Source organism: Adiantum capillus-veneris, chromosome 15, assembly GCF_014529385.1.
Source record: "Adiantum capillus-veneris isolate H3 chromosome 15, ASM1452938v2, whole genome shotgun sequence".
Lineage (NCBI taxonomy): Eukaryota > Viridiplantae > Streptophyta > Polypodiopsida > Polypodiales > Pteridaceae > Adiantum > Adiantum capillus-veneris.
The window spans coordinates 135,232,128-135,304,216 of NC_140945.1; the positions used below are offsets into that span (position 1 = coordinate 135,232,128).

Genomic DNA, 72,089 nt, shown 5'->3' on the forward strand with positions numbered 1-72,089 from the left:
TTTTGCATCAAGAAGATGTTGAAGTCTTTTGAAGAAGTCCAATTCAAGCATGTGAGGAGAGAGCAGAACCAAGAGGCGGATCAACTAGCAAGTAGCAAAGTACAGGTACATGTTGGAGGTCTATATGTGGCCCCAACAACTTATGCAGGTAGAGAAACTCTTAAGGAGATTGAAGGTTTTTTGGGTACAGGGCAGTGTTCAGAAGGTTTGTCTAAGTTGCAAAAGAGAAGAGTGGTGCAAAAGGCCCACAAATTTACAATGGTAGGTGAGGATCTTATGAACTATGGACGTGATGGAGTGCTTAGAGGGGTGCTGTACAAAGAGGAGATAGGAATGGTGATGGAGCAATGCCATGAAGAAAGCAGACACCAGGGCAAAGACTAGGTTATGTTTTGACTGCTTAGAGCAGTAAGTTTAATGGCGTGATCTTCGGTGCATTTGGATTATTTGGACATTGGGCAATCAAATGATCTATGCCACATCGATTACACATGAGTATCGGCATTGTAGACGTGCTCGCTTGATTGGTTTGCATTAGTGTGGCATTCTTTTGTAGCCTAATAGGACACTCGGCCACACGATGTGGACCTCCACACTCATAGCATTGAAGAGGTGGTCTCTTAGTAGTGTAATTGATATTTTGGCCTCTTGCCGTAAGAGCAGCTACTTGATATATAGGTTTGACTTGTCCCCAATAGTCCTCCATGTAGTATTGTGGACTTTCTTCAAGCACATCCATCCCATAGGCAATATTAAGATCTACATCTTCCTCACATCCTTCCAAACAAGCAATAGATGTCTCACAACACACTTGATTCACAGAAGTGATTCTCAGATGTGGTGGTGCGGTCCTAGCACTAGAGGTGGTAAGGGTGTTGTTTGAACAACATTTTGGGCCCTAGGGACCATGTGTTGTGATGTTTGTTCAAGAGGTGGGGCCGGCATCAATGCAGGCACTCGAGGTGTGTCTGTCCATGCTAAGGTTGGTCTATTGGCCATCGCACACTTAAATACTATGCAATCCTTAGCTTGATGACCATACCTTCCACAAGCATTGCAGTTCCCATTGAATTTTACTCTAAAAGTAGGGCATTCACTGATACTATGCGGTCCATAGCATATTGAGCACCATTGTTGCTCTCTTCTTGGATACATATGGTTGTTTTGTGGAGCATGATTGTCTCTAAGACTCTCTTGAATAGCCTTGGTGAGATCTGCTAAAGTCATCTCAGATATCTTTGGCTCCTTAGCAATAGGCTTTAGGGTCATTGGTCGATGCCCCGATGCTTGCGAGCTAGTAGATTCAGGCTCAACAGACACTCTTTCTCCTTGAATCATTAAATTATCCTCCAATTGGATCACATTGGTGGTGACTGCTTCCCAAGTGGTGATACCTCTAATGACTAGGCCATTGTAGATATCCTCATGTCGTAATCCCCTAATGAATGTATCAAGAAATTGATTATTATTGAAGCGCTCATTTGGATTACAACGAGAATTCAAATGCTTCAAGCGACTAATAAAGTCTCTCACCGACTCTCCTTCCTCTCGTTGGGCTTTCTGGAGCTGAGAGGTTACACCCCAAAGTACTCCCTCTCCTATGTATTCTTTCAAGAACAGTCTCCTAAGAGTAGGGTAAATCGTTTTTTCTTCCACCCTTAGGGTTCTATACCAATCCCCTGCCTTCCCACTTAAGGTTAGGCTTAAAGCATTACTCTTATGCAGGTCATTGTGTTCTCCTAGAGAATCGCATATTTGTTCAAACACTTCGATATGCTTTCTCACATCCCCGTCTCCACTAAATTTTTGTGTGAGCTTGGCTATTTGTACTGCTTTACTTCTAGGCTCTCTATCAGGCGTGTTACACATATTCTCAGCAATAGATTGACCAATAGCTTGAGCAAATGTTGCCAAGTTACCTAAGTGAGCAGGCACCGTGGGTGAAGGCGCTTTAGAGACTACGTGTGGAGTAGGTATTGGCATTGGGCTTGGCGCATAGGAAGCCCTTGGGTTCCACGTTTGGTACGGTGTTGTGCCATGTGGCGGTCCCTAGTTCACATGTGTGGCCCTAGGCATAGCAGACGTTGGATGTGACATGCTAATGCTAGCCTGTATAGTCCCATGGAAGTAAGAGCTTGAGTGTTGTGGTTGTGGAGCATAGGTAGTTGAAACAATGGGAGGAGTAGGGACTACATGAGTGCGATGACCTATAGGTGCATACGATTGGTACACACTTGTAGGTACTGTTGCAGGCATTGAGCTACCATGTAGTGGTGCTTTACTAACAAATGAGGTCCATGGCGTGTTTCTTGTCATGCCCATCATTGGGGTAGGCATGGTAGCCGTGGTGTCATCAAGGGAAAGATGAGCTATTCTTGGAAAGGTAAAGCTATCACTTGTGGGCTCTGTTACCATATACATGTGGTAGTGATGTGTGTGAACACACTAGGACCGCCAGGGCATTTTTTCCCTCTTTATGAGGTTTTTCCCCCCGTGCATTGTATATACGCCCATCACTCTAGGGCTATCTATCTTTCCATTGCACACTAAGTAACACACTCTCTATTGTGTGCCTTGAGCTTCCTTCGTCTTCTCCAAGCTTGAGATTCTTTTGTAGTAATTGCATGTATGTGACTCAAGAGCTCTTGTGTTTGTTTTGTTGCTTGGGAAAACATTATAAGAGTGTTGTATGGTGAGAGGGTTCCCATAACCCTAAGATAATGTGTAGATGGCAACATCAACTTAATTGTGTCCCTTGACTCTCCTCCAAGCTGTTTATACACCCGTGTCAATAATTTAAATTAAAGCTTAATTCTTGCACAAATTTCTCTCTCTCTCTCTCTCTCTCTCTCTCTCTCTCTTCTCTCTCTCTCTCTCTCTCTCTCTCTCTCTCTCTCTAGACTCCACACATTAGAATAAACATTGCAATTAGTAGGAAAATCTTTTTATCAACAGCTTATGGTGTTCATGTTCGGTGCCCAAAGAGTAGGAGAAATTCTTGCATCACCAAGCCCTATCATCCTGCCTCTTGTTGATTATCATATGTCATTTGAAGTACATATTTTTATTTTGTTGTAGAATAGATTTCAATTTAGACATTACTGTGTAAATCTTTTTAAGAAAGAAAAACAAAAATGTATTGTCACTTTGAAATTGATTCAATGGAGGCGCAACGCCAAATGTCAGGATATCCTCTCTTTTTTGGAGATCCTGGCGAGGATGCCGAGTTATTTTAGCTGATTTCAAAATGGCGTGCCACATAAAGAGAGTGATAGGAGATATTGAATGTTTAGAAATGTTTGAAGTGGTCCTTAGAAAAGATGCTAGCACTTGGCTTGACTCTCTATCTAAGGATGTTAAGGAAAACTATAAGGAAGTTGTTGATCATTTCAAGAGATACTTCTTTGACCCCCAAAACACTCAAAAGCTATGGTAAGACATCGTTTGTCACAAACAAAAAATCCAAGAAGAACGGCAAGTTGAGGGTGTGTGTGGATTATCGTCCACTAAAAGAGGCAACAAAAAAAGATCACTTCCCCCTCCCACTTCAGGATGAGATACTAAATGAGGTAGCTGATCACGAGAAGTACACTGTGGGCGATGGCTACTCATGTTACTTTCCAATAGGTATCACATTGAAGGATCGATTAAAAACAACCTTCATCACTCCTTGGGGTTGTTATGCTTTCAGAGTCATGCCATTTGGCTTGTTAAATGCTTCTGTAACTTTTCAACAGTTCATGAACATGGTGTTTTAAGCATTATTTGGAAAGTCCATTAGGCTTTTTATTGTTGATTTTTGCATTTATAGCTCAAAATCATTGCATCTACAAAAGGTAGAAGAGGGTTTGAAAAAACTCTACGACATGGGAGCTCAACTCAACCTCGACAAGTGCCACATAGGTGAGGATGAAGTGATCTTGCTTGGTCATAAAGTTTCTTACTCGTTTCTTACAAGGCATTGAAGTGGATCCTTCAAAGGCAAAGGCTCTATTGAGTTACCATCACCCAAGAGTCTTCAGGAGGTCATCTCATTCATTCAGAAGGTGATGTATATGTCACGCTTCATTCACTTAGCCTCGAAGTTACTTCACCCTTGTAGAAATTGACACAACAAGTCGAGTTTGTTTGGTCTGATGAGCTTGAAGAATATTTTTTTAACATCAAAGTCATTTTGTCAGAACTACCAACACTTATGCCTCCTTGTTGGGAGTACACATTCTTTGTTAGCTCTAGTGTAGGAAAACACGATTGGTGTTGTTTTGCTACAACAAGATCCCCATAGTACCAGGATGTGTCCCATCTACTTTGCTAGTAGGGTCATGAATGCTTTGGAGAGAGGCTTCACAAAATCAGAACTCATGATGTTTCTCTCATGTTTGCGGTGAGAAAGTTTAGATCCTACTTGCTACCAAAACCTTTTGTAATTCTCACAGCAAAAAATTTGTTCCCTTGGGTGTCATCTCAAATGAATCTTAGTACTAGGATCTCTAAGTGGATTATGGAGTTGCAAGAGTTTCAATACTCTTTCAAGGTAGAAGATAGTGTGCGTGCACAATTAGAAGGGATTCTCACTTATAGGGTGCATGAAAAGGAGATTAAGGTTCCTGAAGTAAAGACCCTACCATTGCCACCACCAAAAAGTATTCCTAATGCTTTACCTTGTTCTTTGATGGAGCTTTTCGATGAATCATAGGAAAAGCAGGGGAGGAAACAAAATGAAGATGCCGATTTACTTGCAAAAACAAGCAGTTACATGTGTTGAGAAAGAAGTGCAGGTCATCATGGTGGCAACAGCTGTCAAGCAACCAAGATACCAGGCATTGGAGTCATTGGCTCCCATTATTGGCTACATTTTGGAGGGTGAGTTCCACAAGACTTCACAAAAGCTCAAAAGAGGAGACTCATGAAGAAGGCAAGCATTTATCTCTTTTTAGAAGGCTCTCTCTATCGAAAGGGAAGGATCAAGTGTGCAAAAGAATACTAACTATCGAGGAAATTCCAACCATTCTAAAAGGTTTGCATGAAGAGGCATGTGGTGGTCATTTTGCCCAAGACTTCACATTTACATCGTCATAGCACACCCTACTACCCACAATCAAATAGTCTGGTGGAGAAGGCTAATGGTGTCATTGCAGGCATCATAAGAAAGATGGTGCAAAACAAGACAAAGTTGTGGGATGACTTCTTGGATGGTGCCTTATAGGCATAACGAACCACATATAGGGAGGCAACATAGTTCACGCCATTTCACTTGGTGTATGGTCAAGAGGCTTTGCAGCCAATTGAGCTCAACATTCAACAATGCGATTTATGGCAAAGCAGCACAAGAAAATCAAGAAGCATGGATGGATTGACTTCTTACCTTAGTAGAGCTTGAGTAGAAAGAGAAGCAGCTTACGAGTGCTACAAGAGGAAGCTATACAAGCAAAAGAAAAGCTCGACAAGAAACTGAAGGACAAAGACATCAAGGAAGGAGATCTTGTGCTAAGGTATGACAATTGACTGATAATCATTTTGATGCCAAGTTTGAAACTAGATGGCAGGGGCCATATATAGTCAAGAAGGCTTTCAATTCAAGTTACTATTAGCTTCTGGACTCGAATGGTAAAGAGCACTCCAGGAAGGTAAACGGGTATCGCCTCAATCCTTATTTGAGTCGCCTTCTACCAAAGGATCTACCAAAGAACTGTCAAAGAGCAACTATCTCATGTGAGTTTTGTTGCATGAAGCATGAGTGTTACAAGAAGCCACACAATGAAAATCCTGTCAAGGGACCAAATATCACAGAGTACACAGACCCACTCTCTTTGGAAAATGTGCCTCATGATGTTACATGAATGTAAGCATCATCCTGGGGGAGACTAATTATAGCCGTTATTTTGGCTCTCCTATAATTGCCATAGTTATAAGACATAGGAACATTCCAACAATGCGATTTATGGCAAAGCAGCACAAGATAATCAAGAAGCATGGATGGATTGACTTCTTACCTTAGTAGAGCTTGAGTGAGAAAGAGAAGCAGCTTACGAGTGCTACAAGAGGAAAGCTATACAAGCAAAAGAAAAGCTCGACAAGAAACTGAAGGACAAAGACATCAAGGAAGGAGATCTTGTGCTAAGGTATGACAATTGACTTGATAATCATTTTGATGCCAAGTTTGAAACTAGATGGCAGGGGCCATATATAGTCAAGAAGGCTTTCAATTTAAGTTACTATTAGCTTCTGGACTCGAATGGTAAAGAGCACTCCAGGAAGTTAAACGGGTATCGCCTCAATCCTTATTTGAGTCGCCTTCTACCAAAGGATCTACCAAAGAACTGTCAAAGAGCAACTATCTCATGTGAGTTTTGTTGCATGAAGCATGAGTGTGACAAGAAGCCACACAATGAAAATCCTGTCAAGGGACCAAATATCACAGAGTACACAGAACCACTCTCTTTGGAAAATGTGCCTCATGATGTTACATGAATGTAGCATCATCCTGGGGGAGGACTAATGATAGCCGTTTTTTGGCTCTCCGTAATTGCCATAGTTATAAGACATAGGGTAACTGAACATAGGATCCTCCTCCCTACCACCCCTTATATAGGCCTAGCTCCTAGCTCTTGCCCTAAGCGGATCCCCTGGTCCAGTCCAGGCCCTTGGCCTAGGTCCCTGACCCCCTAGGTTGGGCCTTGCCCCCGTAGGACCCTTGTCCTGACATTACTCCCCCCTTGAGGAAGAGTTTTCGTCCTCGAAAACACAAGTAGTAATATCTTCTTAAGAATACTGATGTTTTCTTTATTGACGTCCCATATGTGAGCCAATTGTCTGTATGACCGATAATTGGTGCAGTGAGGAGGTTCAATGAAACCAAGAGTAACATCTTGATTTTCAACATTGTTGTCCTTTTGCAACCACTTGGGTCTAAATGGGAACTCCATTTATAACTCACTTGAGTACTGTAAAGGAGTAACCACAACTAAGAGTCACTTGGGTCTAAATGGTAACTCCATTTATAACTCACTTGAGTACTGTAAAGGAGTAACCACAACTAAGAGTTGTCCAAAGGCATAATCAGTTTTCAGATCTTCTAAAGGTGCTGGAATAATGCAAGGAAACCTTGGCGTAACTTTCCATGCAGTTGTGAGCCAGATTTCCTACTCGCCTGAGTATCTTGAAAAGTTCATAGGTAGGGAATGTCCTCGTGTTAGAATTCTGAATAGTTTGGAACACAAAGAACTACATGTTCATCCCTAATGAAGGTTACTTGCCAACATACTTTGTCAGCACACCTGGTAAGTCCTTGACGTATGAAAGTATTGACACAATCTCCAACCCCACCACAACAGGTGTTCAAAGTCGAAAATCGTACTTAAGCAAATTCTAGAATAGGGAGAAAATCATCTATTCAGAAATGCGTTGTGCTAACGTATGCTCTTAGAAGATCCTTTAGCACAAGATTACTCTTTGTAATCTGCCTATCCCCTTGGATAACTGACAATACTGAGGTGTGTTTTCCTCACGGTTTACAGACAGTCGTCCCAGATGACTGGTAAACGGGGAATCACAGTAGTGTATAACATTGGTGAGGAATCAACAATGTCCAAAATAACCATCGTGGTTAACTTGAAAAAATCCACAAACACCCAAACCGAGCCATGACCTCTATTGGTGATTAGTAGACCCAAAAGTAATCTCATAGAGTGCAAAATGCTTCATAAGCAACAACCTGAGGAATATGCATGCCGTTCCAAATCAGCCTTTGCTAAACACTAGGGCCCATAACACCTAGTGTGCATGCATTTGGCAAAAACTAACCCGAACCTGTATATCCATAATGATCCTTGCCAATACTTATGGCAAATGTGATGTGCCTAGCACGCATTAAAAGGAATGTAAATAGTTCTGAAAAGAAACTAAATACTGGCACAGACAATGAAACTTTTTCATTAACAACTTATAGCCTTGCTATATGTATAAACAACCATCTGTAATGTTGTTTAGCAGTACTTGTACCTTAACAAGTCATTCTAAGTATCCGACAATTTCTGGCCACGAAATTGATCCTGATACGTCGTGCTAAAAAAGGTCTAGAAAACAGATGTAACCAGCACCTAGGGACTTTGTCGTGACACATAATTGAAATAATGGTGCCAGTGTCAGTCCAGAGACTCATATTCTCCACATGTGGAATATGTCTCATGTAAGGATGTGTAAAAAAAAACATCCTTCAAGTACAAGATGTACTTGTGTGTGGAGGTAACTGCAAACACTCTACGACTGGAATGAGAGGGACCCTCATTAGCCTTGCTCCACACTGGCTAAACCGAACTCCTTGAGTTCCTAGACCATGTTGTATCCCATGTGATAACATGTGCCAAATTGAACCCTACAAGGAGGTTCGTAACAGCATAAGACAGAAAGATAGATTGGACACTTGGCCCAAAATACTTTGTGCCGACATGCCCTTGGCATGGCTCTGTAACATTCAAGCGTACTTAGACGTCTTGAAAAACCAAGAAAAGCATACTAAAAATGGAATAACACCAAATCAATAGATGCGTACCTGGAGATTTGAACGTAATGTACACTTACCTGTATTCAAATGGAGAGGAGCACCTCCCCTACCTGAAAAAACAAACAGCATTGCACTGGAAACCCTGGGTGTTGCCTTTGCAATCCCAGACCTTGGATTTAGAATCTACGTAGTCAAACCCCTTGGTAAGACGCCTTGTAGATACTGCTCAACTAGCAGATAACGGTAACCAACATAGTCAACCGTGTACATAATGATTGGAATCAACCGGAAAAGCGTGTTTGGTCCCTACCGCGTGGTAGATTGCGGAAGTCTTTCCTCGAAAGTATAACTGGGAGAGATCAACTGTGCAGATCAAACTGTGATCCTAATGCCTATGGGGTGATGTAGCAATCACCCGCTGGGTCTTACCCCAAAACAGTATGTCCATAGACACTCTGTAGTGCTATAGAGAGAGAAGGAGACCCAGACAAGTGAACTGCCAAGCTCTTATGGACAGCCATGCTGTCACAATTGATTGCTGCGTCTATACTCCGTGGTAGAGATCAGCTGGTGTGATTTTAAGATTATCAAAAACTCACTTGAGCGTCGCACTAAAAACATGTAGTGCAAAAATGACACCCTAAACTTTCGTAATGACAAGACGCTTGCTTGTCAATTTATGTCAATGGGTACTCTACTAGGTAGAGTTGTTCAATCTTGAGAACAATCATCCAAGGAATACCAACAAGTGGATCTTACCCTAGATTTAACAATGGTTCTTAGCCAGCATGTGTGGCTCATATCCCTCATGGAAATTAGTGTTCAATCGTCGAACCGATGAAGACTAATGTGGATGGCATCTTGCCCAATTACTAGCTGAGAGTTAGAGCATCTTGGCTCAGGAGGACTCACTAGTGAAACATGTAGCAAAAGCTTCTTAGAAAGTATGCAGTATTCGTCGAGAGAAATAAGAAAGAGAGATGAGAAGAGCATGCTGGGCTGAGGAATTTTCCTTAAATTTCTAGTGTGTGCGCGCCCAGAATGTGTGCTCTTAGACATCTTATGCCTGATTGGCAGCTTATCCTATAAGCATGCAACTATCTTCCTGTATAATGCTGTCATCGAGAGAGGAAAGAGGAAAAAAGAACAAACAACATCCATAACTTAGTATGTCTGTGACAGAGTGCCTAGTGTGATAGCGGAAGCATAATCTTTGAAGCGGTGGAATTTATGCCACCTAGTTAGCATGCAATGCATACAGATTGTGAAGCCCTTGGCGAGAGTGATGGCCTCAAATGTGAGAGCCAAAACCATTAGTGCCTTCCACAATTTTAACTGGTAGGGATCTTGGGAGGTGGTATTCCCTATTTTGCCAGTTTGTCCATCTTGTGTGCCACTGCTCGTGATTCCGAGTCATTGGGCAGTACCTTGGCACAAGGGAGAAGCCTTGCTTCGTGAAAAATTGTTAAAGAACTTTGCTTTGTACACAAGCATTATTTTCCAACGTAAATGTAGATCTTCATCTCCGTTGCGCGAGAGAAAGTTGGCCTGAAATATACTATATGCATAGGGAGAACTTTCCCAAGGGCGTGTGCTCATAGCATACCCCAAACAGGAAACAACTTAATGTAAGAGTCGTAAATTGAAGCCTTGCTTCCTTCAAAAACAGGTGCAGTAAAAGGCCATGTATGTCTGTTTAAAGATTGCAATTTTGCCCATGCATCATTCCAATCGTCAAACAAATCCACGTTTTGTTACTTACAACAATTTTCACAGGCCATGCTTGTGAACCTAAAGTGTATGCAGATTATATGCATGTCTATTGCATGTCATAGCTATCAAACAGATGCTGCATAACAAAAAAAATTCAATTGCGTACCTTATCCAGTACACTTACTGACGAAGCTTGCTGCCAGAAGAAGCAAATGAGTCACCAGCAAGAAGAAAACCAAGAAGTGATTTGCCGGATAATAATGTTTGGTTCAATAGACACGGTCACTGTGGATTCCACTTCGCCATTTCCAAGCCTGCTGCTTAGAATTGAAAGAATAATCGGCCTTGCCAATCATCAATGCCTTATAAGGCACAGGGCATGCCTGAGTTGGCTCTGTTACTAGACAATCGTGCCTCGGTAAACCCTTTGTAAAGGTTATCTCTATCGGAGCCATGCTCCTTAGTCCAAATCATGGTAATGACTACCAAGATTGTACTTAATGTGTTGACCTTGGCCAGTAGAAGGCCATGTCGGTTGTCTTGAGGCACTAAGGAATTGGCCCTTGCCATCAAAGTATGCAACAAAATGTAAGTGCTTATGAGAACTGTCAAAAACCGTACGTGTGCGTGGAGTGCTTAAAATGCACGCACCTTTGGTGCTAAATTCAAATATACTGCAGGGTTTGTAACATTTTGCCACACAAACTGAAAAAATAAAATTAATGCTCACCTGACTGATCACGTGCCGTGACCTGTCGTAGGTCCTTTCCTTGCCGATTGTAGCCTTGCGTGGTGTTGTATATCTGTAATAAGCCTTGCTCACACATAATTTTAATAACAACGCTCATAATTTACCTTAAGCAACACATCGCAAACCAATCCTTGCCATTGGCTTCCCAATTGTCAATTGCGAATGCTAGCATGACGGTTATCCGCCTCGATGCCGACCTCATGCTTTAAAGACTGAAAGTCCCGTTGTCTTTGATCGAGTGGTAAGGTAAAGATATGTACAAGTTCACAGCAACCAGCTAGGAAGATGGTGCTCATGGCGGCCCTTGAAGTGCTCGAAAGCTTGTGTTCGGGCCTATCATGGCAAAAACCTGTACCCTGGATGTCTTGCCAAGCCTATGATGATGGCCTTTGCCGCTAGTCCTCGGATGCTTGCCTCTAGTCCTCGGATGCTTGCCGCTAGTCCTCGGATGCATAGCATGGGGCCTTGCCCATGTGTGACTGCCCTTGCATGGTTAAGTTTAGGGCATTAAAAAAAAATAAAAAATTTGTAAAACCTGTAGCTTGCATGGCGGGCATGGTGGCAGCAGACTGCGCTATGAAGGAAACCGACGGGGTCATCGATACAGACCCTCTCCGGGCACGGCTATGTGACGAAAACTTCCCCCCACGACAGCGTGAAGCCATCCCCGTCCTCTGCACGTGGATCCGAGCAGGTCGAATTCCGCTTTGTCTTGTGTGCAAGGGTCGCTTCCCATAGCCTGCCTGTCGGCTCCCCTATCGAATCAAGGGACTATGCCCACGCCATGACAGCTTGACGACGAGAGAGAGAGAGAGAGAGAGAGAGAGAGAGAGAGAGAGAGAGAGAGAGAGAGAGAGAGAGAGAGAGAGAGAGAGCATGCAATTTTGCAAGCAGCCAAATGACCCTTCTCCTACCCTCGTCCATAGCTTTTCTCTCACCTAGCTCTGATCCCAATATAAGACCTAGGGTAACTGAACATAGGATCCTCCTCCCTACCGCCCCTTATATAGGCCTAGCTCCTAGCTCTTGCCCTAAGCGGATCCCCAGTCCGCACTGGTCCAGTCCAGGCCCTTGGCCTAGGTCCCTGATCCCCTAGGTTCGGCCTTGCCCCGTAGGACCCTTGTCCTGACAATAGTGAGCCACCTGACCCAAAAAAAATCACATTAACACTACCTTTTCACTGTACATAGGCATGTGTGTGTTAGGGATTTTTTCTCATATTTTATCTAAAATCCTTTTCTAGCTTATTATTAGCTAGGAGAGCCAAAAAAAGAAGTGGATTTATAGTATGGCCTATTTGTGTATATACTCTATTTTTATCCAAGGACCTATGTACAAATTTTTTCTCACGTATTTTATTTATTTTTATAAATATCTTTAATTAATTACGTAAATACTTGTAATTAGGTGTGTGTTTTATCAAACCAAAAATTCATGCCATGCATCCTTACCCTTTATGATACTTTTTGTATATAATCCAATGTAATAAATAAAATTTCTCGACGTGAGAAATATTCACATTTTACTATTTCATAAGAATGACTTATATCCCCGCCATCACTCATTATCACTCAAATCTCTTCACATTTCACATACTTTTTCTTTATCCCCACAAATTATATCAAGGGAGGGTCCTCTCATTTGACTCTATCATGTCACTTGTGTCTTCTACGTTTTTGCTTTTTTATATTTTATTTTTATTATACTTTAGGTATCTTGATTTATTTATACACTACTTTGTTTCTTTTCATCACATGCATATCACATATTTGTGGAAAATTGTTTTCCACATGGGGATATTAATTACTTAGTAGTCCTTTGTCACTCTCCTAAGCATCATGGGTCACTCTTTTGAAGGCTAAAGGGAATCAAAACAAAGAAGGGACCCAGTCAATGACTTTTTTAGGCAGAAAACACATGTTTGCTAATTTTTTAAAAATTAGTTATCGTCTGATCCTGAAGAAGTGTTCAACATGAAAAAGTTCACACATGATTCCAAGAATGTGCTCAAAGTTTCTCAGAATTTGTTGACTTCATTTGCGTATTGTTTTTGGATTTTTTGTGGACCTCAATCTGTCTACTCATACCCTCAATTAGAGCTAGGTTCCTTTCTACCTTTTCCACACTTTCACACATCCTCACACACTCATCCTCCTCCTCCATCACCAAAACCTGCACCTTTCATGCTTTGTTTTGTCTTCTTCACCATTTCCATCTCTCGCTTACTCCATAACTCAAAAATTATGATCTCTACACTATTGCTCACTACTTTAAGCGTACCATTCTCCATCTTAGTTGTAGGAAGAGAGAGTGAGCTCTCTATATACAATTACTCGTGGTATATAGGAAATTTTCTTTGAGCTAGTTGTAGCATTGCAAGGGAGTAGTGATTCATAACTTCCAATCAAAGTTGTACCTACTCTTGCACATCAATTGAATCAATAAGTTGGGTGCAACCGCGATTCAAATCTCTCTTGAGTCTCTCCAATTCACGCTTGGCAACCTCATCTCGTTTGGTTTAAGGTGACGCGTTTTCATTTTGAGATTCTTTTGTAGTAATTGCTTGTATGTGACTAAATAGCTTTTGTGTTTGTTTTGTTGCTTGGGAAAACATTATAAGAGGGTTGTATGGTGAGAGGGTTCTTATAACCCTAAGATAACGTGTAGATCGTAACATCATCAAACTTAATCGTGTCTCTTGACTCTCCTCCAAGTTGTTTATACACCCGTGTCAATCATTTAAATTGAAGCTTAATTCTTGCACAAATCTCTCTCTCTCTCTCTACATGTTTGGTGCGTGTATTTGTAGCATTGATATTAGTGTTAGTGTACCTTCCTTCTCACTTGTATTGCTCATGGTTTCTCCTCTTCGGCGTCCTAGTTCTCTCTATAACTTGGTGGTGTCCCTTTACTTGTTGTTGGCTATGGATTTGTTGTGGTTTCTCTTGTTTGTGGTTACCCCAGCCCCAATTGAGCACCACGGGAGTCTTGAGGGGTGTTTAGAGGTCGCCTCTTTTGTTGCCCGCCCTGGACCGCCTCAACGCTTTGTGCCTAGGTGAGTGGAGCACAATAGACAGCTTGAGCGAGAATCCTAGGGGAAGAGCACTCGTGTATGCCCCTTTGCTGGTTGTGTTTCATGTTTGCATTCATGCATGAAAATGCCCCTTTGCCAGTTGTGTTTCATGTTTGCATTCATGCATGAAAAAGCGCATAGGTCCAAAGATTTCTTTTTCTAAAGCCATTATTTATAGCATGGCAAAGCATACGCATGAGAAGCAAGGACATGCATAATGAGCTTTGTAATAGGACTATTGAATAGGAGGAGCAGGGCTAGCAAGTACCATTGCACTATATAAAAGGTTTATAAGGTGACAACTTAATGTAGGTTGGAGTTCAAAAAGCCAAATAATGGCATATCAACATCAATCCACACTAATAATTATAGCAACCCCTCACAAAAGCACTTCTATCATGGAAACCAAATGGGTGCATGCATGTGTGTGTGTGTGTGTGTGTGTGTGAGAGAGAGAGAGAGAGAGAGAGAGAGAGAGAGAGAGAGAGAGAGAGAGATTGATGCTTATATTGACTATGATATTGATGCTGCGTAACAATATATACCACTGCATATATCGACGCCTCCAGGTACAAAAATTTTGGGGTGGTAGGACCAAGTCTTCAACATTGTAAACAAATTGGAACTTTCGAAAAGCATAACAAATTGAACAACACCAACTTAACGTGAAAACATTGAGATGACACAAAATTTGAAGAAAATTTGTGTTCCATTGATACAAATGTGCTATACAAGGGATTGCCAAAGCATAAGGTAAAAAGTTTTGATTATAATGTGAAAGGCTATATACATTACAAAAATGGACGAATGCCTTAAATTGAAACGAAGTATAAACACCAAGTAGAATATCTGGGTATAAAATGGGAGAATTGTATTATCCACAATAGATACATGTACATAAAACTAAAAGATATAGCACATAAGTGCACTACTACCCTAGATTGGAGAAGTCCTCACGTTGCAAGGGTATTCGAGTTGTATTCTGCAAAGCAAAAAAAGACAATAAAGAAAGTTTAGGTAGCAACCCGATCTACAAACACATAGTTTAATATGAATGGAATTAGTGATAAAATTTTGTATGTCTTACCTTGCCAGGCCAAGATCTCAAAATCTTTGCGAGCTCAGTAAGACCGTGGCTTGCACCATAACTGCGCTCGAACAGGAAAGGCTCACAATTTGTCATCGCCCACTCTTTAAAAGCATTGAAAGCAACACCAAAATTAAGTTAAGTAATTACTTATAGAAATTAAATAAAATGCAACTATGCTTACAAAATCGCCTTCGAAGCTCACCCATCAACCGCTACCCAAGTGGTGCGAACTCCCCAATTCCATTCACGCCTTTGCTTCCTTTTTTGCTACTTGTACTTGTCAAAATTATTGCATAATTTCTTCTTTGCTTTCTTTCAATCTTCCTTGTTGAGCCAGGACAGTTTGGGCACACCGGTCTTCAATGCTTCATATACCTCCAAGCATTTGTGCTTCAAGTAGTTGCGCATCGGTGTGTGCATCCATTTGGTGTAGAAACGATGCTCCATACTCTCCAAATAAAATATGTTATGAAGTATGTCGATTCCTTTTTCGTTGAGCTGTAAAAAATGTAGAGCAAAATAGGATCTTGTAGCAAGGAGAATAGACAAAGATACGATGCAAAGATTAGTGGAAATTTTTTTTTTTAGATTAGCGTCATCCACCCATGTGCTCCCAAGGTAAAGCTTAGATGGAAATATAGTCAACTAGAGAAAGTAGGCACGAATACAAGGGGCTGGTTCTCCTTTAATAAGGATGTACAATGGTTCATGGAGATGGCCTCGCTATATAGATGTAAAGGAGCCTCTATGAGCTACCCTCTCTCATCATAGATGGTCATCCATGTGTTCATGTGTAGCCAAGTCTACTTAGAAGTCGGCTACTGGCCGTTGAATGCAGCTCGTCGGCCATCGATCATTGGCTATAGATCACCAGCCATTGGCCAAAGACCATAGATCATTGGCTAGAGATCACCGGCCACCGGTCGTCACCGGCCACCAACTAAAGAACCATCACCCACTTGCCAGTCGGCCGGTCACCGGCCACCAACTAAAGAACCATCACCCACTGGCCATCGGCCATTGACTATCGACCACCAGCCGTTTTTTTGTCACTTTCTGGCCATCGTCCGGCCAAGATATTCTAGCAAAAATCAAGCTCTCAATCAAGTATGAGTTTTGGTTTTTCGGCGTTGATTTTTCTCACGCACGATGGCCTTTGAATTGCTTCATACCATCCATGATCACAAATAAAGACGTCATCAACATGCAAGTTGGAATCCATCAAATATATGTGCACTATTGGCTTCTCCTTATATGGGGGCCTTACAAACTATGCAACAATAATTGAGGTGGACAAAATTGACGGGTGGGCAACACAAGTATACTAACATGAGCTTGGCCGATATTTCTCTCCATTTCTTCATGAGGTGGTGATGGAATGCCTATAAGCAAAAGCTATGCATGGTAGTAGTCACCTTCCTACCATTCTCATTTGCCCAAACCTCGCCAGTGGTACGGTCTATGGTGTAAGGGAGGTCCCACCACGTGCCCTAGTGATCACAACAAGAGTCTCGACGGGAGGGAGCGATAGGGGTGAGGCTAGGAGTGGTAAGCAGTGTGAGGCGAGGTGTGTCTTGTGGTGTGAAAGCAGGAGTGGTCGACTATCTGACAAAAGTCGAAGTGGATGGCAACTGTGTAGGAGATGTGGGAGTGCGAATCGAAGGGACAAGAATGGCGCTCGACGACTACGAGGTGGTGTGGAAGCATCGTTGGCACCACCACCATAACATGCGACTACTCCACCACTGGAGCGTCGGGCCCTCAATGTCTCATGTTGATGGAAACCCTAAAACCTACCACTCCTGAGCTCTTTGCCTTCTCCTACGGTTGAATGCCATTGTGAGTTAAAAGTAGCAATGGCCTTAGGCTGTGGATACACACTAAATTGAAGCCTATCTGTCACTTTTGGGGAGGGGCGGGCATGCATTACACACCAAGTGGCACTGATCTTGAAAAAGTGAATATAGCTCAATGAATTGTTTGTAGCATATTGGTTTGACGCTAGAGTACGTATAAGCTAGGAGGAGCTCAACCCCCATCGAAGCTCGAGTAGGGGGTTGTCCCCCGAGTTCTAATGAATGCACGCTGGCTTTCTTACACGTCTACATGCCCAAGTTTGGGCCAACGGTATGTATGCAGTTTTAGGCCCCTGTAACACTAGGACAAGCAGAGGGACATCTTAGCACCCTTGATCAACTTTTGCAAGTAGCGACCACCTACAAAAAGCATGCTACGAAATCAGTAGACAAGATTTGAAACCTGCCCATCATCATGATAAATGGGGGCTTCTCCATTTGTGCCATTTCGATTCGCTGCTGAACATTTGTAGCTTTTTATTAAAGATCTAGTATGTTGAACACATTTCAAAAAAGAAATTGCTCTCAAAAAAATGAATATTCCTTCTCGTCAGCTAAACAGGTGACGAGCTGGAGTCTCCTGGAGCCCGTAGGGTTTGTTGCTCCGGTGCTACTGCCCAGATGCCGCTTTGGCGAGCATGCAGGAGATAAAGTGCAGGTAGCCAGGCCTAGGTAGGAGTGTAGGGTTCACGAGGTATGACGTGCCAGAGATTGAGCAGTTCAACAGGTCGATGGGACAAGGGGCTTCAATTTTTTAAAAATTGACGAATCGCATGAATTACAACTGGGCGTGGTGGCTCAACTGGTTACGCTAGATGTTTGAAGGTATTCTACTCAAGGGGTTGATTTCGACTCCCTCATTTGTCCTTTTACAGGGTCTGGTCTTCAGAAGGGTCGCCGATGAGATCCGCATGGAATCTGTGTAAAATTGAATCTCAAAGAGAGTGTGGGACAAGCGCCCCAGTGTGACAGGGGCCTAAACAATGTGGATGAGACCAGCACCTTTAATTTTGCGAAGGGCGCTAGGCCTTGTTGCCATCACTGATTCGAGTCGCTTGCTCACTCACGCACCCCGTGACTAAGGTAGGGGTGGTGGTGGCTATGGCGGAGAGGGCAGCAATAACGAGCTTGAAAGGTACAAGCTCGGAACTGCGGATAGGATCTCTTTTCTCAGGAAAGAGAGTTTTACCCAAGAATGCACAGGTTACACATATGCCAAGGCAAAGTGTTCGCAGGCCCATATTGGGCGTCAGGGCCATGGGCGACACTGTCAGCAAAGGGATGACGTATGAAGATGGAGGACGCTGGCTTAGCAGCACTACGCGCCATATTCGCATCTACGCAGCCTACATAGATCCCGAGACAAACAAAATGGACCAGACTCAGACCGACAAATTGAGCCTTATTCTTGACCCTGATGATGAATTTGTCTGGACTGAGGATAAAGCGCAGAAGGTTTTTGACGAGTTTAAATCACTCGTCGATAATTATGCTGTAAGTCTGTGATTCTTGGCATAGTTCTTTGCATGCTGTGTGTTTTCGATCTGTTCGACCATCAGAATCCTTTGTATCTTTTTCTGATTTGCAAAAAACTTCCCTATGCAAGTCTTCTAACAGTGTCTAAATTACACCATGCAGAGGCTGAGTTTCCAAACTCTGTATGCATTGATTTGATGATTTTTTCTGCTCTTGTTGTCTTAAATGCATCACTGCCTAGTTGCAGATGGTGATATGATTGTTTTGTCACTTGCTGGTTTGAGGTTTGTTGCTATGCAGATGCTAAGAAGAAACATGTAGGTAACCGCGTGCTTACCATGAATTTCCTGGTCTGCCATTTGTATCGGCCAAAAAAAATCTGTTTGCATCCCGTTGCTAGTACCGTCAAAACATATTCGACCTTCATCCATTGTTCAGTTCTCTCCCAAAAAAATGAGTAAAGAAACTGAAGTTCATCAAGTACAATCTCTGAGCCCTTCATTTGTCAAAGTCGCTTTCTCGGCCCGGTAGTCAACCACGGCGTTGTTGTTGTGGTACCAAGGGATTTCGAGTAGAATGTCACAACCTTCCAAGGCAAATACGTAAAACTCCTCGTGCCCTAAACACCCCTGTCATTGCAAACGAAGTTTGCCAATGTTCGGTGTAATAGCAACATCCCGTCTGGGTGCCACTCGAACTACCTCCGCCTGTGGCCTCAGCCTATCGGGCGTAATTCCAAATCGAGCCGCCAATTCCAAGTGAAAAGAAGTTGGCCTTGGCTCCTTCAAAAGAGCTTCCTGATCTTTCACTTTGCCCCAAAAGAGGCAAAATTTGTACTTTCATTCATTTGATTCGGTTCAGGCCCCACGCAATGTGGTACCAGTTCTGCTTTTTATCTACCTTTTCTGCCACGTCTCTCAGCTGCTTTGGAACTTTCTGGCCTTTCTTCATCCTGTTCATTCGGTGCCTTGTTAGGGCACTTCGCAAAGATATGCCCAGTTTCCCCGCATTCAAAGCACTTCCCCTCCTTTATATATAGAGCCCTCTGTTGAGGAGTAAGCTTGGGTCGTGCATCCTTATCTTTCTATTTTGGGTTGCTCTTTCTCTTTCTACTTTCATTTTTCTAAGTTTGTTCGACTCTTTGTGTCATGATCTCATCTTTGGGGTAGGTCAGACTGCCAGAGTGAATGGCAAAACCCCGTTTCACATTACTCATCAACTCTTGAATGGAAGCTGACTTTTGTTCTAAGCAGTGATCTCGGATCTTTGTAGGTAGACCCAAGGTAAACCGCTCAATCTACTCCTTGAACGAGATCTTCTTAAATGAAGAGGCGGGTAGAAAAGAGCTCCAGAATCTCTCGCAATAAGCGTCCACTGTATCTTTCTTGGTCATCCGTAGATGGTTCCAAGCAGTGCGTATGTCGCGTTTATACTATCTCTTTCTTGGTCATCCGTAGATGGTTCCAAGCAGTGCGTATGTCGCGTTCATACTCTCGAGTCAGCCAAGAAGAAATAAAAAGCCTTTTGAATTTCAGCCATTTAATTGGCGCTGTCTTGTTTAAGAGAAGGGTGGACCACCGAGTTCGAGCATTCCCCTTGAAGTAAGAGGTAGCTCTCCGAATCTTAGAGTGCTTTGAGTAACGTCCTCCCGAAAAAGCGATGTCAAACTGCTGTATAAAAGACAAAGCCTTCGAAGCATCTCTATAACTAGAAAACATGTCAAATTTAATTGATTGTCCATCTTCCTTAAACTCTCGGACTTTCTTGCTTTTGTCTTCCAGAAAGTCATACTGGTTGGCTTTGTAAAAATTCTTCCTCTTTGCATAAAAGCTGCTGTCATCAGAGGCTGAATTGTCTGTAGACGAGTCCTCTGTAGAACTGTTAATCACGGGGCGAGATTTAGGCTTCTTTGCCTTTTTCTTGCCCTTTCCGAAGCGTTGCTTCTTGCTTCTCTTTTTGCCTTTTGTGTCTTCTTCGCTCGAATCAGATGAGCTAGAAGAAGAAGAAGAAGAAGAAGAAGAAGAAGAAGAAGTGGGTACTCCTTCAAATCGAACACGCTTCTTCTGTTTCTTTGCCGATTCAAAAGTAGACTGACGGTCCAAATAACCCGGGAAGTGAGCACCTTTCTTCAGCTTTTTGTCGTGCTTTTTAGCTTTGTTTTGCGCGTCAAAAAGCTGAGTAATTCATGCATCAACCACCACTTCTAATTCTTGCTCCGTGTATATCCTGGGAGTGAGAGGTTTCTTGGGTGGTTCTGTGGTCTGTCACCACTGCGCATGCACCTCCTCAAAAGAGGTCTCGCTCATATATTTTGCAAATTTTGGGTCCTTCGCAAAATTGAGCATCATCTTTGTTGCGTCGCCGATCAATCGTTGACGCTCCGCCTGAGTAGGCCGAGGCCGGCCATACTCCTTGCCTGAATCTTCGTTGTGATCCCTTCCCGCATCTCCGGATGCAGAGGGAGTCGACTGATCTTTGCTTGAAGCCATAGGTGCCGCTGAAATGGATCAGATTTCCCGTAGAAGAGAAATCAACTGTGCTCTGATACCACTGTAACAGACTTGGACACTCCAGTCGAGAATCTACCGCGACAGCACAAATAACCACTTTAAAACAGTTCATAGTTCACAATTGATTCGACACTAGTCCGGCGAAGTTCCGTGCCTAGAGATATTGGCCCCAAAGACTGGCGCCCCTTTTGGTATTTCTTTATGTATTAATCTGTGTTCAAAGTACAAGAGTGCGGGCAGGCGCTCACACTCAAACTCTGCATCCAGATGCTCTGAGTTGTGAGAGGCCTGCTCACATATTTAAAGATTACAGAGGTTGCTAAAAGCAGAGTCCCAAAAGCTGAAAATCAAAAGCCCAAAAACAAAGCAAAGGCTCTTTCTCTCTCTTGCTTGTAGAATAAAGCAAGTTCCAAAAGCTGTCCATAAAATAGCTTTTTTAAAATAAAGCAGAAGAGCTCTCTCTCTCCCTCTTCTATGGCGTAGAAAAAGCAAAAAGGGCTCTCTCTATCTCTCTCTTGCAATTGCGTAGCCTAAAAAGCAACGCCCAAAAAGCTGCGTTGCTTTTCCTTGCCGTCGGAAAATCCGCCACGATTTGCACTGGCGTCCGTACAACTTGCCACGTCATCAATGCCACGTCAGCAGTTCGGGATTTCCTGTAGAGGGTGTACAGGCAGCCACGTCATCAATGCAGCCAACAGTGAATGTGTGTTGTGGCACGCCACGTCACCAGTTTGTGACACGTAGACGGGAGTGCGAGGCAGACGCTAAGGCTCGAAGGCAGGAAAGGAAGTTATGCATGATCTCATTACTACTTTGGCAGTCCTGTCCGATACCTCTTCTTTGGAGCTGGATCATGAAAAGCTTGCCAAGACCATCGCGGAGGCGACCAATGCTACACGGACGGTCAATGAACCCATTCCCAAGAAGATGACGTTCAGTAAGTATGATGGTAAGATGGATGCTATTGTTATTTATTCTTGGTTGCATCAATTTACATCCTATTTTGCGGTTGTTAAAAAGTCTGATAAGAACAAAGTTCTCTCGTCTTCCATGCATCTCATCGATGATGCTATCACTTGGAAGGATGAGTGGATGGAGGAGGAGGAAGCCCACAAGGTGGCCCATGCCGCGTCTCTCCTCGTAATGTTAGGTGCAGCGGAAGTGTTTAAGGATTTAGCTCGGATCCAGTACTCCGCACAAACACAAGGTTACTTTATTTTACTTGAAAGTAAACACGAGAGAGAGAGAGAGAGAGAGAGAGAGAGAGAGAGAGAGAGAGAGAGAGAGAGAGAGAGAGAGAGAGACGACATTGCATGTCGGGTCCCAACCACCCTCAAGGGCCCCCTAGCTTTTTTGCCATAGCAAGTACTTGCTTTGTTACTTGCACAATGCCGTTACAATGATCCTAGATGTTAGAGATGTTGATGGGTACTTGCTAGAGAATCGAGATGCTTTGTACTGCTGAGATACTGATGGGTACTGTTGTAGATGTTGAGGGGTACTGTGGTAGATACTTGGTACTGTTGAAATGCTGAGGGGTACTGTAAGGTGCAGCGGAAGTGAATGTTGAACTTTGCTCAAGATGAGTGCTCCGGACTGTGCTCAAGGTTCCTTTTACTTACGGAAGGGAGAGCCTTCCGTTCTTTTAGTGAGAGTGCAATGGACACAAACAAAGTGGATGAACACTGTGAATGAAGGTGCTCAGATTGAGGGATAGAGAGAGAAGAATACGACACCAGAATGTTGTCAAACCCTCTCCGAAGGCCCCACTCTCTATGGCGAGAGCGGTCTACTATTGATTGCACAAATCTCTATAATGCTTGGACTTGCCGACGATGTCGACGACGACGAGACATGCTGAAATCTGGAAATGCTAATGGCTGAAATCTGCAAATCTTTATCTGCTGAATTTTGACTCTATGTCGGTGACGATGTTGATGACGACGATGCGACGACGACGCGTTGAAAATGCAGATGCTGAAATCTGCATTTTCCGGGCTGAAACTGCAAACTTCGGGGGATTTGGCCGTGCGGCGAGGATCTGCTGCGGGAAGGTGAGATCTGCGAGGTTCGGAAACTTTACTACGGTCGACTGCTGAAAACTGAAAACGCTGGTCCTAGGGCTGAATCTGTTGCGAAGATCTGCAAAAACGCTGAGGTGTCTTGCAGATGCAAAAACGCTAGGGTTGAAAATGATCTTGCGGAGAAATCTGCTATCTGTTGTAGGAATCTGCTAATGCTAGAGATGTTTTGTAGGAGTCTGCTAACGTTCGGTAGCCGAGGTTGATCTGCTGAACAAAAACGCTAGGGTTGATCTTGTCCAAAAACGCTAGGTTTGCTGATGGAACGAGTCTTGCTGAGAAGTTGCTTGTTGAGCAAAGGTGCTCCTGTTGCCTCTTCTGCCAGAAAGTGCTAGCGCTAGGTTTCTATTTATACATGCTTAGTGGATTTGCCCTACCCTGTTTCCAACAAAAATCACTTAAAAATAATAAGTGAAAATTGGCTAAAATAGGGAAAATAGGTCTATGCACTCTAAAAATGCTCCTAATGGGTTTTGATGGAAATCTGATGATCATGCTGTGTGCAACCAGAGGATATGCATCTACTCTTAAGTGTCTAGATATGCATGGTCTGCGAACACTCACAAAAGTGCCGGATCACTTGCTATTTGTTAGGTGCAACGGAATGAATGTTTGCACTTTGCTCAAGATGAGTGCTCCGAACTGTGTTCAAGGTTCCTTTTGTTCTTATGGAAGGTAGAGCCTTCCGTTCTTAATGAGAGAATGCTATGATCACAACAAAGTGAATGGACACTGTGAGTGCAAGTGTATGAGACTGAGAGAGAGAGAGAGAAAAGAGAGATACGACACCAGAGACGTTGTAAAACCCTCCTCCGAAGGCCCCACTCTCGTTGGCGAGAGTGGTCTACTTATGATTGCACAAAGTGGTACAATGACGATGCAATGGACTGATGCAACCTGGGACTATACCGGTGACGACGACGGTGATGATGACGACTTAGGGCTGAAATCTGTGGTCTTCTAACTGCTGAATTTCTGCAAATCTTTGGGCTGTTTTGGGTGGCTGAAAATGACTGTTTTGGCGTTTTCGAGGGCTGAAAATTGGGGTTCTTCTGCATCCGACTAGGGCTGATCTGGGCTTGTTAAAAACGCTGATCTGCTGCGTTTTTATGCTGCTGAATTTGCTTTTTTGCAATGCTGAAAACGCTGAGGCAATCGCTGGAAAATGGCATCTTGATGGCGATCCAATGCTGGCTGGGGGGACATGCTGCTGCTACTTGAAAACGCCAGGTTGTTAAATAGGATGGCGATGATCCAAGCTGAAAAACGCTAGGGGTTCCTGCTAGGGTTTTGCTGAGAAGGTGCCTGTTGAGCATGTGCTCCTGCTGCCTCTTCTGCCAGAAAGTGCTAACTTGGGTTTGCTTATATATTAACTTAGCAAAATTGCCCTACCTACTTTTGTTGGAAAGTCACTTAAAAATAATAAGTGAAAAATACCAAAAATAGGGAAAATAGGCTAAATGCATTGGAAAATTCCCCTGACTGAATCTGATGGATTCTGAAGGGAATACTGATGATCATGCTGTGTGCAATCAGAGGATATGCATCTACCCTAAGTGACTGGGCATGCACGGTCTACGAATAGACTCACAAAAGTGCCAGATCACTTCTAATCTAGACTGACTGGACTGACTGAACCCTGATCATGCTGTAGCTTGTCCATGGACACATAGGGTTGGATGTGTCACGTGACACTATTCTTAGGTTGACTTGACTGAACTGAACCCTGGTCATGCTGTAGCTTGTCCACGGACACACAGGGTTGGATGTGTCACGTGACATCCCCTCCTTTTCAAAGTGAGGCACTGGTACCGAACTGTATGGTGTCGAGGGAGATCGCCAACAGGGTCTGGAATCCTGCAAAGGACTCATCATTGGCCCACTTTGATGTGCGGGTCATGCGGTACTTGAACTTCATAAAGGTCTGCAATGCTTGCTTCTTTGGGCCGCGCCGAAAGCGACGGAGAGTCATTTGTGGTCCTTCAATGCTTCAACTTCGTTGATAGTCATCCGTCTACCTTCTTCAAGAATCTCAGAGGATGAAAATTCCTGAAACCACTTCCAACACAAAAACATGAACATACCCATTCCATGTAAAGTGATTGGAAAAATACTATTCCTTCGAACAAACTGTGCATGCAATGTAGATGAACAAAGTGACGGAGTGCCAAACCGTTCCTCAAACACACGCAAACAATGGGGTCGAATCTTGACTTTCTGATCTAAATCAATCAACTGTGGCAAAACACAATGGACATGCGGATGCTTGATGCTCAATCCTTCTTGTGCTCTTTCGGATACCGTGTCATGCCAAGGAAGAGACATGAAATGTGACTTCCTTGAAGGCATACTTTTCAGCTTTTCATGAGAAATCCGCATACATCCATGCTCATTCATGAGTGAATCATGCTCAACGTACAATATGTCATGCCTATGAAAAGGGATCACATAAAGACGCTGACTAAAATACAGGAAACGATCACGAATGAAACACTCGAACAATGCATGCTGACTAATCATTCAAACACATAATACTTCCTGTGAGGGTTCTTTGGACCTAGGCTCGAGAGCCAAGATCGGTTCTTCGTGTTTGATCGAATCTTCCTGTGGGGGATCTGTGGACCTCGACTCGAAAGCCAAGATCGGTTCTTCGTGATGGATCGAATCTGCAATGAGGTTAGCTTCACTAGAAAAAGTATCAACTAACACATCATCCTTGTGAACAATCACATCATTGTCCTGCAAATCATCATGCTTGCGAGAAATCACATCTTGAACATCATGCAAATCATCATGCTTGTCCTTATCATCCAAATCATCATGCAATTCTTCATGCTTATCATTATCATTCAAATCATCGTACTCATCATTACCATGCAAATCATGTTTGTCATGCTTGGGAGAAGAAGAGACTGAGAGAGTCTCCTTTTCTCGAATCTCTTGCATCTATGCCTGAGCTTGAGAAATGTAAGGTGCAACGGAATGATTGTTTGCGCTTTGCTCAAGATGAGTGCTCCAAACTGTGCTCAAGGTTCCTTTTAGTTCTTATGGAAGGGAGAGCCTTCCGTTCTTATTGGAAAGTGCTATGATCACAAACAAAGTGAATGGACACTGTGCGTGCAAGTGTATGAGACTGAGAGATAAAGAGAGAAGAGAGATACGACACCAGAGACGTTGTAAACCCTCCTCCGAAGGCCCCACTCTCTTCGGCGAGAGTGGTCTACTTATTGATTGCACAAAGTGGTACAATGACGATGCATGGAAACTGATGCAACTTGGGACTATGCTGGTGACGACGACGACGACTTAAGGGCTGAAATCTGCGGTCTTTCTATCTACTGTCCATAAAAACGCTATGGCTGAAAATCTGGGACTAAATGACTGTTTTGGCTGCATTTTTGAGGCTGAAAATGGTGGATCTCTTGCAATGACTAGGGCTGAATCTGCTGTTGTCTTCAAGGCTGAAAACGATGCTGCAAATTCTCCGCTAAAGGCTGAAAATGAAAAACGCTGGCAGATCTGGTAAGCGCTAGCAAAAACGCTAGGCAACTGGGAAGAGCTGACGATGACTGCAAACTGGAAAACGCCAGGGGTCATGGGGAAGTGCTAGCGATATCCAAAAACGTCAAGGCTGAGTGTGGGCGATGAGGGAAAACCAAAAACGCCAAGGGGTGCTGAGGGTATTGTGGGGTTCTTGCTGAGAAGATGCTTGTTGAGCGGGAGCTCCTACTGCCTCTTCTGCCAAAAAGTGCTAACTTGGGTTTGCTTATATATTTTCTTAGCAAAATTGCCCTACCTACTTTTGTTGGGAAGTCACTTAAAAATAATAAGTGAAAAATGTCAAAAATAGGGAAAATAGGCTAAATGCACTGGAAAATTCCCCTGATGGAATTTGATGGATTCTGAAGGGAATACTGATGATCATGCTGTGTGCAACCAAAGGATATGCATCTACACCAAGTGAGTGGGCATGCACGGTCTACGAATAGACTCACAAAAGTGCCAGATCACTTCTAATCTAGACTGACTGGACTGATTGAACCCTGATCGTGTTGTAGCTTGTCCACGGACACATAGGGTTGGATATGTCACGTGACATCCCCCCTTTTCAAAGTGAGGTACTGATACCGAACTGTATGGCGTCGAGGGAGATCGCCAATAGCATCCGGAATCTTGGAAGGGACTCTTCGCCGGCCCACTCTGATGTGTGGGTCGTGCGGTACTTGAACTTCATAAAGGTCTCCAAAGCTTGCTTCTTTGGGCCGCGCCAAAAGCGACATAGTCTTCTGTGGCTCCTTCGATGCTTCAACTTCGTCTAGAGTCATGTTTCTTTCTTCTTCAAGAATCTCCATGGCTGAAAATTCCTGAAACCACTTCCAAACAAAACCATGAACATACCTATCCATGTAAAGTGACTAGAAAAAATCTTGTCTTTCTCAAAGATTGTGCATGCAATGTAGATGAACAAAGAGACAGAGTGCCAAACCGTTCATCAAACACATGCAAACAATGAGATCGAATCTTTCTTGTTTGATCTAAAACAATCAACTGTGGCAATTTACAACGGAAATGCACATGCTTGGTGCTCATACTTTCATGTGCTCTTTCTACATTTGTCGTGCCAAGGAAGAGACATGGAATGTGACGTCCTTGAATGCATATTTTTCAGCTTTTCATGAACAATCCGCATACATCCGTGCTCATTCATGAGTGAAACGTGCTCAACATACAATATGTCATGCCTAGGAAAAGGGATCACATAAAGATGCTGACTAAAATACAGGAAACGATCACGAATGAAACATTTGAACAATGCGTGCGTATCAATCATATGAACATATAGTACTTCCTGTGAGGGTTCTTTGGACCTAGGCTCAAGAGCCAAGATCGACTCTTCGTGATTGATCGAATCTGCAACGAGGTTAGCTTCGCTAGAAAAAGCATCCACTAACACATCATCCTTGTGAACAATCACATTTTCTTCATGCAAATCATCATGCGTGTCATTGTCATCCAAATCATTATGCAAATCATTGGCATTCAAATCATCATGCTTATCATTGTCATTCAAATCATCATGCTTATCATTGTCATGCAAATCCTGTGTGTCAGGCTTGGGAGAAGAAGAGACTGAGAGAGTCTCCTTTTCCCGAATCCTTTCAATCTTGTCCTGCATATTAGCAATGAGAGAGGGAGAATGAACAATGTCTTCTCCATGAATGACAATGGGAGAATCACTTTTGGCATTGAGAGTGAAAGTGTTAGCCTCAAAATCAATGAGAGGGTTATTATCACGAAACCGTCAAATGCCCAAAATCATATCACATCCTGAGAGAGGAGAGACATCAAATCTTCTAGTGAAGGCAGCTTGTTGAATTCCAAACAACACATCAAGGCATTCCTCCGTGATGAGAGCGTCCATACCGGGAACAAAGCCAGAGACCTCGATAGGAGATCTCGGACTAACTTCGAGGCAGGCTCTCTCAACAAGAGAGGGATTGATCACATCATGCATACTACCTGGGTCAAACAATATGACAAAACGTTGCCCCGACGTACGACCATAACATTTAATGAGAGAATTATCAATGGGAGGGTCATGAGAAACTTGGGGCACACTCGTGTTATCATTCATTGCATTGACATAAGAAGTTTGTTCTGTGGATTCTTTAGATTCATTCGATTCAAGCTTAGGACATGTTCTTTTTATGTGACCCTTAATGTGACAATGAAAACAACGACCTTCCTTAGAATAAGTGCTTTGCTCTTCTGACGTGATGTATCCTCCTACAATTCCTTGTGCTACCTTTTCATCTGGAGTAAGCTTAATTGTGTTAGCCTTACCCTTATATTCATTGGAATAATTCTTTTCTGAGAGGCTGTTGGAAGATTGGTTAGAAGAGTTACCATTTTTACCGTTCTTACCGTTCTGAGGGTTCTGAGAAGTCTGTGAGGTACTTGTGGAAGTCTTGTTCTCCTTAGGCTTTCCCTTGTTGTGCTTCATCTCCTGTGCGAGAGCAATCGCTACCGCCTTGTTGAGATCGATTGGATCGAGCACCTCGACATCGTACATGATATACTCGTCCAATCCAAAAATAAAAGCCTCTTTGCGCTCATCATCCGATTTTCGTAATTGAGTACCTAGCTGCAAAACACGATTAGAGAAAGACATAACTGGCATACCATTTTGCTTGAGAGCGCGCCAATCGTCCTTCAATCGTGCAAGGTACTGAGGTGGCATAAACTGCGCCTTGAGCTTGTCTTGAAAATCAGCCCAACTAAAAGAGAGGGGCGTGAATTCGTCGGCTTCTTCTAGGTGCGCGGCTAGCTGTGCCTCTTGCTATGCGTGGTACCAATTGATGGCATCACCGGCAAGGTACATAGTTGCCGTCAAGACTTTGCTATTTCCTGTTTTCTTAGTTGTCGCAAAAGAAGCATTAAATTGATGCAACCAAGAATGAATAACCGTAGCATCCATCTTACCATCATACTTACTGAAAGTCAACTTCTCTATGACTGGATGGTTGGAATCTGCGTCGTGGCTTGCGCCACTTGATGAACTCCCACGATCTTTGGGTGGGTCGGACTTCGAGGCAAGTACTTGTCGAATCAATTCTTGAGTGCGTGCGTAGTTCTCGTTGAGTCTCACGCTCAATCTTCAAAGCCACTCTTTGAGCTACACGCTCAGCCTCAAAGGCGGCGCTTCGTGCTGCCTCTTCCGCCTTTCTTTGTTGTTTTCGTTCTTTGCCTTTGTCGCGCTCGCGTTCTAAAGCAAGGCGATTTGCTTCTTGCTCGCGGTCCTTAGCAAGGCGATTTGCTTCTTGTTTATGCATCATGGCGATCATCTGCTTGAACATTGCCTCCATAGGGTTTGGTACACTTGGTGGCGTAGATGGCGAAGGGGGAGGATCGAAAAAATCTTTGTCGCCTCTCTCATGCTCATCACCTGTATGCGAAGTATCCATTCCGCTTCGGGTGACGACCATGCACTATGATCTTTGGTCCTTAAGTCCACGAGGAACTTGGGTTCTTGAGAGTCTTGAGGTTCTTGAGGTTCTTGGGTTCTTGAGGATCTTTAGGTTCTTGAGGTTCTTGAGGTTTTCTTTCGCTTGCAAACCATGTTTGAGAAGGATCTTCTCTTCCCGAGTTCTACTCCTTTCTGCAGGCGCACCCCTTGGCGGCCTTGCACTCACACCAAGGTTGCTTTTTCCCACCTCACGTCGATTGGCCGGCCGCTAAGTGCACGGTTCGCTCTCAATGAGTGAAAAGAGACACAAGGGGAGGCTGGACAAGCCCTTCTTTCTTGGGATTCTTGTCACTCTTCAAAAAACACGATTAGATATCGACACGCCCAAGCGAACTTGGGTTCGTGTGACCGCAAAAAGCAAAAAAATTCTTGTGATTCTTGTGGTTCTTTCCTTGAGTGATACAAAACACTGCCAAAGCTCTGATACCAATGTTAGGTGCAGCGGAATGATTGTTTGCGCTTTGCTCAAGATGAGTGCTCCGAACTGTGCTCAAGGAGTCCTTTTAGTTCTTATGGAAGGGAGAGCCTTCCGTTCTTAATGGAAAGTGCTATGATCACAAACAAAGTGAATGGACACTGTGCGTGCAAGTGTATGAGACCGAGAGATAAAGAGAGAAGAGAGATACGACACCAGAGACGTTGTAAAACCCTCCTCCGAAGGCCCCACTCTCGTTGGCGAGAGTGGTCTACTTATTGATTGCACAAAGTGGTACAATGACGATGCATGGAAACTGATGCAACTTGGGACTATGCCGGTGATGACGAGGACGACTTAAGGGCTGAAATCTGCGATCTTCTATTTGCTGTCCATAAAAACGCTATGGCTGAAAATCTGGGACTGATTTCGGTGGCTGAAAATGACTGTTTTGGCTGCGTTTTTGAGGCTGAAAATGGTGGATCTCTTGCAATGACTAGGGCTGAATCTGCTATTGTCTTCAAGGCTGAAAACGTTGCTACAAATTCTCCGCTAAAGGCTGAAAATGAAAAACGCTGGCAGATCTGGTAAGCGCTAGCAAAAACGCTAGGCAATTGGGAAGTGCTGGCGATGACTGCAACTGGAAAACGCCAGGGGTCATGGGGAAGTGCTAGCGATATCCAAAAACGCTAGGGCTGAGTGTGGGCGATGAGGGAAAACCAAAAACGCCAAGGGGTGCTGAGGGTACTGCGGGGTTCTTGCTGAGAAGATGCCTGCTGAGCGGGGAGCTCTTGCTGCCTCTTCTGCCAGAAAGTGCTAATTTGGGTTTGCTTATATATTTTCTTAGCAAAATTTCCCTACCTACTTTTGTTGGGAAGTCACTTAAAAATAATAAGTGAAAAATGTCAAAAATAGGGAAAATAGGCTAAATGCACTGGAAAATTCCCCTGATGGAATCTGAAGGGAATACTGATGATCATGCTGTGTGCAACCAGAGGATATGCATCTACACCAAGTGACTGGGCATGCACTGTCTACGAATAGACTCACAAAAGTGCCAGATCACTTCTAATCTAGACTGACTGGACTGACTGAACCCTGATCATGCTATAGCTTGTCCACGGACACATAGGGTTGGATGTGTCACGTGACAAGAAAAGAGTCGCAACATTGCTTTCATGTGTCGGTCGTTCATTGCTTGTCTTGCTTTGTTCTCGCGATCAAATGCTGCTTGTCTTTCTTTGTTATTGCGATCAAATTCTGCTTCTCTTTCTTTGTTCTCGCGATCCAACTTTGCTTCTCGTGCTTTGGCTTCCAAGCGTGCTTGCTCATGCTCACGCTCTTTGGTTGCCATTCTTTCTTCGTATTCACGATCTATGGCTGCTCTTCTTTCTGCGGATTCACGATCTATGGCTGCCATTCTTTCTGCTTTACTTGCTTCACGTTCTAACTTCCTTTCCATAAACAACTGCTTTAACTTCTCCATAGGAGTTAGTGCAATCCTTGGCGTAGATAGGGAAGGGGGAGGGTCGGAAAAACCTCCTGGTGGGGAAAATTCTTCTTCACCACCCTCATGCTCACCACCTTCATGCGAAGTATTCATTTCTCTTCGGGTGATGACCATCCACTGAAGTCTTGGGTTCTTGTGGGTCTTTCTTAAGTTCACGAGGAACTTGGGTTCTTGGGGTTTTTGAGGGTCTTGAGGTTCTGAAGGTTCTTCTTTCGCTTGCAATCTATTTAAGAGAAGGATCTTCTCTTCACCCGAGTTCTGCTCCTTTCCGCGGGCGCACCCCTTAGCGGCCTTGCGCTCACACCAAGGTTGCTTTTTCCCACCTCACGTCGATTGGCCAGCCGCTAAGTGCAGGGTCCTCTCTCAATGAGTGAAACGAGGCACAGGGGGAGGCTGGACAAGCCCTTCTTTCTTGGGTTTCCTGTCACTCTTCAAAAACACGATTAGGAATCGACACGCCCAAGAGGACTTGGGTTACGTCGACTGCAACAAGAAAAAAAATTAGGTGGTTCTTTCCTTGAGTGATACAGAACATTGCCAAAGCTGTGATACCAATGTAAGGTGCAACAGAAGTGACTGTTGAACTTTGCTCAAGATGAGTGCTCCGAACTGTGCTCAAGGTTCCCTTTACTTACGGAAGGGAGAGCCTTCCGTTCCTTTAGTGTGAGAGTGCAATGGACACAAACAAAGTGGATGAACACTGTGAATGAAGGTGTTGAGACTGAGAGATAAAGAGAGAAGAATACGACACCAGGATGTTGTCAAACCCTCCTCCGAAGGCCCCACTCTCTATGGCGAGGGCGGTCTATTATTGTTTGCACAAATCTCTACAATGCTTGGACTTGCCGACGATGTCGACGACGACGAGATGGGCTGAAATCTGGAAATGCTAATGGCTGAAATCTGCAAATCTTTATCTGCTGAATTCTGACGCTATGTCGGTGACGATGTCGATGACAACGATGCGACGAAGATGCGTTGAAAACGCATACGCTAAAGTTTGCATTTTCCGGGCTGAAACTGCAAACCTCGCGGGATCTGGCCGTGCGGCGAGGATCTGTTGCAGGAAGGTGAGATTTGCGAGGTTCGGGAACTCTACTGCGGTTGACTGTTGAAAACTGAAAACGCTGGTCCTAGGGCTGAATTTGTCGCAAAGATCTGCAAAAACGCTGAGGTGTCTTGCAGATGCAAAAGGGCTAGGGCTGAAAATGATCTTGCGGAGAAATCTGCTATCTGCTGTGGAAATCTGCTAGCGCTAGAGATGTTCTGCTGTGCTGCTGTTGGAAACGCTAGGTTCTGCTGTCTTGCGGTAGCCGAGGCTGATCTGCTGAACAAAAACGCAAGGGCTGATCTTGTCCAAAATTGCTAGGTTTGCTGATGGAGTGAGTCTTGCTGAGAAGTTGCCTGTTGAGCAAAGGTGCTCCTGCTGCCTCTTTTGCCAGAAAGTGCTAGCGCTAGGTTTCTATTTATACATGCTTAGTGGATTTGCCCTACCCAGTTTCCAACAAAAGTCACCTAAAAATAATAAGTGAAAATTGGCTAAAATAGGGAAAATAGGTCTATGCACTATAAAAATGCTCCTGACGGGTTCTGATGGAAAACTGATGATCATGCTGTGTGCAACCAGAGGATATGCATCTACTCTTAAGTGTCTGGACATGCACGGTCTGCGAACAGACTCACAAAAGTGCCAGATCACTTCCTATTCTTAGACTGACTTGACTGAATTGTACCCTAGTCATGCTGTAGCTTGTCCACGGACACATAGGGTTGGATGTGTCACGTGACAGGTACTTGCTGTGGATACCTGTACTGCGAGGCTACGGGCTGAATGCTGAATAACACGAGGCTCTGAGATCGAGATCTGCTACTTGATGCGACAGAGGCTAAAATTTAATGATGCTGAAAACTGATGTGATGGGTAAAAACATTGGTCTACTGCATGCTGAAAAGGCCGATCTAAAGTGCTGAATTTGCTGGCCGAAAAAGGTTGAATTCGCTGATGGTGCTGATGAGGAAAATGCTGGTGGAATGGGCTGAAAATGTTGGAGGTGCTGGTCGAGGTGCTGCGGGTATTGGGTTTGTTATAAATCTTGCTTCACGACCTTGATGAAAACGGGCTAAGAGGTCACTTATGATGTTAGGTGCAACGGAATGAATGTTTACGCTTTGCTCAAGATGAGTGCTCCAAACTGTGCTCAAGGTTCCTTTTGTTCTTATGGAAGGTAGAGCCTTCCGTTTTTAATGAGAGAATGCTATGATCACAAACAAAGTGAATGGACACTGTGCGTGCAAGTGTATGAGACTGAGAGATAGAGAGAGAAGAGAGATACGACACCAGAGATGTAAAACCCTCCTCCGAAAGCACCACTCTCGTCGGCGAGAGTGGTCTACTTATGATTGCACAATCTGATACAAATGGTATGCATGAGACTGATGCAAGTCTAGGCTACGTCGACGATGACGAAGTCGACCTAAGGGCTGAAATCTGCAATCTTTCTACTGTCCAAAAACGCTATGGGCTGAAATCTGCGACTAGTCCAAAAACGCTGATTTGGGGGCTGTTTTCTGTGGGTCTTTGACGCTGAAAATCTGCAGGTTTAGGGCTGAAAACTGAGGATCTTCAAGGCTGAAAACTGATGGTCTTACCGGGGCTGAATCTGCTAACTTTCGAGGCTGAAACTTGCGGTTCTTCTACTGCTTGGGATCGCCAAGGCTGGGATTTGCAAGGGTTGGGATCTGCAAGGCTGGTTATTCAAAAACGCCAGGGCTGATGTTCTCAAAAACGCTAGGCTGGGGTTTATAAAAAACGCTAGCTGCTTGGGTTTGCTAGCGATGAAGTTGATGCAAAAACGCTATGCAGTGGAAGGTATGGCGATGATTGGCTGGTGCAAAAACGCCATGCAATGTTGATGAAGAAACGCTAGGATGGGGGATCTGCTGCTTGGAGGGAAACCGCCAAAGTCTGTCTTGCTGAGAAGTTGCCTGCTGAGCTTGGCTCCTGTTGCCTCTTCTGTCATTTAGTGCTAACTTTGGTTTGCTTATATATTTTGTTACCCAAATTGGCCTACCTACTTTTGTTGGAAAGTCACTTAAATTAATAAGTGAAAAATGCCAAAAATAGGTAAAATAGGCTAAATGCACTGGAAAATTCCCCTGACTAATTCTGGTGGATTCTGATGGGAATGCTTATGATCATGTTGTGTGCAACCAGAGGATATGCATCTACACTAAGTGATTGGACATGCACGGTCTACGAATAGACTCACAAAAGTGCGAGTTCACTTCTAATCTAGACTGACTAGATTGATTGAACCCTGATCATGCTGAAGCTTGTCCACGGACACATAGGGTTGGATGTGTCATGTGACATATGAATAACTTAAGAGACCATTCCCACGCCTATATGCTGAAATGATTGTACTATGCAAGAGAGGGTATGCAACTACAACCTGCCTGAACATGCATGTCCTGCTAGAGGCTCACGAAGTGCTAGGCTAGGTCCTATGCTAAACTAGGACTACTGCTAGATTGTAGCAGAACCTTGTCCACGTGGCTCAACTGCAGTGCGCACGTGACACCGACAAGGCGGCGTCTCTTGTTGTTCCCCTCACGAGCTTAGTTGGGAGGAGTTTGAGGAGGATTTAAAGACGCGCTTCTTGCCTCCACAATATCTAAAGGATTGAAGGAGGATTTTTGGGCTTTGTCTCAACCTGTGATGTCGTATGTGTCTCGTGACACATCCAAACCCTATGTGTCCGTGGACAAGCTACAGCATGATCAGGGTTCAGTCAGTCCAGTCAAGTCTAGATTAGTAGTGATCGGGCACTTTTGTGAGTCTATTCGTAGACCGTGCATGCCCAGTCACTTAGCATAGATGCATATCCTCTTGTTGCACACAACATGATCATCAGTATTCCCTTCAGAATCCATCAGATTCCATCAGGGGAATTTTCCAGTGCATTTAGCCTATTTTCTCTATTTTTGGTATTTTTCACTATTTTTAAGTGACTTTCCAACAAAAGTAGGTAGGGCAATTTTGCTAAGTTAATATATAAGCAAACCCAAGTTAGCACTTTGTAGCAGAAGAGGCAGTAGGAGCTTCCCGCTCAACAGGCAACTTCTCAGCAGTACCTCCCCCAGCACCCCTAGCGTTTTTGGATTTCCCATCCTTGCCTACCCTCAGACCTGGCGTTTTCCAGCATTGCTTGATCGCCGGCCTCATCAGCATTACCTAGCGACTGCAGATCCCCAACATCGCCATCAAGTCCCAGTTTGCTAGCGTTTTTCCATTTCAGCCTATTAGCGTTTTTGGTCTCCAACAAGCCCAGCGTTTTGGCAAGGGGCACAGGCAGCCCAGCGTTAGTGCTTTTCAGCCCTAGCCGCGTCAGAAAGGCAGCGTTTTCAGCCCTATGGTACAGTAGTAGATTCAGCCCCCATTGGTTGCAGCAGTTCCCCCAATTTCAGCCCATAAAAACGCAGCCAAAACAGTCATTTTCAGCCACCGAAACAGTCCCGAAATTCAGTAGTTAGAAGATCTCAGATTTCAGCCATCAAGTCGTCGTCGTCATCATTGTCGTCGTCATCGGCATAGTCCAAGTTGCATCAGTCCACTGCATACGCATTGTACCACTTTGTGCAATCATTAAGTAGACCACTCTCGACGACGAGAGTGGGGCCTTCGGAGGAGGGTTTTACAACGTCTCTGGTGTCGTATCTCTCTTCTCTCTCTATCTCTCAGTCTCATACACTTGCACGCACATTGTCCATTCACTTTGTTCGTGATCATAGCATTTTCCACTAAGAACGGAAGGCTCTCCCTTCCATAAGAACTAAAAGGAACCTTGAGCACAGTTCGGAGCACTCATCTTGAGCAAAGCGCAAACAATCATTCCATTGCACCTAACATTGGTATCAGAGCTTTGACAGTGTTCTGTATCACTCAAGGAAAGAACCACAAGAACCACAAGATTTTTTTTGCTTGTTGAGATCGCACGAACCCAAGCTCGCTTGGGCGTATCGATTCCTAATCGTGTTTTGTTGAAGAGTGACAGGAATCCCAAGAAAGAAGGGCTTGTCCAGCCTCCCCTTGTGTCTCTTTTCACTCATTGAGAGCGGACCGTGCACTTAGCGGCCGGCCAATCAACGTGAGGTGGGAAAAAGCAACCTTGGTGTGAGCGCAAGGCCGCCAAGGGGTGCGCCCGCAGAAAAGAGTAGAACTCGGGTGAAGAGAAGATCCTTCTTAAACACGGTTTGCAAGCGAAAGAAAACCTCAAGAACCTCAAGAACCTCAAGAACCTTAAGAACCCAAGACCCTCGAGAACCCAAGTTCCTTGTGAACTTAAGAACCCACAAGAACCCACGGTTGCAGAATGGTCATCACTCGAAGCGGAATGGATACTTCGCTTGGAGGTGATGAGCATGAGAGAGGCGAAGAAGAATTTTCCCCACTAGGAGGTTTTTCCGACCCTTCCCCATCTACGACACCAATTGCACTAACTCCTATGGAGGCTTTCGACAAGAGGATGATGGACAAGAAGTTAGAAGACAAAGCAAGAGATGCCGAACGAGAAGAAGAAAGAAAAGCCTACGAAGAAGACATGGCAGCCATAGAGCACCGGTACCAAGAAAGAATGGCAGCCATAGCGCGTGAGAGCGAGCAAGCACGCTTGGAAGCCAAAGCAAGAGAAGCAAAATTTGATCGAAAGAACAAAGCAAGACGAGCAGAATTTGATCGCGAGAACAAAGCCCTCAAAGAAAAGAGCGACCACCACAACAAAGAGTTTTGGCGACTCTATTCTCAAGTTCAGGCACAGATGCAAGAGATTTGGGGAAAGGAGACTCGCTCAGTCTCTTCTTCTCCAAAGCATGATACACAGGATTTGCATGATTGTGAAAAGCATGATGATTTGAATGACAATGATCAACATGATGATTTGATTGACAATGACTTGCATGATGATTTGAATGACAAGCATGATGATTTGGATGCCAATGATTTGCATGATCAAGATGTGATTTCTCACAAGCATGATGAATTGCATGAAGAAGATGTGATTGTTCACAAGAAGGATGATGTGTTAGTGGATGCTTTTTCTAGCGAAGCTAACGTCGTTGTAGGTTCAATCAATCACGAAGAACCGATCTTGGCTATCGAGTCGAGGTCCAAAGAACCCCCACAGGACGATTTGATCATTCAAGAAGAAGCGATCTTGGCTCTCAAGCTTAGGTCCAAAGAACCCTCACAGGAAGTATTATGTTTCGCATGATTGATACGCACGCATTGTTCGAGTGTTTCATTCGTGATGGTTTGCTGTATTTTAGTCAACATCGTTATGTGATCCCTTTTCCTAGGCATGACATATTGTATGTTGAGCATGTTTCTCTCATGGATGAGCACGAATGTATGCGGATTTTTCATGAAAAGCTGAAAAGTATGTATGTCAGGAAGTCACATTCTATGTCTCTTCCTTGGCATGACACAGTTTCCGAACGAGCACATGATAGTATGAGCACCAAGCATGGGCATTTCCATTGTGATTTGCCACAGTTGATTGATTTCGATCAAACAGAAAAGATGCGATCTCATTGTTTGCATGTGTTTGATGAACGGGTTGTCATTCCATCTCTATGTTCATCTACATTGCATACATAGTCTTTAGAGAAGACAAGATTTTTTTCCTTCACTTTACATGGAATGGGTATGTTCATGGTTTTGTGTTGGAGATGGTTTCAGGAATTTTCAGCCATGGAGATTGTTGAAGACGAAAGAAGCGCGACTCTAGACGAAGTTGAAGCAAGGAAGGAGCCACAAAGGACTTTGAGTCGCTTTCGGCGCGGCCCAAAGAAGCAAACGTTGCAGACCTTTATGAAGTTCAAGTACCGCATGTCACGTGACACATCCAGCCCTATGTGTCCGTGGACAAGCTACATCATGATCAGGGTTTAGTCAGTCTAGACAGTTAGTCTAGATTAGAAGTGATCTGACACTTTTGTGAGTCTATTCGTAGACCGTGCATGCCCAGTCACTTAGCATAGATGCATATCCTCTGGTTGCACACAACATGATCATAGTATTCCCTCCAGAATCCATCGGATTTAGTCAGGGGAATTTTCCAGTGCATTTAGCCTATTTCCCTATTTTTGGTTATTTTCACTTATTATTTTTAAGCGACTTTCCAACAAAAGTAGGTAGGGCAATTTTGCTAAGTTAATATATAAGCAAACCCAAGTTAGCACTTTCTGGCAGAAGAGGCAGCAGGAGCTTCCCGCTCAAGAGGCACCTTCTCAGCAGAACCCAGTGAGAACCCTTGGCGTTTTCCATTGTCGTCATCGCCAACACCATCAAGCACCTAGCGTTTTCTGTCTTGACAGTTTCCGCATCAGCAGCAGTACCCAGATCCCTGGCGTTTCCATCCCTTGCATGATCGCCATCATCTCCCAGTCCCCTAGCCGTTGCAGATCCACCCAATCGCCAACAAAAGCATCAGTTTGCTAGCATTTTCCAATCTCAGCCCATCAGCGTTTTTGGAGTTTATCAAGCCTAGCGTTTTGCGAAGGACACAAGTCAGCCAGCGTTTTGGTTTTCAGCATTGGTTGAAGCAGAACAGTAGCGTTTTACTAACGCTAGCAAGCATTAGATCAGCATTCCATTTTCAGCCTCACAAGCTGCAGGTGAACCAGCGTTTTCAGCCATTAAAACCCCAGCAGATTCAGCCCTAGTTGGTTGCAGAGGATCCCTAAATTCAGCCCTAAAAAACGCAGACAAAACAGTCATTTTCAGCCACCAAAACAGTCCTGAAATTCAGCAGTTAGAAGACCACAGATTTCAGCCCTAAAGTTGTTGTCGTCATCACCGTCGTCGTCATCGGCATAGTCCAAGTTGCATCAGTCCATTGCATACGCATTGTACCACTTTGTGCAATCAAAAGTAGACCACTCTCGCCGACAAGAGTGGGGCCTTCGGAGGAGGGTTTTACAACGTCTTTGGTGTCGTATCTCTCTTCTCTCTCTATCTCTCAGTCTCATACACTTGCACGCACAGTGTCCTTTCACTTCGTTTGTGATCATAGCATTCTCTCCTTAAGAACGGAAGGCTCTACCTTCCATAAGAACAAAAGGAACCTTGAGTACAGTTCGGAGCACTCATCTTGAGCAAAGCGCAAACAATCATTCCGCTGCACCTAACACCGCACGACCCACACATCAGAGTCGGCCGGCGAAGAGTCCCTCCCAGGATTCCGGATGCTATTGGCGATCTCCCTCGACGCCATACAGTTCGGTACTAGTACCTCACTTTGAAAAGGAGGGGATGTCACGTGACACATCCCAACCCTATGTGTCCGTGGACAAGCTACAGCATGATCAGGGTTCAGTCAGTCCAGTCAAGTCTAGATTAGCAGTGATCTGGCACTTTTGTGAGTCTATTCGTAGACCGTGCATGCTGAGTCACTTAGCATAGATGCATATCCTCTGGTTGCACACAACATGATCATCAGTATTCCCTTCAGAATCCATCAGATTCCATCAGGGGAATTTTCTAGTGCATTTAGCCTATTTTCCCTATTTTTGGTATTTTTCACTTATTATTTTTAAGTGACTTTCCAACAAGAGTAGGTAGGGCAATTTTGCTAAGTTAATATATAAGCAAACCCAAGTTAGCACTTTCTGGCAGAAGAGGCAGCAAGAGCTTCCCGCTCAACAGGCAACTTCTCAGCAGTACCTCCCCCAGCACCCCTAGCGTTTTTGGATTTCCCATCCTCGCCTACCCTCAGACTTGGCGTTTTCCAGCATTGCTTGATCGCCAGCCTCATCAGCATTACCTAGCGGCTGCAGATCCCCAGCATCGCCATCAAGTCCCAGTTTGCTATTGTTTTTCCATTTCAGCCTATTAGCGTTTTTGGTCTCCGACAAGCCCAGCGTTTTGGCAAGGGACACAGGCAGCCCAGCGTTAGTGCTTTTCAGCCCTAGCCGCGTCAGAAAGGCAGCGTTTTCAGCCCTATGGTACAGTAGCAGATTCAGCCCCCATTGGTTGCAGCAGTTCCCCCAATTTCAGCACATAAAAACGCAGCCAAAACAGTCATTTTCAGCCACCGAAACAGTCCTGAAATTCAGCAGTTAGAAGATCTCAGATTTCAGCCATCAAGTTGTCGTCGTCATCACCGTCGTCGTCATCGGCATAGTCCAAGTTGCACTAGTCCATTGCATACGCATTGTACCACTTTGTGCAATCATTAAGTAGACCACTCTCGCCGACGAGAGTGGGGCCTTCGGAGGAGGGTTTTACAACGTCTCTGGTGTCGTATCTCTCTTCTCTCTCTATCTCTCAATCTTATGCACTTGCACACACATTGTCCATTCACTTTGTTCGTGATCATAGCATTTTCCACTAAGAACGGAAGGCTCTCCCTTCCATAAGAACTAAAAGGAACCTTGAGCATAGTTCGGAGCACTCATCTCGAGCAAAGCGCAAACAATCATTCCGCTGCACCTAACAGTATGCTAATCGTGTGTCTCAGTTAGGTGGACAATTAAAATAATCGGATGAGGAAAGGTTGGGGCCTTTCTCGTTGGATCGGACCATTCGATCGAGTTTGACGTGGAAGTTGGTGATCCAAAGACATTGCAAGAGGCGATACGCTTGGCTCAACTCCACGAGATGAAGCACAACAAGGGTAAGCTCAAGACGGCAAACGGTAATGGTAACTCATCCTCTTATGACTCCTCTAAGGACAACGAGAAAAATTCTAATGGAAATGGTAACAATAAAAAGAACTCTTCTAGTTTTTCTTCTCATCAATCTAAGGCCGACAAATCTAAGGATAAGGGTAAAGGAAAATTTGAAAAACCTCAACTTTCATCCTGATGAGAAAATTGCTCAAGGAATTGAAACCTTTATTGCGTCAACTTCTGACTTCACTCTTCAGGTGAATGCTATCAAGAAGCTAAGCAAGAGGGGGCTTTCGAAGAAGACGAACTCATAAAATGTTATGGACATGTAATGGTCAAAGGGCCATTGTGTTGTTTGATTTTGAAAGTTCTCATGATGTAATAAGTGAATCTCTTGTGAAACGTAGACGTCTTCAGACTTCTCCTATCCCCACTCTCCCATTGTAGGGGTTCTTTGAAGGCATGGACGCTTCGAATTCTCAAGAATGTGATGATGTCAAGTCGGTCATTCAACAAACCAAATTCACTCGTCGTTTTGTAGTCTCTAAACTTGCAGGATGTGATGTCATTTTGGGCTTTAAGTGGTTTTGCAGGTTCAAGCCCATTATTAATTGACAGAAGTTTACGTTTCTCATCAATGATAATGTGTTGCAGTCAATGCTCATTCGAGGCGAGAGCAGGATGTTCTCTCTCCCTCTTATCCTTGACGTCCAAGCTAAAAGGGAGCTACGTCGAGGAGCCCAAGCGGCGGTCATCTATGTCAACCCCACATCAAGGAACGTGGGTATTCCTGAGAGGTATGGTGAGTTGTTTGCCAAGTTTGAGCACGTGTTTCTCCAGGATGATCTTCCCTCTACACTCCCTCCCGAGCGATCTAAGGATCGTATCATCGACCTAGTGGACGTAGCATAATGTGTGTGTAAGTGTAACAAGGCGGGTACCACGTGCCAATAGCAAAGAACAGATTGAACAGACTTTTAACACTTCAATAACATCTGAACTGAAAGAGAGAGACGACACGCGACACGGAGTGGCGGAATTCCACCCCAGAGAGTATTGACCCCAAACCTTGGCGCCCCTTTCGGTATTTCTTTATATTGCATCAACACAGTACAAGCCGGTACTCCAGACTCTGCTCCTTCTCCAGGAAGCATGCCAGAGAATGAGCCCTAACCTCATATTTAAGGCCCTTGGCTTGAAAAGTAGTTACAGTAAAAAGCCTTTAAAACTCAAAAGCTTATGGTCCAAAAGCAAAGCCAAAAAGCTGTCAGCGTAAATCACGGAAATCCGTACAACCTGCCACGTCATCAGCCAACGCAATTTTCGAAAATCTCCTTGTTGCCCTTAGGGTTAGGGTTAGGGTTAGGGTTTTCAGAATTAGGGTTTCAGCAGTTAGGGTTTCTGGCAAAAATTAGGGTTAGGGTTTTTGCTCTCGGGCAACCATGTCATCACTTTGTGACACTTCTTCTGTTACTTGTTCTTCTTAGGGTTTAGGCCCCTCGGCCATATCTGTAAGTTGGCTCCATTCTTTAAGCTTTGACACGTCAGCAGTTTGTTACAGTAAGTTTTCATATCGTTTGAACAAGGCTAATGAGAAGAGGAGCTAGAGCGCCAACTAGGTGAGTTGTTGGATAGGAGTTTCATACGTTTAGTGTAAGTCCTTTGCTGCTCCTATTCTTTTTTTTTTCCGTAAGATGGCTCATCACGGTTATGTATGGATTACGTGTCCCTCAATAAGATGATGGCCAAGAACAAATTTCTTATGCCTCGCATCGAGTACATTTTGGAGCGTCTCAATGGGGCTAAAGTGTTTTCGAAGATCGACTTGAAGAGTGGCTTCCACCAGGTAAGAATCACAAAGCGAGACATCTACAAGACCGCCTATAGAACCAAGTGCGGGTATTACGAGTTTATTGTTATGTTGTAAGGTCTCACGGGTGCGCCTGGTACATTTAATCGTATGATGATGCATATCTTCATGACTTGGTCGGTAAGTGCGTGTTTATTTTTCAGGATGATATTCTCATTTTCTCTACTTTCCGGAGAGTAGCGTGCTATAGATGTAGCAGAAGTTTTGGCCTAATCGGATGCTAACCATGTTTATATTGCAGTAAAGAAGTCGGAATTTCTTGTGACTAGTGTGTGCTATTTGGGCTACATCATCTCTCTCGACGGCATTCGATTTAATCCCGCCAAGATAAGTGAGGTAAGAGAGTGACCTCTGCTCGAGGCAGCATATGATGTTCGCTCATTTTTGGGCTTGTGTCAAGTATACAGCTCTCATATAAAGCACTTTGCACTTATTGCCGTACCATTGTCTAGTTTGTTAAAAAGATGTCAAGACTCGCCATCAGCTAAGAGTGCTTTTGAAGCGCTCAAAGTAGCAGTCACAGAGGCACCATGCCTCGTCCTTGCCTCTCGCCTTTTGGGGTTTGGACAGATGCTAGTAACATTGTCATTGACGCAACGCTACAACAAAATAATCATCCAATGGCATCTCTCTCTTGTAAACTAAATAGTGTTGAGAGAAATTATTCTCTTTGTGATAAGGAACTTCTCTCTGTTGTTCATGCATTGAAATATTGGATGCATTTCATTTATGTGCGTGAGTTTGTTGTTTGCACAAATCACCAAGCCCTTAGGTGGCTTCAATCTATGCCTAGTGCGCATTGGAGTGATAGACAAGCGCGATGGTCTCAATTTTTGGGCAATTTGGTGGTATGATTGAGTATGTACTTGACAAAGCTAGCTCTATTGTTGATGCATTGAGTAGGAAAGGTCAATCATACCGAAATATACAACCAGTTGGCAATCAATCAATCAATCTGATGGACAAACCGAAATATACAACCAGTTGGCATTTAATGTTCTCAAAGCATATGTGCATGATCAACAACTAAGTGAAAACAATATTTGCGGTTAGTTGAGCTTAAATGATATGTTCTCTAGTACAATTGATCGTACTCCATATGAGGCTGCGTTTGGCCGAACTTTTCAGTCTTTGTTGACTATGTCTTTTTTTAAATTCAATGATGCTAATTGTGTTAGTCAAACTATGCCGAGGTACTCAAGAGTATCAAGCTTAGGCTTAGCAAGACTCAAGAGTCCTATTCTAGGAATGCTAATAAGCATCAACAGGATGTCTCATTCAAGGAGGGTGACTAGGTGTTTTTAAGGATTATGAAGAAACGTTTCAAGCAAGTTGATAAGAGGTGTCTCATTTCGTATGTATGGTCCGTTACCGATTATCAAAAAGGTAAATGATGTTTTCATGCAATTACGTTTGTCACCTTCTTGGACAATGTATAATGTTTTCCATGTTTCTTGGCTTAAATTGTTTAGGGTGAACTGTAAAAGTGCTAGATTGGTGGAGTTTGGTGCATGAGTACATAGAGTCAGTGTCTACTGAGGAAAGTTTCTATCCAACGAGCGCTCCAGACGAGGAGCAGCCGGAGATAATCAATAAAGCCGAAGTTATGGAGCTGTAGAAGATCCTTTTACATCGATTGAAGCACGGATCAAAGAAGCAAGCAAGGCAATACTTCCTGAAGTTCAAGGATCGAGGGACACATTAAGCTGCTTGGGTGGACGAGGAATTTATCATAGACTATCCAGATTTGCTAGCCTCATACTTAAGCAGGAGGGGATGTCATGTGCACATGGCTCGGTGTGCCACGTGGACATGCCTCATCAACTTCCAAAGCCAGTTTACCATCTATATCTAGATAGGAGTGTCTAGAATCCTAAGAGGATTAGTATCGGCAATTTTGTGAGCTTGTTGCAAGACTTGCATTTTTGTACGTGTCCATTAGATCAGGTTTTCCAGTTTTGGGACCCCGTTTTGATAGATGTTATTACACTATTGTGGACATTTGGCATGACGTACATATAGTTTTAGATTAGAGAAATCCAACGAGCTGCGTCAATCGGATTCCCAAGTGGGCAGATGTGCGACAATTACACCCAAAAACTGAACCCTGGTCAAACTTATTAATAATTCATTTTAATGATTTATTTTAAGGAATTTGACAGAGGTTTTGTCCTACCTAAGCCTTGAGTCATTTATAACCAGCAAATTTGTCCTAAAAAGGGAGCCAGAGACTTAGCGATCTCACTCACTGACAGCTAGTGCTCCCTCAGCTTGGCGTTTTTAGTACAGCAGCTGTGGCGTTTTCTGCAACAGCACTCAGCCATAGCGTTTTTTCTTCTACTTGCTAGATCAGCCCCATCGCTTGCAGTCCAGCAGATCAACCCTAGCGTTTTCAGATTTCAGCCTTTTCTGTCGCCGGAGAACGGCTTGGATCTACGTTTGCGAGGTTCCCATTGCGGTCCGGTACTTTGGCAACCCATTGAGCCTCTCCTCGGCCATTCCCTTGTTGCATCGATGCTCTCATTGTTGCTCATCATCGGCATCGTCGAGATCTGTGTTTTCAGCCCATCTTTCTACCCTTGCTGCTGGCTGAGATATCGGCTGCCTTTATTGCTCTTTAGTCTCTTCATTTGCCCCTTAACCCTACTCCTATTTCAGTTCTTGTAGACTTGGGAGTATTGCCGGTTTCTGCTCGACCTCGGAAACCCCTCTCCTTTGGTTAGAGTGTTTTGCTTCAGGGGTTTATCACTTCTCTGCCTCTCTCCCATTACCATATCCAATGGGCTATGATACGTTCATCTTTGGCACTTCCATTTTATCCTCTTCCACGACTTGTTCCATTCTTTGTCATTATTTCAGCTTCCATGTGTAATTTGATTAATGTATCCTCCACTTTTTTCATCATCACTTGGCGTCGGGCCGTTCATCCTTTTGGCTTGGCACTCATTCTGGTTCTCCAGACTGTCAGTACTAGCGTTTTCCTCCGCAGCTCCTCAGCATTTGTGGTGTGTGTGGGGGGTGTTAGAGCTGCAGAGCAATATGTCCACCTTGCAGATGCGCTGCACACTCTGACAATTTCTCTCTCCCTTTCTCTATATTTCTATCCAGCTACCTCTTTCTTCCACAGAATTAGCACCAACAAATCTCCCATTATTTGTTTAATAATAGTAATCACAAAGGATGGTAACGTCTTACTCGTGGCTTGACCTACTAACAAATTGTTTTCTCTTCCAAAAATAGGAAGACCAATCAAGAAAGAATTGCCTTATACTCTCTCCACAATAAATAGTTGGAAAATATATTTACATCTGATAAGCTACCACAATAATAGTTGAAAGAGATATGTTTATTTGAAAAGGTTATCAGTGGTGATGAGAGAATCAGCTTCCAGGGCACAGCGAGGTAAAGAAAATAACTGTTCGACTACGGTGCGGGATAAATGCAAGAATGGGTTACATTCTCGAATTGATTGGCATTTCTTATGAACAATCACAACTGCTTGCTGAAGTGGCTGGTGTCGGTAATGTGAGATGCATGCAATCTATTTTTTAAAAAAAAGATAGATTTTACTTAAAAACCTGTTTATGCTTTGACACATTGGCAAGGAGGTCTTTTTGAAGGTGTGCCATGACCTCTTAGAAATCTTGTTTTTGAGCAGGGTGCAGATTTAACAGAGTACACTCTTCGGTTGATTGGTTCTGATCTGGAGCATTTTATTCGGCAAATGCTTTTGAAGAACGAAATCAAGTACAATCTAAATTGCAGAGTACTGAATTTCAGTATGGGGAAGCCCCGCCTAAATGTTGTGGATGAGGAGGAAGAGTAAGCAATGCTCTTAATGCTTTCATTTGACAATGCATATCATTTTTGGAATTGCACTTCAAGGTAGCCAAGAATTCTGTACGCATAACTTTTCTTTGTACATGACTTTCCAATGAATAGTATGAGTATTGATATGGGGTGAGCTTTGCTTACTTGTATGTGTTAGCTGGACTCATCCTTGGCGGATTCATAGGGCGCTTGTCTTTGATGTCGCTGAAGCACTAATGGACATCATAATGCTTCTTTGTACCATGTTCAGCTTGTATGATATTTGCCATCTTTATAACTGGTTCAGGGCATTGTACAGTTTTAGTCAATTGAATTTACCGATCATTTTACGCTAATTGGTTTGCTCTTGCGGTATTTATGTGCATGTCTTTTTTAAATAAAAAGAAAGAAGAGCCGTATTTAAAGTTGTTGAAGGGTCCAAACCCCCAGCTTAAAATTAAAATCAATTGTGAATGTGTGGGTATTGGAAGGTTAAATGAATGATAAAGTAACGTGGGTCCAAACCCCCAGCTTAAAATTAAAATCAATTGTGAATGTGTGGGTATTGGAAGGTTAAATGAATGATTAAGTAACGCAATTCAAACATCATCTTATGACTAATGGGCATGAGAGGTTTGCCTAAACAGGGCTAGGGATTTGAGAGGTTTGCAATCATGGTCCAAAGTGAAGCACAAGACATGAGGATGTGCACAAGCTAGCAATATGAGCTAGGTCTCTGGGCCAAAGGTGGATTGAGTGGCATAAAAATGATCCATAAACCAACAGGCATGTATCCAAAATGGTGGCAGAGGACACAATTTGGTTTCGGTCGTCAAGTTCTCATCTGAATATTTTCTATTGCCACCAAGATCAGCACTGGGCCTGTTTCACTCAGACTCACACCCAAAGCTGTGCCATGACCCCCTCACCCTCCTACTCATCAGGGCCTCGCACTTGCCCTGATGGCAGGATATAAGTCGTGCGTTTCAGCGTATCCATTGTGTCGCAACCAAACTAGGTTGGGGGGAGGTGGTGGTTGCTTCTGGCTATTTTTATCAAGGCTTTGACCTCCTCCTCACTGTCGTCGTTTTGTCAAAAGTTGGGGCAGGTAACCTTGGATTTGCACTGGCATTTAAGTGACTGCTACAACAGTTTCTTAGAGCCTCATTGTAACATCAGCAACACTTAGGTCCTGTGACATCTAGAATAACATATTGATAAATCATTGGTTTCCAAATACTGAAAAGAGTGCATTACTCTTATCCAAAAATTAGTAAAGAGCCACAAAAGTTTTTGTAGAATCACATTGCGCTCATAAACAAAGACCATTCCTAAACAGTTTACGTGGGCAAAATTGACTTTTTTTTTGTGTTAATTGTACCTAACTGATGGCATTGACTGCCCAAATCTCCCCAATCTGTCTGAAGCGGTACCGCGATAGACCTCATAACTTGAAAGTTACGGTCCCACTGATTTCTGTCCAACTTAACCTTAGAACTTGAGCAGCATGGATCGTTGGTGGGGAATCTGCCACCCCCCCCCCCCCCCCCCCCCCCCCCCCCCTTCCCCTTCTTGATGTCTTAGTTTCTTGGCCCAAGGTCTTACTTTTATACAATACATGGTACATGGAGACATACCAAAAACCATAAGAGTAATGGCTCAATAACCTTTTCTTTCAAAAGAAGGGGAGGTGTGACAGCCGACAAGTAGAAGAAGGCAAGCTAGCTAAGATGCTAGTCGAGGATGTGTCACATGAAGGAGTGCTTTAATGACGACGCCATATGGTGAGTGCACCTTTGTACACCCTTATCTTTCCCCGTCGTGGTGATAGTTTGTAAATTCCTTAGTAATTATAAGTCATTAATGTTTTCTGTGCCTTTATCTTTGTAGCTCTCTCTTTGTCTTGATGTTTTCTTCATCGCATGCCTATATGTAAACTCATAGGACCCTTCATCGCATGGCTATATGTAAACTCATAGTACCCTTCTCTCTCTCTCTCTCTCTCTCTCTCTCTCTCTCTCACACACACACACACACACACACACACACACACACACACCATACTAGGAGTGTTTTGTTGTTTGTGGTGGATATTGCTTGAGATCTAGCTATTTGTAGACATGGTTTGTGTTGGTCTCTCTCTCTCTCTATATATATATATATATAAAATTATAGGCTCATGTAGCAAGTGTAATGCATACCATCTCCCAAACCACTTCCTCACGTCTTGCATCCATCCCATGCTTTGCTTCCCATGCAATTATAGGAAGTTGATGTGAGCGGTTTTGATGCATCTTTATCATGTACTCCACAATCCTTCCCATGTCCATAACCTCAATACAAAGAGATCCCAACTCAAGATGTAGGAGCATCTATGGTGTTTGTGTCTTACTTGGAGGAAATTTGTAAGAAAGTGCATTTGGACATTCTCAAACTCTTTTTACATAGACTTTGAGATGCCCCCTCCCCACACATCAACTCCATAAAGAAGAATTGGTGTCACCAATATGTCAAAAAGGTCCTCCTTGCGAACTCAACCTTTGATAACCCCCGCATTACACATGTTCTCAAACCCATAGTATGCTCTCTTCTTAGCTTCCAAACAACATATAGCACATTGTGGTTGGCCGAAACCTCAAGGCCAAGGTACTTAAAGCTCTTAACCACTTCAAGTGTCTCACTATTGTACACAATGCGTGGCTTCTCCTTATGATTGGTTCTCACAAGCAAAACCTTTTATTTGGATTCATTCACAATAAGCCCACTATGCAAGCAAAAGTTCTCAAGGAAAACCATAAGCTTTTGTGCATCATCTCAAGTGTGTAATTCAAGCACTACCTCATATACATAGAAAAAAACATGATTACCGCATTGCAAATAGTAACCTCTTCAATGCCTTCTTGTTGGATAAACTCAACTACCATTTGTTCCGATTGATCAATGCATAGAACAACAAGACTTGGTTACAATGGACATCCTTGTTTAACCCCAATAGTGCTTGAAATTTTTTTTGAAATTCCTCTTCCCATGTGCAATTAACATATCACCTTCTCATAGATTTGAGAAACCGCAAGAGAGAGAGAGAGAGAGAGAGAGAGAGAGAGAGAGAGAGAGAGAGAGAGAGAGAGAGAATGCATACAATGACTTTATAGTAGACAAATCACCAAAATAGAGGAGCTATGGAGAGAGAAGGCATAGAAAATTGCAATGACATGTATTTAGGAGAGAATTTACAAACCGTCACCTTGTTGGGGGAAGAAAAGTGTGTAATTCAAGCCTGCATATCTTGCATGGTGGCAACGCTCGTTGTCATTAGGTTAGAAGGGGTTAGTGGGTTAGTGCACCTTAGTAAGAATTGTGTAGTGTTACCAATCCCTCTACCTCCAATATGCCTTTGAAATCTCTTGCTCTAAGAAATCCATTTCATGCCATTTCTTAGTGTTTCTCGAAGAATTTTTTCTAGAACTATGTTACTCTAGGGCTCTCCCTACAAGTGTGCCAATGGCCTCTTTATGTAGGAGAGGATAGGCTTGATTAGAATTCGGGTTGGTGTTATTTGATCACTTATTTAATCTTTACACATACATGCTTGCGTACATGAAGCACCATGCTTTAGGGGCATGTTTCAAGGCATTATTTGGGAGACAACAAGAAAAGCATATTAGGTTCTTGGTTAATGGGACCCACTAATCAAAGGAGTGATGGGTTGTGTTGCCACTTGCAAAGGAGGGCCTACAATTGTACTATTTGCAGTGGACTAGTAATGGTAAGTTCCAGCCATATCTCAAAAGAGGTGAGCTTACTATACTTTAAAGGTTTTTTGTCCCTCTTCCCCACCCATTTGAGGACCCACCCATGTTTGTAACGCCCCCGTGCTTGCTACTACTACCACAAGGTCTAACCACCTTGTGCAACCTTGCCTACAACTTGCAATGCCCCGAATATATGCCCTACTATGCCTCAACAAAGAAAGGAGCACCTCAATTTCAAAAGGGGGCAGGTGATAAGTGAACAATGATTGTAGAGTGATGGAAAAAATCCAACTTGGTTAGAGGCAAAGGTTGTAGAGAAATGGAATTGAGGGCTATTAGAAGCTCATCAGAAACAACATAGCTTGTTAGGCACTAGCATAGACGTATCACTACCCATAAATTCAGCCCAAAATTGCATTAAGGCATACAAAAGGTTTGTTAGACACTCCATAAAGCTTAGATTCTTGTAGAGAGAGTGTGACAATCGAGCACTCTATAGAGCCATCAACACAACCTTATCCCACAACCAACCATTTATGATTTCAATCACTAAACAAGCTCAGAATGAAATCAGGTTTGGTGCCAAAACCATGAAGACATGGAGTGAAATAATCAAAACCATATTTTCATCACACTTGATGCAACCCCAATATGTTATGTGGTTCAAAAACCATCAAACTAATGAGAATTTTCAAAGCATACACTACGTGAACTACACGCTCTTTAGAGATTACTTATAATTCTTGATCTCAAGCAAAAAATCACATAATTATTTGACAAATAGCTACATGAGAGAGACTAGAAACAAAGGATAGAGAACAAAAGATGATTGGATCAAGCTCCAAAGAGACAACCTCTTAGAAGAGCATGGTGCAATTGAGGAAAGCTAGAACTTTAAGGAGAGAGGACACTAACATGCATAGTAGTAGTTGGTCTATAATAAGGCTCAATGATGAAAAAGGATCACTAACTCTTTCATGTAGTCCTTAGTAAAGGGTTGGATTTTGAGTGCATCTCTAGACCATTGGATAAAGCTTGCCGATTAGTGCCACATGGCAAGCTAATGATAATAGACTTAAAAAAAAAGGCCCTTGTGAGAGGGTGTTGACACTTGCGCACCTCTCTATTTAAAGAGGGACATTGAGTATTGTGTCAAACATTATTTTTTATGCTTTTGGAATATATTGTAATCTAAATAATTTGTCGTTACACTTTTTTTCCAAAAAACATAATATTTTATTGTGATACCACATGTTTTATGACACTTTCTATTTTCTCTCTCACAAAGCCTCTTATTATGAAATTCTTCTGAATAGCTTTGTGTAGGCCATAGTGAATTTTCTCCTTTTTTTTAAAAGCAATTCCCACGAAGAGTGGGATAGTTATATTAAAGTAAAAGCAGCTCAAGATGGGCAGGGAGGGGGCGTGGGTGGGTGGGGGCGGGGTGGATTTGCATAATCCCTTCGATCGAGAGGAAGAATTTGTCTTCACAGTGGAGGGGAGGAAAAGGGATAGTGATTCGCATGCAAATACCGCCAATTTGGAAAAAAATTTGAAGCCCTCCTTCTTTGGCACTCGTACATCATTAGAGGAAATTCTTCACGGGGCGATTAAGCTACATCATAATAAAGCTAAAGATGGGTACGTAATACAGGCAGAGTTTAGTCCAGAAGTTGCGATACAGAGCCTAGAGAAATGCTATGCTCACTCAATGGTGCTGTATTTTATGGTCCGTCATATGATGACCCAAGGCTTATGGTAGTGGGTGGTAGCGGCGACCAACAATAGGAATACGATTTATGGTGGTAGGGAAAGGCTTCTATGTGGCATGATGTGTCTCCGAGCAAATTGTGCATGATCTCGTTATGAGATATGGGGAGCTTCTCACTTTGCATATGCTATGCCTTACCCGAGTTTTCTCCGAACGAAGAGTTTATGGATTTCTGTGGGTTACGCTCAAGGGCTTTTCTCTCTAGCTATAGGACTCTGTAGACTCAATCGTTGCCATGTTGGGCATGGCACTGCTCATTCCAAAACTGCAACGGGTAAGATCGGGCCTAGATACAAAGGTATGCATAGTGTAAAATATGAGAAAACCAATTCCCAAAATATCCGGATTTGAATATGGGCAATTTTGGCACCTAATGGCAGAGTCAGCGTTTGCCTTGTTCGCGAACGCTTGCTATAAATGTTGCAAAATTGATCACTATGCTAGAGACTGTCCTGAGGTGGAAGTTGCCTGCAATCCGAGGATAAGGACAACTTGGAGCGTGTCGCTAGAGAGGTCAAGCCTTCTAGTGAATGTCACTAAGCTAGCATATTGGTTAAGCTAGCAGACCGGCCACAGTAGGGATCCAAAGGAGGGAAAATAGGGGGGGCCATCTGCAAAAGAGCTATGTGCAACAATGGGCTCAAAAGACCCTAAGGATCAGCCCATAAAGACTTCCAAAATGCTAAGGTTCCAAAATTCAAAGGTTGTGTCCACAGGTCAAACATTAGGGGAATTGGATGCTTTGTGTGTGTCCCAAAAAGTCTTTGTCAAGCCCTACATAGGAGGGGGCGAGCCCAAGAAGTAGGGGATGAGAGAGAAACACCCACACACACTCACAAGCTTCATTTGTACACAAGGGGAAAGAGGGACACATGTCAACTCCCTAGCCCAGATGCCCACAAGGTGTACTCAAATCCTATTGGATGGCCTTGGAGGTGGACCAATGAGAATTAGGCTAGAGTAAATCTAGTTTAATTAATTTAAAAAAACTTAATAAAAGAACCAATAGGAATTAAGCTCTCTAGAAGACTATTGGACAGTCTCCCAAGGGGACCAATGAGCATTCAGCAGCCCAATGGCTTGCCTGATTCCTATTGGCCAGGAGGCAAAGGGGTCCAATGAGAGTTTAGTTGAATTAGATAATTACCTAAAGCTCTCACAAAAGGGGAAAGGGGGACACATGTCAGAAGGCTATCACTTATCCTGATTAATTTCCATTCGTTGAGGCTGGGAGGTCCAATAGGGCTGTAGCATGAGTAATTAGCAAGGGGACCCGGGTCAACCAAGAGAGAGAGGGGGATGATTTTTGCAAGGCATTATCACACACACACTCACACAATCTCATGTGTGAAGCAAAGAAGACTCTCTCTCCTTCTCAAGCTTTAATGGAAAGCTTACCACCTACTCCAAGCTTGTGAGAAGGGAGGCCTACACCACCAACTCTTGGCTTTGTGATGCAAATCCAACCAAGAGCCAAGCTTCAATGCATGATCATCTCCTCTACCATGCTAATTACGAAGCTAAGCTATGCTAATATGAGTGATTATGTGAGGAGATGTACATCTTTCTCATAAGAATACTCCTTCTTCCTCTCAATCTACTCTCATACCCCGCTAGCTCTCACCATCTTTGAAGGTGTGTGAGGTCTACTCCTTCTTCCTCTCAATCTACTCTCATACCCCGCTAGCTCTTACCATCTTCAAAGGTGTGTGAGGTCTTGGGTCTGAGACCGTGAGGGAATTGATGTTGTGTTTGATAAGTGTTTTGCTTAGTGCATGAAGTTTCCATCTTCATTGCACTAGCTAGTATTGAAGGAACACAAAGAATTGTATTGTAAAATATTTCTCTTGATGGGAGAAACCATAATACAAAGCCTTTTGGAGGGGGGACTGGCTCCATGCAAATCCAGTCCTCAACTATTGTCAATTGCTTAATTTCTCTCTCTTTTGAAGTATTGTTCATGCTATTTAACTAGGTGTTATGCTTTTTGTTGCTCTCTCCACCCAAGCACTCTTGTTATTCTCATTAGGAAGCTATTCTAATGAAATGCTCACTATGTTCATGCTATTTTCCGCTACACACAAGTTACTAGACCATTAAATGTTACATTGGTATAAGAGCACAAGGTTTCTCTTTTCTTGCTCAAGAAGGGAGGTCCTCAAGCTAGCTATAAATGGTTGGTACTATTAATTTCATGTGAGTAAGTAGAATAGGGATTTTTCAGCCTTGGAGAGTGCCTGCCTTTGTGCAGTTAACGGGGCATCACCGTCGAGAGCTATGGTCTTAATACTGGAGTCCTACGACAGGGCTTGCCTACGGCTTAACCACTATTGAGCTATTAGAAGCTTGACAGGAGCCGGTGATTTTTTGGTGTTGAATGACCCTCTCTTTTATTCCTTGCAAGTAATGGTATTCGAGCCATGGGTACAATAGCTTGAGTGCTTTTTCTAAAGGGGTAAAGAGGAGTAGCAACTAGGGCTTGAAGTGCCAAAGTACACCTAAAAAGTTTACACCTACAAGTTGTTAGAATGGTTGACAATAGTAAAGAGAGTGAAATTAATGTTGATAACTTTGATTTTGCTAATGAGCAAGCTACGAATGATGCCCCGATGCTTGTTAACTATCTTGTTTCTAGGCTTTAACAAGCCATGGGCAATCCATCCCTCCAAAGTGAAGTGCAACGACAGCTTCGTGCTCATGGGATTCTCCAAGATCCCCACAATGACGAGAGAGCACCTAGGAAGCCTCCTTGCGAGACTTCCAAAAGAGGCCCCTCTCCGATTCGGGAAGAAGAAGAGGATCCCTATGAAGGGCTCAAAAATTTTCTCCTTGATGACGCATCTCCTTCTCAAAGGACAACTCAAGAGTCTCCACCAAAGGAACGAGAAAGAAGTGAGTCTCCCACCACCTCGGCGGAGATGGATCCACAAAGACGGCGGGCTAAACGCTCTCCACCACCTCTAAAACAGAGAAGACCATCGCATACTTCTTCACACCATACTTCAAAGAGGGATGACAAAAAGCAAGAGAAGAAAAAGGCGAGAAAGAGGACACCCTCTTCTCCATCTTCTTCATCCTCTTCCTCTTATGAAAGTGATGGTGAAGAAAACAAAGATCAAGGCAAGAAAAAGGCGAGAAAGAGGTCACCCTCTTCTCCATCTTCCTCAAATTCTTCATCTTCTGAAGAAAGTGATGGTCCAACCTTTGAACCATAAAAAAGAAGAGACCATAGGAAATCCTATGCCGCGTGGAAGAGGTCATCCAAGCTCAAGAAGTTCAAAGAGGGAGGGAAGAGCATCTCTTTCCTTACCTACGATGTCACTTTTGGTGCTACGGACAAAGTCTTGGCCTTTATCCAACAATTCGATGCGGCGTTTGGAGATGAGGGCTTCACGGAGTCCTCTAAGCTATGCTATGTAGCTATGCACTTTCAAAAGTCCGCCAGGCAATGGTGGTCTAGCCTACGGGCCAATGGTGAAGCTCCACGAACATGGAAAGCTTTAAGAGCTTCCATTATGAATCAGTTTTTGGCCACCGATACCAAAGACAAAGTACTCACCGAATGGCGAAGCTTAAAGATCTCTCCTTATGAATCCATTCACAAATATGTAGACAAGTTTTGGGACCTACAACTCAAAGCCACTGTCTTCAAAAAGTTGGATTTTGGAGAGCAAAAGCAACAATTTTTGTGCGGGCTTAACTGAAGAAATGGTGGAGTATGTCAACTCCCAAAGGCCACGCACCATATCGGCGGTTATACACCATACTATGGTGGCCTCTCAAATCAATTTCCAAACGGGGGCTAAAAGAAATTCTAAGCCCACGGACAACAAGGGTTCCAATGAGCCTAAGGGGAAGGACAATGTCCAAAAGTCTCCTAAGGGCAACCCCAAAAAATCTAAAGAGAAGGGAGTTTATAAATGCAAAAATAAACTCTCTCCTGAAGAGCTTGAGCGTTGTCACAAGGATAACTGCTCTTTCAACTGCGGCGAGTAAGGGCATGCGTACCGCACTTGTCCCCAAAAGAATACCCACCATGAACCTCCTAGAGCTACCTTGGTCGAAATCCAAGAGGAGGAAATTCACCACAAAGGATCTCCTCTATGCCATGCTTGGGGAAAGGTAAGAGAACATGATGCTTTTATTCTCTTTGACCCTAGTTCTACTCACACTTTTATATATATAGAGTTGGCCACCAAGCTAGGCATACAAGCCTACAAGATGGGAGATGTCCTACCCGCAGACGGTGCTTTCAAGGGGCAAGAAGCTTCAGTCACTCCGTTAATCGGGAAATTGAGGCTCCATGTCCAAAGCTATGTGGACAAAGAGGACTTATTTATCTCTCCTCTCAAGCATGAGGATGTAATCCTAGGGGCACCATGGTTTGGTCACATGGCTGCCAATGTTAAATTCCCTGATAGAAGAATCTCCTTTAAGTTCAGGGAAAAAGATATGTATATAGATGCTAATGAAATGGGTAACACTATACCCATTGTACATACACAAGATTTCAACAAGTCAATAAAGAGCTCTATTTCCGTGTACATGATTTTTGTTAAAGATTCTCAAAATGAACCTAATGTTTTAGCAAAAGAAAATATACAGAATCAAAATGAATTAGAGTTATCCAATTTTCTCAAGGGGTTTCAAGATGTCTTTATTGACGACATCCCTTGTGAGCTACCTCCTAAACGAGGTAATGATGACCATGCAATTGAACTTCTTCTAGGAAGTTCACAGCCTAACAAACCTCCTTATAGAGTTTCTCAAACTCAACAAGAGGAGATTATGCGGCAAGTGCATGAGTTAGTTGAGAAGGGCATGGTTAGGCCTAGCTCATCTCCATTTTGTTCTCCTGTGCTACTAGTGCAAAAGAAAGACGACACATATCATATGTGTGTAGACTATAGAGCACTAAATAGGATCACTATCAAAAATAGGTTTCCCGTTCCACGGGTAGAAGACCTGTTTGATAAGCTACAAGGGTCCACCTACTTCAGTAGGATTGACCTAAAAAGTGGCTATCATCAAATAAGGATAGTTGATCAAGACATTGTAAAGACCGCATTTCGCACTACGTTTGGTCTTTACGAATACATTGTCATGCCTTTTGGCTTGACCAATGCACCGACCACATTTGACTGCTTGATGGAGAAGCTATTCAAGCCTCACCGAACCTTTACTGGAGTGTTCTTTGATGACATCATCATCTACTCTAATTCATTAGACGAACACAAGCAACACCTCCAGGTAATATTTCAAGTTCTAAGAGAGAATAAATTTTATGTTAATTGAAAGAAAAGTGATTTTTTCTTGCAAAGATTCAGTATTTAGGTCACATTATGTCTCAAGATGGCATCCAAATGGATCCATCAAAGTTAGAGGTAATAAAAGGATGGCCTAAACCAAGGAATCTTCATGAGTTAAGACGCTTTATAGGTATGTGCGCATACTATAGACGCTTCATAGTAAAGTTCTCACTAATAACAGGACCATTACATGACCTAACAAAGAAAAACGTTAGGTACACATGGTCTGCCAAGGAGAACAATGCTTTCGAAAATCTTATCTCTCAACCTGTGCTTACACTACCGGATCTCTCAAAGCCATTTGAGGTCCAATGTGATGCTTGTGGTGATTGCCTTGGAGCTGTTTTGCTTCAAGAAGGGCACGCCATAGGCTATGAAAGTCGAAGGCTCGACCCTGTTGAGCAAGCTCTAGGCATATATGAAAAGGAACTCCTTGCAGTTCTACATGCCTTACACTCATGGAAGCACTATTTATTGGGGACTCCTTTCATTATGCGAACAGATCACCAAAGTCTTACGTACTTCATGACGTAGACCAAGCTCTCCGACAATCAAATGAGGTGGGAAAATTTCCTTTCCCAATTTCATTTTCATATTGCTCACATTGCTGGCAAGCATTATCAAGTAGCTGACACACTCTCAAGACGACCGAGAGTGAATGCGGTTTCCATAGCAACTCACAATGATCTATCTTCTATGATAGATGAGTATGCTATTGATCCCGATTTTAGAGATGTGATTTCAGCCCTTGCACTAGGAGAGAAAGAGGAACCATTTAATTTACAAGATGGTTATCTTCTCTACGGCAATAGACTATGCGTTACTAGCTCACTATGTGAGAAAGTAATGTATGAATCTCATGCTCCTCCTTATGCAGGGCATAGAGGGATTCAGCCTACCCTAAAGGGGATTGAAACATATTTCTATTGGCCTACCATGAAAGCAAACATACAAGAGTATGTTTCTAAATGTGTGGTATTCCAAAAGACGAAGTTTGATAGAGGAAAGCACCTTGGATTGCTTCAACCTTTGTCAATCCCTGATTCACCATGGGAGAGAATATCCATGGATTTTATCTTTGGATTGCCTAAGTCTATCCATGGGAATACGGGAATATGGAAGATAGTAGACAGGTTTAGTAAACAAGCTCATTTTATACCTGTCAAAAAGACTATCAAAGCCCATCAAATGGCAACTCTCTTAATTTCACAAATCTTCAAGTACCATGGCTTGCCAATGTCCATAGTGTCAGATAGAGATCCTAGAATGACCAGTAATTTCCGGAAGGGTCTCTTTGAGAATTTAGGAACAAGGGTAAACTTCACTTTGGCCTATCACCCGAAAACGGATGGCCAAAGTGAAATAGCTAACCTAACAATTCTTGATATACTAAAAGCCTATGTAACGGAAGTAAATCAAAGATCCCAATGGGAGAAGTACTTACCCTTAGTGGAGTATGCCTACAATAACAATGTACATACTTCTACGGAAAAAGCACCTTTTGAGGTAATTGAGGGAAGATCAAAAAGTCCCTTGCTACTTAAGGTACACGGGAAGATCTTCGCTGCAGATGAGTATAGCCGAGACCTACAAGAATCTTTCCAAAAGATTAAGGATGTTATCTCTATCCCACAACAAAGGCAAAAGGCTGCTGCTGACAAGCACAGAAGAGCCCAAGCCTTTAAAGAAAATGATTGGGTCTTTCTCAAATTTCCCAAGGCTCGATTAAGGCACACGACATGCAAGAATCCTACGGGACACCAAAAGTACTATGCTAAGTTAGCAAAAAGGTACTATGGTCCCTTCCAGATTCTTAGGCCAATTATTGAGATGGCCTATCAACTCAAGTTGCCCAGTCATTGGCTCATACACAATGCTTTCCATGTGAGCCTATTAAAGCCTTACAAAGGAGAGCCGCCTCAAGAACCAACTATTGAAGACCCACCGGAGATCGAGGACCAAGAAGAGGTGTTGCAGCCCGAGTCCATTCTCCGACATGAAGACAAGGTACTAAGAGGCGGTAAGACTATCCAACGATATCTTATTAAGTTTAAAAATTATCCTTTTGAAGATGCTACATGGATGCAAGGCATACAATTAAAGGATAACCTAAACCTTGTCAATGCTTATAATGCTTCCCTAGAGTAAGCAAATGTACAAACTTTAAAAATGAACAAAGTTTTTGTCTTATAAGACTCTCTTTTTCTTTATTGTGCACAAAAATGAAGTAGTATGCATGCTTAGATCAAGTTTGTGGAGACGACGTCTCCCGGGTAGACCTTGTCACTCTACTATGGAAGATTGATAGAACTAATGTGTAGACATGCTTGCGGAAGCTTAGGCTCTCAAGCACCAAATGGACTAGTCATCCATTCTCGAACGATGTCGTAGGGTAACATAGGGATCCTCTACCCGCTACGAAAAGGACTAATGAATATGATTTATCTTCTCTACCCCATAGTCGAGGACGACTATGGTTTCAAGAGAGAGGTAATGTCATAATAATCAATATCTAATTCTCCTAAAAGATTTTCTAATGTTAAACTGATCATTTAATATGGGAAAGTGCCAGGGGAGAAAAAGCTAGAATATTGGTTAAGCTAGCAGACCGGCCACAGTAGGGATCCAAAGGAGGGAAAATAGGGGGGTCATCTGCAAAAGGGCTATGTGCAACAATGAGCTCAAAAGACCCTAAGGTTCAGCCCATTAAGACTTCCAAAATGCTAAGGTTCCAAAATTCAAAGGTTGTGTCCAAAGGTCAAACATTAGGGGAATTGGATGCTTTGTGTGTTTCCCAAAAAGTCTTTGTCAAGCCCTACATAGGAGGGGGCGAGCCCAAGAAGTAGGGGATGAGAGAGAAACACCCACACACACTCACAAGCTTCATTTGTACACAAGTGGAAAGAGGGACACATGTCAGCTCCCTAGCCCAGATGCCCACAAGGTGTACTCAAATCCTATTGGATGGCCTTGGAGGTGGACCAATGAGAATTAGGCTAGAGTAAATCTAGTTTAATTAATTTAAAACACTTAACAAAAGAACCAATAGGAATTAAGCTCTCTAGAAGACTATTGGACAGTCTCCCAAGGAGACCAATGAGCATTCAGCAGCCCAATGGCTTGCCTGATTCCTATTGGCCAGGAGGCAAAGGGGTCCAATGAGAGTTTAGTTGAATTAAATAATTACCTAAAGCTCTCACAAAAGGGGAAAGGGGGACACATGTCAGAAGGCTATCACTTATCCTGCTTAATTTCCATTCGCTTAGGCTGGGAGGTCCAATAGGGCTGTAGCATGAGTAATTAGCAAGGGGACCCGGGTCAACCAAGAGAGAGAGGGGGCTGATTTTTGCAAGGCATTATCACACACACACTCACAAAATCTCATGTGTGAAGCAAAGAAGACTCTCTCTCCTTCTCAAGCTTTAATGGAAAGCTTACCACCTACTCCAAGCTTGTGATAAGGGAGGCCTACACCACCAACTCTTGGCTTTGTGATGCAAATCCAACCAAGAGCCAAGCTTCAATGCATGCTCATCTCCTCTACCATGCTAATTACTAAGCTAAGCTATGCTAACATGAGTGATTATGTGAGGAGATGTACATCTTTCTCGTAAGAATACTCCTTCTTCCTCTCAATCTACTCTCATACCCCTCTAGCTCTCACCATCTTCAAAGGTGTGTGAGGTCTTGGGTCCGAGACCGTGAGGGAATTGATGTTGTGTTTGATAAGTGTTTTGCTTAGTGCATGAAGTTTCCATCTTCATTGCACTGGCAAGTATTGAAGGAACACAAAGAATTGTATTGTAAAATGTCTCTCTTGATGGGAGAAACCATAATACAAAGCCTTTTGGAGGGGGCCTGGCTCCATGCAAATCTGGTCCTCAACTGTTGTCAATTGCTTAATTTCTCTCTCTTTTGAAGTATTGTTCATGCTATCTAACTAGGTGTTATGCTTTTTGTTCTCCACCCAAGCACTCTTGTTATTCTCATTAGGAAGCTATTCTAATGAAATGCTCACTATGTTCATGCTATTTTCCGCTACACACAAGTTACTAGACCATTAAATGTTACATAAGCAAAGAGATTGAGAGCTTGATTGATGAGATGCCTGCAGGATAAACCAGAGTCGCCCTATAATCCCAAAGTTGAGGCTTGGACGTCCAATGAATCTAGTCAGCCTGATTTGAATGCAAGTAGAGCTCAAGACATGAAACTTGATCTGATCAGCCGTATTGTTAAGCTTTTCGGTAATACGACCAACATTGTTAGTTTTCTTAACTTTCTTTCTAAACATTGGTGACATAACAATATTTTGAACCATTGGGAATGTCATTTTTCTCTGGGCGGTGGATGTAAAGCAGTATCTAGGGGTGGCCTTTTTATTGAAATTATGGGATTTGAAGGGCTTCTCTAGATTCTCTAGGGTTCCCTTGCTTGTAGTCAACATCCCGGAATCTCTTGCCTTTTCATTAGTATTCAATGTAGGAGTCTTTGTTTCAGTGTTCATATGGAGTGTAGCATATGTAACTTTTTACCAAAAATCGGGCATGGGACCATGGCTAATGCAGTTGGGCATGACCTAACAAAGTGCTTAAATTTGTTACACTTAAAGCAAGCACCAAAGCAAGTGCCAAAGTTTAGAGGAATGGCCTTCAACTAGATTCTTGGACTGGGGATTTATGATACACACCTTATTGGTGACGGTACCTACTGATCTACTTGACGGTACAAATAAAGGGGTACCTACTGATCTGCTTGACGGAACAAATAATGGGGTACTGAGGGCTACTACTAGATCTTTCAAGTTGCCTTTGGGCCACAATGCGAGGTTGACAAATTCCACCCATACCGATCACATATCTTGGAGTACCTCAAGGGATTCAAATGTGGGGTCCGATGGGAGCGTGCACACAAGCAACTAATTGATGAACACTGTGCCTTTGGCCAAGACTTTGGACACTGACGCCTTGTCACACTGAATTGCATTGAGAAAAATACTTTTGCAAGGTACTGAGCATTAGATACAGAACCTCCTTGATTCAAAACGTTGGAGATCTGAAGCCAATTAACTAGTTCAACTTTGGCAGGCACCCTACCCTTGAAAACAAAGGACATCATAGATTTAGAAAGCTCGGTGATTTGTCTCTTGATCAAAGCAGGAGGGCTACAACGGTGATAGCATCCTCTACTTTGACTATATGCAGGAGAATTATTTTAGAATCTTGATAGGCTCTATCTCCCTTGGTAGCATCCATAGGCCCAGAGGATGCCTCTGTTTCCTCCAGAATTCTATATTCAAGTATAGAGTGCCAATAATCTTGGTCAATTCTTTCTTGATCTACACCTTGCATCTATTTAGATCCTCCTTGTTTAGCCACCCTGTCCGCTCTCATTGTGTTGGTCTATGACTACGCTTGGGCCTTTATCTACTCTACAGGAGAAGGGTCCTTCACCTCCACTTGGGTTACCATCACCACCTCTCTCCCCTCCTAAACAGAGTCATCACTCCCCATCAGCATGAATTTATCAAGGGAAGGTCAATCTATGATAAAAATTCTGGTGGAAATGGTTGGCATAGAATATGCAACAGTCACTAAGCAACAGTGTATTCTACTATAGCTAGATTTAGATAAAACTTATGATAGGATCACAAGGTCATTCATCAAAAATGTCATAAAATTGTTAGGCTTTGGGCCATGTATGTGTTGATTGATCAGCACCCTTGGTGCGAGTAGCCAATCTGAGCTTTTGTTCAATGAAAGAATTGTGGGGGCATTCAATGTCAAAAGATCAATCAAGCAGAGTTGTCCTCTAGCCCCTATAATGATCACCAGTGGATCTCATCCTTTGGTGACATTGCTCAAAGAAAATGCTGCAAGAGTGGAGACCGGGGAGAGTGTGACGAAAGGGAAGATTTTCAGACACTTAGGGCCCCCTCTAGGAGTGGATGTTACCCACAAGAAAATATTCCTATGGGTCATGGATAAGATAAGGAGAAAGATACCAAGGTGGGAGTATGTGCTTGTGCCTTGTCGTGCATCTCCAGCCCTTTACATTGGCCTCCTTGAAACCACAGTTTGGCATTGTCCATCATGGCCTTTGTCATAATATCCCAAGCTTGGACTTGCTTCGAGATTGCCACCACAAACTTGGTACACTAGGCTTCTGCATGAGTACTAGGGTTAAGGATCCTGATATTTCCTTTCTCTACAAGTCTCGCCACGGATTTTCATCCTGCCAATTGCTAGGGCATCAATTCTTTAGTTTTGTTTTTCCATAGGAATCTTTTCACTAGTTTCAAGAAATCTTTCCATCTGCATCTGGCTAACTTAAGCAATCCTTGAATCGTGTCAGCTTGGGCTCCTTGAGCCGTCTATGGATTCATAAATTTCATAAGTAGCTCAGTAAGATTTGTAACATTTGCATTTAATGCAGAGAAGTTGCATTCAAGTACGCTTTGGTGATTTTACAAAGTCTTGAAAGCAGTCATACCTACAAGGCCATGATCTCCTAGACCATCATCGTCATGCATATCAGTGTCGGCAGCACCCGTGGTTGCTGAATTTTGATGTGCGTGCTCAAAATCAAAAGTGTGTGTATGTGGGATATCCTTTCGATCATGGTAAACACACACTAATGTAGAGAGAGACAGAGAAGAATGTCAACTTGTACATTGTAAAGCTTGAAGTCATGTTTTTTTATGCTCAGCGAGTTTTGTGTTGCATGCGATCCTCGCCTTGCAGAATTGTAGCGCTTCACGTCTTGTTCTTTGTAAGAATAGCTTCGTTGATTCTTCACAAAAACTCATCATTTTTGTGAAGGCTTTTGTTCACTTGTGAAGCTTCTTTCTTGAAGAAAATGGAAGTTTGGAAGAAAACTTGTCTTTCTCTAAGGAATGAAAAGGAAGCGTGAAACTACTTCCTTGAAGTTTGTAGCTTACCATTGAAAGGAGGAGAGTAATGCAGTGTGCTAGTCTCCACCCAACCATGCTATCTTATAGCCTCCCCCTAGCGTACACATTGTCCGGCCTTGCCCATAGGACCCGTGTCCTTACAGCATCAAAGGGAAAAGAAGAAGCTGAAAGAGGATTTGCACCTCACCCAAGAAGAGGTCAGTTCTCTCATGCACATAACATCCAAAATCAAGAAATGATATAGAAGCTAGAAGAAGAGATCGAAGAGCAACAAAAACAATACTAATAGCTAATTAAAACCTACAATAGTATCAAATCCACCTTACACTATCTCTAAATTTGGTGTCAGAAACTTCAATGGCCACTCCATCAAGCTTAGCACATGATGAAGAGTCCGGCCATGCCAGTGGCCTTGCCCATAGGACCCGTGTCCTTACATCATCAAGGGAAAAGAAGAAGCTAAAAAGAGGATTTTCACCTCACCCAAGAAGAGGTTAGGTCTCTCATGCACAGAACATCCAAAATCAAGAAATGATATAGAAGCTAGAAGAAGAGATTGAAGAGCAACAAAAACAATACGAACAGCTAATTACAACCTACACTAGTGTCTATTGAGCCAGCAGAGGATCACACCCACATTTTTGCTCACACTCATCATTTTGTAACCATTGATTGTAATAAATGTCTTTCCGACATTAATTTTGATTTGAGCCATTCATTAAGTAACGGGACTCAATTGAGTTTCCAGCTTGTAATCCCGAAGTAATTTCACTGGCTGATGTAATTAGTTAGAGATGTTCTCACCTCCAAGGCTGAGGTATATAAGCCAAAGTTTTTGTAACCTAAACGAGGCAGATTATTAAAAGGTGAGTTTTTGAGCGCCGTGACTGTGCCTGAGAGAGAGAGAGAGAGAGAGAGAGAGAGAGAGAGAGAGAGAGAGAGAGAGAGAGAGTGAGAGTCTTATTTACTTGCTACGCGAGCTACAGAGCCGCCATTGGAGAAGCGACACCGCCATTGTGTTAGCAACGGCGAGAGCTACGCACAGATACCAAGAGTGCGCGCTATCGGCTTCTATGTGTGGTAAGTTCCTACGAGCTTCGGTGTGAGTTTTCTTCCAACTCGTGTGTCGGAATGGAGCGTGCAGCATATCTATAGAACCACAACGAGTAGAGCTACACATTAGTACCATCGGGGTCAAGTTTCGATCACCTGTATTTTTCGGCCTGTCTTCATACGCGTTTACCGCACAGAGTGGTTATAGGTTGATTTTGCAGTTCAAGTCTTTAGGGTGTTGTTCTTACCTAGTGTATAGACTTCCCCTTGAGTTTGAGATCGATTCAATGATCCTAGATCCTGTTTCGTATAGCATTCGTTCGTAGTACGGATTTCAGTCACTTGCGTATTTTAGAACTTAGATTTGATTTCCTTAGTAGTGATTGTCATTAGAAGGTCGAGTAGGTGATTTGACACCCACCTAGTTGTTTCCATGCGCCTACGGGTCAAGCTCCGTCCTCGTCTGACAAATTCTGTTGTTGGTTGAGTTCTCGCTATTTACTTCCGCTAGCGGCGTAACCGCCTTAACATTTGGCGCCGTTGCCGGGGACGAGAGCCCTAAGTAGGTGACCTTAGACTAATCCTACGAGGTGAGTCGTATAAACTACTTTGTATACTTTAGTTAGGAAAGATCTAGGAGTGGTGGACTCTGAAGATCTCGAGAGATACTAGGAAGTGGGGTATTCTTGGGTCTCTCGTGTTGACAGTATTTTTAGTTTAGCTTAGATTTGTTTGTTGTTTTGTTGGTGTTGAGTAGTTGCTGATAGAAGAAGAATTTGCTAGTCCGTGAGTGGCAGTGGATCTCTTTAAAATCACAATTACCAAACCCATTTTATGATTAGGAATAGCTTAGGTAGGACTTCATTTGATCCTGATCTAGAGCTAGTAATCATTGGAGTATTTGCTTGATATGGTTGATTGCATGTTAGATCACTAAACCGTCGAGTTAGTAGTGAAACTTGCAATAAACAAAAGTCAGAGAAATTTTCTGTGTATCTGGGAGCTGCTGAGCACTTGAGAAAGCTTTAGGAAGGATTCTGTTGCAAAAAACTGGAAATCTGCAACTTTAGACATCATACGCGTATGATGTCTAAATGATCAAACAGAGACCAAAACAGAAATTTTGACTTTACCAGAGTGTTCAAAAGGGGGGTTATACCCTAATTTCAACTTAAAACAAGAGCATTAACACTCAAAGAAACCCAAAAAGACAAGTCGGAGTCCAAGAAACGCAAAGAATAGGAAATTTTGGATTCAGATCTTGTTTTTACATTAAAACCTAACAAAAACACTTGAAACTCAATTATAAACATTGAAGAAGGCTTAAAACCAAGAATAGTCAAAATCTGGGACAAAAGACATCATACGCGTATAATGTCTTTTAGCACATCTACTGCTTATTTTTGATATCTGACCTGACAAGATTATTACAAACACTGTAGAAAGCATAAATATCAAGTCTTGACCCAAATTGATGAAAAAGACATCATACGTGTATGATGTCTTTGACCTAATTTTGGACATATTTTGATACTTTGCCAACATAGATCCATTGTAATAGCTGTCTAGAGGTTATATTTCAAGTTTCATCCCATTTGGATCACAATTGACCCAAAACAAGTCAAAAGCGGAAAATTGCCAAGAAAAGCCTAAATTAGCCATAACTTGCTCAAACAGAGTTCAAATGGAATTTTGTGAGTGGATAGAGCATAAGGGGGCTACTGAGAGTGAGCATAACCAAAATAGTCCAAATCTGTGAAAAAAGACATCATACGCGTATAATGTCTTTTTCAGCATAACTGCAACAAAATTCTCACTTGATGAAACAGAAGTTGTCCAACTGACAAGATTAAACAATTGACCAAGTATCAATCAGTTTGGATCAATTCTGACCACAAAAACTTGGGAAAACAAATTGCCGAGACGGAAAAGTTAAAGTCCTTTAGGGGAATTGATGAATTTGAGATCGGGCAGGAATCTCCAGAATAACCAACCAAAACAAGGGGAACAAGCAAGTGTCATATCAACCGAGGGAAGTGTGAACCAAAGTTGGGTGCAACCATTAGAGCCGATCTTTGAAGGAAGTGTTTCTGATACTTCTTCGGAGAGATCTTACGAGATTTTCACCGAACACTTGGAACACTTGAACCTAAACAACAGAGAAAATATGGCAGCAGGATCATCAAACCCTTCCGCCACAATGAAGCTATTGTTCATAAAATATTAGTATGACAATGAGCAAGGTGCCAAGATCTACAAAGATGGAATGGACCGCTATTGTGTAAAGATAGAAGATAGACCTAGTGAGTTCAAGGACTTAGTGCCTGTGAGCTATAGCGGAGATAGATATCTAGATGACGAGGGTACCATGTACTTGGTAGTCCTAAACCCTAACATTGTGGACAAGTGGGGATTGATGGGCACCAAAGCCAAAGTAGATGAAGAACTCGAGGAGAAAGCACCAATAATGAACTTCCCTGATGCGAGGTTAAGAAGAGAGAATGAAACTACAAGGATCAACACTGATAACATCTATGTGGGGCTATACAAATATAATAATGGGGAGCAAGATCTCTATTATAGATGTGAAGAACCCTACACCGGAGAGTTGACAGACCAAAAAAGACTTTATGTCTTTACCTACACAGAGGGATCGGAAGTGAAAATTGCCGCTTACGACAAGTATGGGAGGCAATATTCAACAATGGGCAAGAAAGAATTAGAAGGATATACATACTTTGGGGGACCACTACATCAGTATTATGTTACTTCTAGCTCACAAAGACCAGCACCAACAAATGGAGTGCAAAACCCAATGACGACAGGAGGACAAAGAACTCAGGCTGCTCACTCTTTCAGTCAACCTCAGTACTCGAAGCCCGGACCAATGGGATCATTACATTCCAGAGAGTCAATGGATACGAATCGAGGTAGTGCAGTTCCAATCCCCACATATACCACTCCAGGTCTAAGGTTCGAAGCGGAACCATCACATTTACCTCCTAGTAGTAGACTCAGGGCAGGGGAACCGACAAGGGTAACCCATGAAGTCCATGATGCTAGAGAAAGCTTTAGCCGGGACATAGGAGCAATGAGATTGGTAGCAGACCATAGACGTATGAGACCATCTCAAGTAGCCAAGTGTATGCCAAAGAAGTATGATGGTTCAGGAGATCCGTATGCACATGTGTCACTCTTTAAGCAAGTCTTAAGAGCTGAGCAGATAACAGATTTCCATACACAATACGAGGGATTTGGTCTTACTCTAGAAGGTACGGCATTGACATGGTTTCAACCACTGAACAGAGGGGGATTCCATGACATTGACCATTTGCTAAGAGAGTTTGCTGAGGAATTCTCAAAACGAGGGATTAAGCACAATACAGTCTCACAAATATATGCTTTTAAATAGAGAGAACACGAAAAAGTGAAGGAAGCTTCACTTCGCTTCAAACAATACATTGAGAGATGTTCAATACGTGAACGACCACAAGATGACAGACTATCTGTTCTCTTTATTGAAGGATTGAGAAACGACACTCTCAAGAAGGACTTGCACTTGAAAGCTTGTACAAGTTTCGAGCAAGTAACGAGAGAGGCATTGTACTTAGTGGATAACTGTACGGTTTATGGAGAGGTGTCAACGGATACAGATTTCGCATCCAGTAGCTCTTCCTCCATAGCGAGCGAGACTACCACTAAAAAGAATGTTCAAACAACAACCATGCCAAATGTAGAGCAAATGATAGAAGATGCTCTAAAAAGGATGGCACCATACCAAAAACCATTGCCAAAACCACTGAAATGGTGTGCTATTGAACAAAAATGGACAAACCATCCAATAGAGGAGTGCTATTACAACAAAGGGTATGTAAGGGAGCGTCAGTATGCACCTCCTGCTCAATTAGCACCACCTCAGGTACATCCAGTACCTCGATACCCAACGGGAAATGTACCAGGACCTATGTGGATAGAAAGACCGCAACCGGTATTGGGACAACAACCACCTTTACCAGGATCAAGACCAGTGGGCATTAGATATGCACCAACCTTAGAGAATCAGGAAGAACAAGCCTTAGTGCCTGTTCAAGCCTATTATGAAGAATCTGGTGCACACATGTCTCCAACTGTGTATTACCCACCAGAAGAACCCAACAACCAGAACCATGGGGCATGATGGGAATGTTGGAACACCAACAGTTACAAGTGCTTCTGATGAAGAGAGATACAATTTGGACGCAAGAACATTGATGTTCATAGCTCATGGAGGGTTAACATGACAAAGACCATCCTATCCACAAAGGACGAATCAAGTGGGACCAAGACCAGCACTAGGACCCTGTTACAAGTGTGGAGGTGACCATCTGATGAATGTTTGTCCACATACGGAAATCATTAGAATTAACGCTTATTGCACTGAGTGTGGGGTTACTCACTTCATTGAGGATTGTTCAAAGAATCCAAACAAAGTGCAAAAGACGACATTGAATATGCTAGAAACTATTCCTACCAGCAGTGGGTCTGAAAATGAAACTCTGATACCAACGCAAGTTGTTACTAGAGCTCAAGCTAAGAAAACCACTAGAGAACCTGAGAATGGAAAGTTAGTGACTGAAGTGGTTAGTCAAGAACCGCGGAGTCAGAGAAACACATGGAAAGCTAGAAAAGCACGCATGAAGTTGAGAAAAGAACGTGAAGACGCTATTCTAGCTGAGGAACTAAAGCGAACTAAAGATAGATTAGAAAAACTTGAGAGTCAAAACAGGAAACGAGAGATGAGTCTGGAAAGAATGAAACAAAAGAGTGTCAAAGAAACAACGAGCTTAAGCTCAGGGGGATCAGTGCTAGTCGACAAAGTACACGAACCATTGGACGCACTGATGAGAGCTTATGAAGCTAGGTTAAAGAACAACCAAACACAAGAACAAAGGTGGATGACATACCCAAACGCGGAATTGGAAAAGCAGAGACTTGAAATGTGCCAGAGAATGATCGAGACTGCACAAGCCTTATTAGAACCACCAAGAGAAACAATGAATTGTGGAACGGAAAACCCAATTCAGCAAGAGACTATCATTTCACGGGTAGCTGAAAATACTCCCAGTGCACAAAAGCCTGAAAATACACACAAGGATGACCGCATAATATTGAACACAACCGATCAGGAGATAGAGAGTTTTCATCCAGTCATACAGAGGTCTTACGGAAAAGATGAGGATTACAATGAATTTTGGAAACAAGTGAGAGAGGCAAACTTTGCAAACGAGCTAAGTTGCCAGGCTAATCAGACAAATTGGGAAAAGGACATCAGGAATCCTCTCATAGTGGAATTTGAGGCAGGATCTCAAGTGGACTTGGATCTGCAATCTTACTGGGGAGATGGGGGCTCTGTTAGAACAATGGAGAGCAAACCTCATTCACTGAATACCTTACCTTCATACTTAGGAGAGTATGAAGCAAAATCCGAGATTAGAGCACTTCCCTCACGAAGAATCTCATCAGAAAAAGTCATGGACTCGCAAGGATTGATAGAGATCTTGTCAACACAAGTGACATGCACTATCACTCTAGCTGAGCTTTTGAGGCTAAGACCACATATGTGGACCACTGTAAGAAAATGCTTGGAGAAATTTGAGATAAAAGATCCAACATCGAGACTGCAAGAGGGTATACAAGAGCTGAGCAAACCACAAAAGAACACTAAGCCTGTACCCTTAAACAAGGTCGGAGAGTATTGCGAAGGTGAAGAGGGGAATACAACCTTACCAGTTGAATTCCAAGGAGTGAACACGATGGCAATACTAGACAGCGGAGCTGGGGTAGCCATTGCAACAAAAGAAATCTGTAAAAAATGGGGAAAACCAGCAATAAGGAAGACTAGGTTGAGACTCCAATTAGGAGATGGACACATGGAGAAACCTATGGGGTTATTAGAGA

The 72,089-nt window shown here is 43.1% G+C and overlaps 1 protein-coding gene across 1 annotated transcript; it reads left to right on the forward strand.

Annotated features, from left to right (window-relative positions):
* The first annotated feature begins 17,995 nt into the window (after positions 1-17,995).
* On the forward strand, positions 17,996-47,729 carry LOC147441541 (NAD(P)H-quinone oxidoreductase subunit M, chloroplastic-like). Its single transcript, XM_086483145.1, has 3 exons — positions 17,996-18,480; positions 47,203-47,366; positions 47,533-47,729. The coding sequence occupies exons 1-3, from the start codon at positions 18,088-18,090 to the stop codon at positions 47,708-47,710; spliced, it is 735 nt and encodes a 244-aa protein (XP_086339271.1). The 5' UTR covers positions 17,996-18,087; the 3' UTR covers positions 47,711-47,729.
* Positions 47,730-72,089: the final 24,360 nt, after the last annotated feature.

What these genes read in the sequence shown, in the direction of transcription:
- LOC147441541 (XM_086483145.1), top strand. Translation starts at nt 18,088, where the DNA reads ATGGCGGAGAGGGCAGCAATAACGAGCTTGAAAGGTACAAGCTCGGAA. An exon ending in CACTCGTCGATAATTATGCT is followed by an intron (nt 18,481 to 47,202) that starts GTAAGTCTGTGA and finishes GTTTTTGAGCAG; the next exon opens with GGTGCAGATTTAACAGAGTA. An exon ending in GTTGTGGATGAGGAGGAAGA is followed by an intron (nt 47,367 to 47,532) that starts GTAAGCAATGCT and finishes TGTATGTGTTAG; the next exon opens with CTGGACTCATCCTTGGCGGA.